The 72,089-nt window shown below is 45.5% G+C and overlaps 2 non-coding genes across 2 annotated transcripts; both read right to left on the reverse strand.

Annotated features, from left to right (window-relative positions):
* Window positions 1-22,793: 22,793 nt before the first annotated feature.
* Window positions 22,794-22,867, reverse strand: trnak-uuu (transfer RNA lysine (anticodon UUU)). Its single transcript has one exon. It is a non-coding gene; the product is annotated as a tRNA-Lys (tRNA).
* A 26,295-nt stretch (window positions 22,868-49,162) lies between these two features.
* On the reverse strand, window positions 49,163-49,236 carry trnan-guu (transfer RNA asparagine (anticodon GUU)). Its single transcript has one exon. It is a non-coding gene; the product is annotated as a tRNA-Asn (tRNA).
* Between the last annotated feature and the right edge of the window lie 22,853 nt (window positions 49,237-72,089).

The following is a 72,089-nucleotide window of genomic DNA, read 5'->3' on the forward strand; positions in this document are numbered from 1 at the left end:
AAACTCTTCCCTATTTGCAATTCTGGGAGCAATGTACAATGTATTTCGTGCTGAGCAAGTCTCAGCTGCTTCCGGAGGTGGCTGCACCCATGGCTGGTGGCTCGTTAGTCTGGGATATGATTCTAGCTTTGGGTCTTCGAGCATGTGCAGCCGTGTGAGAATTCCCGGGTTCCCAACCCCAGGCGAACCATCATTCCTTAAATTGACCTGAGCAAAAATACCTGATGAATTTTCTCAAAAAGCCGCTTCGTCAAATAAGATCGGACTGTCTGAATTAGGGACGGCGCAGAGCTGCCATTGCAGTGAACACGGCGAAGGGAAACACTTGTTCAAAGTGAGAACAAGTATTGCAGATTTTTCGCCCGCGCAATCCGAGTCTGAATGAATCCTCCACCTGTATTACGCTCAATTCTGAGGGTGACACTTCAGGAAGCGGGGAAGTGAAGTGATTGCAGACAGCTCTGAACAGGTTAACGTGAATGGTACCGTCCTGAGGAATGTCAGCAATGAAGGGAGATTGGAAAGTTTGGGGCAGCTCTCTTTGGAGAACAAAGGGCTGAAAGCTGGTCTGATTGAAGTTTTCCACGTCATGAGGGTTTTATACAGAGGAAATAATGCAGTGAAAATGCTCCCAGGCCTGAAAGGATCGAGAATGATTTGGCAGAGATTTAAAGTCATCAGGAAAATAAGTAAAAGTGACATTAGGAAGACCGTTTTCGCACAGGGAGTGGGGTCAGTAAGTCGCTGTCTGACAGTGACAAAGAGGCAGATTCAATGGACACAAAAGGGAATTCGGTGGGGCATGTTCAATGTGACAATATGCAGATTTACAGGGAGAAGACGACAGAATGAGACACTTATTTACATATTGTGTTGAGCCTGGTGAAGGTGAAACACATCAGTTGCGGTGTGTTCCATGTGCAGGAGGCCCTGCAGTAATTCCCCACGCTGTTTCACACAGCAGCATCCTCTCGGTGAATTACGCTTGGCAAAAAATCGATTGAACCAAATCAGTGTCCGCCACTGGATTTTACTGACACCGTTTATAAAATTCAGGCTCACCGTTAATGTGGAGAGAGGCCGTCAGACTAGAGTTTCCGCTTCTCCTGTTGAATAAAGATAATTTTAACTGTGTCCAGTGAAAGGAAAGGATTTGCAGTTGGTGGGAAACATTTCTATCTGAACTCGCTAACATTCTCCTGATAGATTGGAACATAAAGCTGGGAGTCTCTGGATTATGTTGTAAAACTATCGGTATTACGTTATTCACACCGCGCCGTCACCAACTGAACGAAGCGGCTGCCCAGAGGGAGACGGCTGTGTTTAAATCCCGTGATGAACTGGGGGAGCTGAGCATTTACCAAGACAATGGGCACACCACCTCCCTGACACAGTGTTCACAAATCAAACTGACAGCAAAGCTTCACGTGTGATCGAAAATTTCCGCAAAGAAGATTTGGCTCAACAGATTTCCGGAGTGAAGTACTCCTTTCTTGGTTTGAAATGTAAGAAGTTGATGTCAGTGAGCCAGACGTGATTCGAACACGCAACCTGCGGATCAGGAGTCAGATGCGCTACCATTGCGCCATAAGCTTACAGATCGCCTGTGACCTCTATTCATGTTTAAGGGAAGTGATCGCACTGCAATGATTTTACGTTATGAATAACAACGGAGATCAACAGTTCATGTGTGTTCTGTCTCTGCCCCCTCTCCTTCTGTCTCTCGAAGTAATTTCCAACTCTATCTCAATAAAAAGGTGAAAGAACTGCGGATGCTGTATATCTGAAACAAAAAACAGGAGTTGCCGGAGACCCTTCCACAGAACTGATGGTGATTGGGAAAACGTTGGTTTATATGCAGGAGATATTGTGGGAGGAAGGCGGACGCAGTTAATGATAGATCAGGGCAGAGCCCAAAGCGAGGGAAGAACTGTGGACAGGAAAGGGAGTTGATAACGATCTGCGTGGGAGGGTGAATGGAGACTGTTCGTGGCTAAGAATAGGTAGTGTGTAATGACAGACGATGTGATAACAAGGCTTGGTGTGTGTGGAAGGGACGAGGATACTATGGATTTCAGGCCCGAGAATTATTGAATTCGATATTGGGACCAGAGGGATGTATGCTCCCCAAGTGTAATATTCGGTGCTCTTCGTTCTGCTGGTGCTGAGCTTCGCTGGAACACTACAGCAAACCTGAGACAGAGATGTTGGCCAGGGAACAGGGTGGGGTGTGGAATTGGCAGGCAACTGGAAGCTCAGGGTCTTTTTTGCAGGTAGAACGTAGATGTTCTGTGCAGCAGTCACCCAGTTTATGCTTCGTTTTCCCCAATGTAGATGAGACCACATTATGAGCAGCAACTGCAGTCGACTGGGTTGTGGGAAGTGCAGGTCAAGTGCTGCTTCACCTGGAAGGTAAGTTTGGACCCTTGGATAGAGACGAGGGAGCAGGTAAATGGGCTGGTGTCACACATTCGGCAGTTGCAGGGGAAAGTGCCGTTGGACTATTGGGGTGGGAATGGGGTTAGTCTTGGTGGGAATGAAGGAAGAGTGGACCCAAGGTATAACTCCTGCCCATTTTCCTATCTGCCAAATAGAGGAATTTGTAAAGTGTGTACAAGGACATTTTCTAATTCATAATGTGGATGTACATACTGGCGAGTGTGCAAAACCTAAGGGTAAACCATAATTCTATTAACTTTAGAACAGTGATTGAAAATAATGTATCAGATCTAAAAGTTGAAGTTCTAAATTCGAGGAAGACTCAGGTATTAGGCAAGATCTTTCAAAAGCTGATTGGGGGTAGATGTTCGCATGTTAAAGACTGCTGGAAAACGGGAAGCCTTCAAATATGTGATAACAAGAGTCCAGACACAGTATATTCCTGATTCGGAGATGCCGGTGTTGGACTGGGGAGTACAAAGTTAAAAAGTCACACCACACCAGGTTATAGTCCAACAGGTTTACTTGGAAGCACACTAGCTTTCTGAGCGACGCTCCTTCATTAGGTGATTGTCTGATGTAGAGTATATTCCTGTTCGGGTGAAAGGAAAGGCAGGTAGGTTGGGGAATGCTGGATGACTAGAGAAAATGAGATTTTGGTTAAGATAAAGAAGGATGTATCTATCAGGTATCGGCAGAGAGATCGAGTGAATCCTTAGAGTATAAAGGCAGTACGAGCATACTTAAGAGGGAAATCATGAGGGCAACAAAGGGGACATGAGATAGCTTTGGCAAATAGAGTCATGGATAACCCAAAGGACTTTTATAAATACATTAAGGACAAAAGGATAACAAGGGAGAGAATAGGGCCGGTCAAAGATCATCAAGGCGGACTTTGTGTGGAGCTGCAGTAGATGGGGGGCGTTGGGGTGGGGGGGGGGGGGGGCGGCGAGATACTGAACGGATATTGTGCATCAGTGTTTACTGTGGAGAAGGGCATGGAAGATATAGAATGTGAGAAAGTAGATGGTGACATGTTGAAAAAATGCCCATATTACAGATGAGAAATTGCTGGATATCTTGATATGCATAAAAGTGGATAAATCCCAAGGACCTGATCAGGAGTACCCTAGAACTCTGTGGGAAACTGGGGAAGTGATTGCTCGGCCTCTTACTGAGATATTTGTATCATCAATAGTCACAGGTGAGGTGCCGGAAGGCTAGAGGGTGGCTAATGTGGTGCCACTATTTAAGAAAGGTGGTAAGGAAAAGCCAGGGAACTATAGACCAGTGAACCTGACATCCGTGATGGGCAAGGTTTTGGAGAGAATCCTAAGAGACAGGATTTACATGTATTTGGGAAGGCAAGAATTGATTAGGGATAGTCAGCATGGCTTTATGCTTGGGAAATCATGTCTCATGAACATGATTGGGTTTTTTGAAGAAGTAACAAAGTGGATTGATGAGGGCAGAGCGATGGACGTGATCTATATGGACTTCAGGAAGGCGATCATCAAGGTTCCTCATGGGAACTGGTGAGCAAGGTTTAATCTCATGGCATGCAGGGACAACTAGCCATTTGGATGCAGAACTGGCTAGAAGGCAGAAGATAGAGGGGGGTGATGGAGGTTGCTTTTCAGACTGAAGGCCTGTGACCAATGGTGTGTCACAAGGATTGATGCTGGGTCCGCTACTTTTTGTCATTTATATAAATGATTTGTATGTAAACGGAGGAGGTATAGTTAGCAAGTTTGTAGATAACACCAAAATTGGAGGTGTAGTGGACAGTAAAGAAGGTTACCTCAGATCACAACGGAATCTTGATCAGATGGGCCAATGGGCTGAGGAATGGCAGTTGGAGGTTAATGTAGATAAATATGAGGTGCTGCATTTTGGAAAATCAAATCAGAGCAGGACTTTTACACTTAATGGTAAGTTCCTTGGAAGTGTTGCTGAACAAAGAGACCTTGCAGTTCAGGTTGATAGTCTCTTAAAAGTAGAGACGCAGGCAGATTGGATAGTAAAGAAGGCGTTTGGTGTGCTTTCCTTTGTTGGTCAGAGCATCGAGGATGGATGTTGGGAGCTCATGTTGCCACTGTACAGAACATTGGTCAGGTCACGTTTGGAATATTGCATGTAATTTTGGTCTGCTTCCTATCGGAAAGATGTTGTGAAACTAGAAAAGGTGTAGAAAAGATTTACAGGGATGATGCCAGGGTTGGAGGTTGGAGGGTAGGAAGGTTTTATGGGGATTTGGGCCAAGTGCTGGCAAATGGGACTAGATTAGGTTAGGATGTCTGGGCTGCATGGATGAGTTGCACCGAAGGGTCTGTTTCTGTGCTGTACATCTGTGTCACTCTGTGAGACTCCATGGGATTCTCTGCCCAAGAGAGCAGTTGAGACAGCTTCATGAAGTATATTGAAGACACAGTTGGATGGGTTTTTGCATGGTAGGGGAATTAAGGGTAGTCGGGATAGTCCAGGTTGGTGGAGCTGTGACCTTAATGAATGACGGAGCAGGCTTGACCAAATGGTCTACTGCTTCTGTTACTTTGAATCTGTAACACTGCATTTCCCGCGGCCGGAGTTTTCCCACGGCACAAAGGAGGTTTTCTATAGTATATTTAAACCCCTTGCTTTGCTTGAACTCAATCTGGAAAGACTTGGAGGAGAGTGGGATTTGCAAAGTGCCCTCCCCTCCACACGTGCCTCAACTGCAGGACAGCTGTCGGCCCACCCTCCATTGTTGACGTCACAATGCGGATGCAGCCCTGTCAGTTTCAAAGTGAAAATCCCTCCCTCTGGGCAACATCTGGGAGTAAAGCAATGTCTCCCCCTTTCCATATACAATCCTCCGGCAGCGAGGGGGAAGGGGAGGTAGGGGTGGGTGAAACACTGTTCACTTGTAGCAACTGGAGTGAATCCAGGTAGGGAGCAGACACTCCAAAGGTGCTCAAATACTTTCTATCTCTCTTAAAGCTATTTTCCTTGTGTATTCCCTCAGTTTGGCACGTATGCAGTTTGCGGATTGCTCCTTTCCTCATGTTCACAACTAAAAGGTTGATTCTCAAGGAACTGAACAGCATTTCAGGGATTGGCACATTGCTCAAAAAAAATGTAGGTCGCATGGTGCCTGTGCCTCGTTGGTCTAGGGGTATGATTCTCGCTTCGGGTCTTCTGGTGCGTGGGTATGCGAGAGATCCCGGGTTCAAATCCCGGGCGAGCCCTTGTTTCTTACACTGCCTTGTGCAAAACGGCCAGCCAATACTCTCAAAAAGCAGCTTCAGATGAGATCCCGTTACAATGAACGCGGCAAGGGCAGCACTTATTCAAAGAGAATACGTGCTTTACTTCACACAAAAGGTGGTGGGCGTTTGGAACGCGTTGTCAGCAGAGTTGGTAGAGGCAGGCACGGTAGATTCATTTCAGATTTGTCTGGATAAATGCATGAGTGGGTGGGGAGTCGAGGGATACAGATGCTAAGGAATTGACCGACAGGTTTAGACAGTACATTTGGATCGGCTCAAGCTTGAAGGGCCTGTTCCTGGGCTGTAAACTTTCTTTGTTCTTTGTTCTATATGGTGTATATCTGATATTGTTGACTGTTGTAAAAGTTTCTTTGTAATTATTATTCACCTTCTAATGTAGTAATGGAGTTACGTCCTTTTTTTGTCATAATTTTTTATTTAATAGGTCAGCAGGAAGTCATTCAGCAATTTTACTGCCTTTCTTTTCTCAAGCAGCCTTAACATTTCATTTTCATATCCTTGATTCAGCTCCATTTCCAGCATCTTTGTAGGCAGTTTGTTCCATGTTATTGTCACTGAAATGAAGTTTTCCTCCATGCACAGTCCAGGCTATCTGGCTGCATGAGTGTTTTCAGGTTTCTGTGGCCTGGATAATATGTGATCAGCAGACATCTCGCAATCTACAGGAATTGCCACCTATGTTATGTTCAGTAACTGTACTGACAGTGATCACTTATTTTGTGATTTTTCTTTGCAGGAAGACGTGCAGAAAGAAATCTGAAACCAAATGAAACATCAACTTCTGACAGAGCCACTTGATTCATTGGGACTTGAATATCAGCAGCCATTCCAATCAAGAAGGCATGTTTGCTTTTGTTTGTTTGTTTGAGAGATTTTGGACAGTCCTGTGGCAGGAAGAATAATGAGACACCGAGTGAGGGAGATTCAGTGCGCTGACTGTGAAAAGTGCTTCAAACCATTTACTCAGCTTGGAGGAATCAAAGTCTCACGCCTCAAGGTGGGAAAGGCTATGTACCCGTTCTGTTTGTAATTTCAATCCCAGAGCAACACAAGGAAACCTCCCTCCAAAGGAGAAATCTTGGAAATGAGGAGTCTTTGGGAAAGGATTCCCTTCCCCATCCCTGCTGGAAACCCACAGACGCATTCACACCGGGAGAGGCCATTCACCTGCGCAGTGTGCAGGAAGGACTTCAGTCGGATCTGCCATCTGCAGACGCAGGAGTGAGTCCACAAGGGAGAGAAGCCATTCACGTGCACCATGTACGGGAGGGGTTTCACTCAGTCAGCTGCACTGCTGACCCACCAGCGGGTCCACCCTGGAGGCTATTCACCTGCTGTAAGTGCCGGAAGGGATTCACCTGCTCCTCCTACCTGCGGAGGCACCAGTGAGTTCACGCGCCATCACAGGGGGGTTGAAGGAGCGATGGTCGAGTGCCAAGTGCTTATGCACGAAACGTCGATTCTCCTGCTCCTTGGATGCTGCCGGACCTGCTGTGCTTTTCCAACACCACACTCTGAACTCTGATCTACAGCATCAGCATTTTTCACTTTCTCCTCGAGGGCAAGGTTGGACTTGTCTTTTATTCACTCATTCACTCCTTACAGCGTGTCCTTTGTTGTGGCCTAACTGCACATACATCAATGAAAGTTTCAGAAAGATTTCTGCAGCTTTATTTTTGAAAAAAAAACATTCTTCCCGACTGTAACGAAGTTTCTGAATATATGGTTTTAGTTATTCTCAAATTTAAAAATCAGCTATTTCTCACATGCCGTGTTTCCCAGGTAAAGTCATCACCATCCATTCTCTCTCTTCCCTGAGAAAGACTTCATACAGCGATCAAAGAGGGCTGAGGCACGAGAAAGGACGATTGTGGGGGTGGGGAGATGAAGGGGTCGCTGGTGGTGGTGGAGAAGGGAGGGAAATGGACAGCGGAACAGACTGGGGTTCAGAGGGTTGGGGGAGAGAATAGAGGGTGCAGTGTGAGGGGAGAGAATAGGCAGAGGGCAGTGGATGGGGAGAAAATGGACAGGGGGCAGAATGTGAAGAGAGAGACAGCACAAATGCCACCTTCTCCAGGACTCGTGTCAGTGTCCCACGAACTGGAACCCACTCCTCCCACATTTCTCAAAATACGCGTGGCCAAGGCAGTGGAACCATCTCATCCCTACAGACCATTCACACCCACCTTCCCAACAGCATCCCACTTCGACTCACTCGATTACGCTACAGCCCTGCAGTTCCCCATGGCTATTTCCTGACGAAGGGTTTTGCCAGAAACGTCGAGTCTCCTGCTCCTCGGATGCTGCCTGACCTGCTGTGCTTTTCCAGCTCCACACTCTCGACCTTAATCTCCAGCATCTGCAGTCCTCACTTTCGCCCAGTAAGGGGTGAATGTTCTATTCCTAGTCGTTTAGATCTTTTAAAATCTTTCCCCCACACCCTAAACCTTTACCATCTAGTTTTGGAATACCTCTACCCTGGGGAAAAGACAGAAACGTTGAGCAGCCAAACAAAATGCAAAAGAAATAAAATGTCGAGGCACAGGGGGAAAAAATCGGTAAAATAAAATAGCTTCGGCATTTTTCTCTCGTATTCGCATTTGGACGCTTAATATTTGTCATGATCGGGAGGTGCCCGTGTTGGACTAAGGTGTACGAAGTTAAAAATCACACAACACCAGGTTACAGTCCAATAGGCTTGTTTGGAAGCACTAGCTTTCGGAGCGCTGTTACTTCATCAGGTGGTTGTGGAATATAAGATCGTAAGATCTTAAATTCTGTGTCCTACGATGTTTACTCCATTATCAGCTGATGAAGGAGCAGGGCTCCGAAAGCTAGTGCCTCCAAATAAGTCTGTTGGACTATCACCAGGTGCTTTGTGATTTTTAACTTTAAAATTTGTAACAAATTCCTGCATACTGAGCATGCTCCACGGTGTCAGCAAGCACTGCGCATGACCGCCAGTGTCGGCAAGCACTGCGCAAACTCTTGGGTGTCCGCAGAAACGTGCGCGAGCTCCTTTCCATGGAGCAGTGGACAACCTTGGAGGACCGGAAGGAGTCTGGTCCTCCTGCCAATCAGAGCCGGCCATTGTGGCAATGTGGAGTTTGGGCCATGAGCTCTGAAGCTGCTGTTGGTCTTTTCTCTCTGCATAAGGTTAAACTTCACCCCAGACTGTAATTTCCTTCCTCTGTCTAACATTTGTGAGTACAACAGTGTTTTTCTCACCACTTTTTCATTCTGGGGTTCAAGAGTGAACCGAGGGAGGGCCAGACTCTGGAAAAGTTGATCCAGGTCTGTCTGTCAACTTGCAAACACATGGAAAATGCAGTACCACAATGTGAAGTTCTAGCCTTTTCAGTGCAAAAAAAAAGCAGAAAGGAGGTGCATTGTTTAAATGGTGATATGTTGAGATGTGGCGAAAGTGAGATGCTGGAGATCAGAGTTGAATATTGTGGCTCTGGAAAATCACAGTAGGTCAGGCAGCAACTGAGGAGGAGGAGAGTCGACGTTTCGGGCACGAGCCCTTCATCAGGAGTGGTGTGTGGATCGACAAAGGGCCCTCAGTGTCCTTCTACACCAGTCACTGCCAGTTGTCAGAAAGTGCAGCAAGCAATGAGCAAAGCAAGTGGTATATCAGCAAGAAGAAATGAGTTCAGAAGTGGGGATGTCTTCCTGCAGTTAGGTCGGTTATTGAATGTATTCAAGGCTGAGTTCATGTGACTTTGAAGAACAAAGATGTTATGGGAGAAGGCAAGAAAATGGTTTTAAAGCCAGTGCAGAAACGTTATAGAGTCATACAGCACAGAAACAGACCATTCAGTCGAACTAGTCCATGCTGACGGTGTTCTGAAACTAAACTGCTCCCACCTGCCAATGATTGGCCTATATCCCTCCGAACCTTTCCTATTCATGTACTTATCCAAATGTCTTTTCAACATTGTAACTGTCCCTGCATCCAGCAACTCCTCTGGACATTGATTCCTCACACGAACTACTTTTTATCTTTAAAAAAAGGTGCCCCTCATGTCTTTTTAAAATATTTCTTTCTTCACCTTCAAAATTTGCTCCCTAATCTTGAACCACCCACACTAGGGAAAGAATACGTGCCATGCACCTCATCTCTACCTCTCATGATTTTATAATCCTCTCTAAGGTCACCTCTCAACCTCTGATGCTCCAGTGAAAAAAGTCCTAGCCTATCCATCTAGATGCAGGTATATTTATATCCAGTTATGAATTGTTCAATACTGGTGCCAGCTGGAAAGACAAATGACCTATTCCTGCTTCCAATTCTCTCACTGTGTCCAGGACAGCAAGAGACCATACGACATCGGCGCAGAAATTAAGCCATTTAGCCCATCGGATCTGCTCCACCATTCACTCACGGCTTATACGTTTCTCGACCCCATTTTGAAATATGGATTTTGGAAAGGCAGATCAGGGCAGGATCTACACATTTAATGGGGAGTGTTGTTGAATAAACATACCATGGAGTGCTAGTTCATAGTGGAGTCGCAGGTAGGCAGGATAGCAAAGAAGGTGTTTGGTACATTTGCTTTTATAGGTCAGTGCATTTCAATACAGATGTTGGGAGGTCATGTTGCGGCTGTACAGGACATTGATTTGGCCACTTTTGGAATACTGCATTCGGTTCTGGTTTCCCTCCTACAGGAAAAGTGTTACGAACCTTTGCAAGGCTATTGCCAGAGTTGGAGGGTTTGAAATATATGGAGAGGCTGAATCGGCTGGGCTGTTTTCTCTGGATCATTGGGGGCTGAGGGGTGACTTTATAGAAGTTCATAAGGAGCATGGATAGGGTGAATAGCCAAACTCTTTTCCCCAGAGTAGGGGAGTCCAAAACTAGAGGTCATAGGTCTGAGGTGAGAGGGGAAATATTTAAAAGGAACTTTACAGGCACCTTTCTCACACAGAGGGTGTTGTGTGTATGGAATGAGCTGCCAGAGGAAGTGGTGGAGGCTGGTATAATTAAAGCATTTGAAAAGGCATCTGGTAATAAGGAGAATTGAGAGGGATATGGGTTATGTGCTGACAAACGAGACTATGTTAATTTGGGATATCTGGTCAGCACGGACAATTTGGACTGAAGAAAAGCAGAAGTGTCATTGTGAAGACTGGACTTTCAGAGCAGCTTTCAAAGATGTTTTGTCCTTACTGGGAGCAGAAGCTACAATGAAATCTTTAATTTGTGAGACAGCAACTGAGTGAGTGAGGACATTCAGGATATTGGTGGACAGTGGGAATTTGTTGCAATGTGGAGTTGAAGTGATTTAAGTAAAGTGTCCTGAGCAGGGAGCCTAGTGAAGGGTTAGATGAGTTTTTGTTTTAAACTGCTCATTTCTTTCAGCCTCCAACATTGTATTTCCAATGCTGTCCATCAGTGGGAGTGGTGAATCAGCAACTGGTATCGTTAGAAGCCTTATGATTTTCAGTACTGCAGGTATAGCATTGTCTCATCAGCTTTGTAAAGATTACTGGCAGCAGCGGGAGGCGTGGGCTGGATTCACTAGAAATGATTAAGCAGTTAGATAACACATGTACAAGAGGGCAGGGTGGGACTTGTCTTTCGATTTGCAGAAGGTGGGAGGTTCTGGTGCTGTGGTCCATGGCAAACACAACTGCGGTAAATCATAGAATCACTACAGCGTGGGATCAGGCCATTCATCCCATCAAGTCCACACTGACCCATCCGATGAGCATGCCACCCAGACCCACCCTATCTCGTCGTTTCAGCCAGTGAGTGAGACTAGGTCACAAGATTAGGGGGAGTAGGTGAAAGACAGAGGAGAAGGAACTGCTTTTCCCAGAGAGTGGTGAATCATTGGAATTCTCTGCCCAAGGAAGCAGTAGAAGCAGCCATATTCAAGACATAGTTCGATGGGATTTTGTATGGTAGGTGAATTTAGGATAGTCAGGATAATGCAGGTAAGAGGAGCTGAGACGATGGATAGATGAGCCATGATCTTTACGAATGGTGGAGTAGCTCAATGGACCAAATGACCTACTCCTGATTCTGTTACTGCGAATGTATGAACATGCATTTTTCATGGCCAATCCGTATCAAGGTAGGTGAGCAATGTAGTGATGTGGAAATGAACATCAGAGATTGATAGAAAGGGACACGGAAAGTAAATGTCCCAGTCCAAAGATGTGCAGGTCAGGTCAAATGACCATGCTAAATTGTCCATAGTGTTAGGTTCATTAATCAGAAAGAAATGGGTCTGGGTGGGTTACTCTTCAGGGTGACGGTGTGGACTTGTTGGGCCGAAGGGCCTGTTTCCACATTGTAGGGAATCGAATCTAATCAATCAAAACTGGATTCTACAGAACACAAGAATTGAAACTGAAGACTGTATGGCTGAATGTGTGTTGCAATGTAACACAACTGAATGAATTGGCTGCACACATTGAAGAGAATAATTATGATCTGGGACTCCTTCCAGGGACGTGGCTTCAGGATGACAAGGATTGGATCTGAATATTGAGGGGGTACGTGGCATTCAAGTTGAATAGGAAGCGAGGTAAAGGTAGAGGGTTGGCACTGCTAATCAAAGCACTAATAACATGGTACTCTGGTATCAGCTCGGATTTCAGGTCCTGATTTCTCTGTCCTCTTCTCCCTGTTCCCTCAGACTAAGATGTTGTCTGTTCTCAGCTCAGCTGGCTTTCTGCTGAAACTTTGAGCCCCTTTTACACCTTCCAGAGCAATAAAACATTCAGTCGATCAAGGCCCAATCCACAATATTCCCAGCCTGACAACCATCCAGACGAGAGAGTCATCATAGCAGGGAATAAAACAAGAAAAATGAAACAAAATTAGACATAAATGCACATTTGGTGCTTAAAATGTGTTCATTAGATAGTAAACTAGAATTGGGGGTCTCCCAGGATTTTTATCATCCCCTACTTGAGGAATTCTCTCTCCCTAACAATATTTACATCAACAGAAATAAGGCATCTGTTATCAAATAGACATAAAGATATACAGCACGGAAATAGACTTTTTCATCCAACACATCCATGCTGACAAGATGTCCTATATAAATCTAGTGTCCCATTTGCCAGAATTTGGCCCATATCCCTCCAAACCTTTCCTATTCACACACCCATCCAGATGCCTTTTAAATGTTGTAATTATACCAGCCTCCACCACTTCCTCTAACCTATTTACCCTATCCATGCCCCTCATGATTTTATAAATGTCCATAACGTCAACCCTCAGCCTCCGACACTCCAGGGAAGCAGCCCCATCCTTTTCAGGCTCTCCTTATACCACAAACCCTCCAACCCTGGCGACATCCTGATCAATCTTTTCTGCACACTTTCAAGTTTCACAACATCGTTTCTATCCTATAGTAGGGAGACCAGAATCGAATGCAATACTCCAAAAGTGACCGAACCAATGTCCTGGACAGCTACAACATGACCTCCCAACTCCTGTACCCAATGCATTCAATGGGCCAAATGGCCTCTTTCTGCACTGCAGCGATTTAATGATTTGATTTTGTATCAGAGTCAATTTCAGTCACTATCTCTGGTTTATGATGTGTCAGGGTGGGATCACTGGTACCAGAATTGCATGCAATACTCCAAACGTGGCCTAACTAATGTCTTCTACAGTCGCAACATGACCTCCCGACTCCTGCACTCTGTGCACTGACCAATAAAGGCAGGCATATCAAACACCTTCTTCACTATGCTGTCTGTGTGCGACTCCCCTTTAAGGAACTAAGAACTTACCATCGAGTCATACAGCATGGTCATGGACCTTTGGTCCAACCAGTCCATGCCAACCATAAGCCCAAACTACACCAGTCTCTCCTGCCTGCTCTTGGCCTGTATCCCTCCAAACCTTTCCTATTCATGTACTAAAACAAATGTCTTTTTATTGTACACGCATCCACCGCTTCCTGAGGAGGTTCATTCCACACATCAACCACCCTCTGTGTAAAATTAGTATTTGAATGGCAAGGATGAGATTGAATTGAAATGGTTCATTAAAATAAACAGCTTCTTCCAAACCCCCTACAGCAGGTACGGTAGCAACTCCAACTCTGGAGTCTCTCAAATCGGTATTTCCATGGAGTGGAGGGGGGAGTAAAGTGTTGGATTCACAGAGGTGGGGGTCTTCTGAGAGTGTAAAGCTAAAGTTAAACCCCGTGCTTTGCTTGAACTCAAACTGCATTGACGTGGAGGAGAGCGAAAGGAGACCCCACGTGCACCCCCCCCCCCCCCCCCCCATTGTGGACGCCACAACGTGGAGGTAGCCCTGTCAATTTCAGAGTGAAACTCCCTCCCTCTGGGCAACATCTGGGAGCAAAGCAATGTCTCTCCCTTTTCATTCCTCATCCTGGGAGGGGGGGGGAGATAGAGGTTTGGCGGGTGGGGTGGGGTGGATACTGTTCACTTGTAGCAACTGGAGTGACTCCATGGAGGGAGCAGGCTCTCCAAAGGTACTTGGATGCTCTCTGCCCCTTTCAAAGGTATTTTCCTTGTGTATTCCCTCAGTTTGGCACGTATAGAGTTTGTACCCTGGAAAAGGTTTATTTCTTTCCTCATGTTCAGAAGTATAAGGGTAGTTTCTCATGGAACTGAGCAGTATTTAAGGGATTGGCACATTGATTTCAAATATAGACATATGTTGCTTCATATGGTGTATATCTGATATTGTTGGCTGTTATAAAAAACTTTGTGGCTATGATTTTTCACCTTCTAATGCAGTAATAGAGTTACGTTCTATATTTCTTGTCTTTTTTATTTACTTGGACAGCAGGAAGTCATTCAATAACTTCACTGGCTTTCTTTTCCCAAGCAGCCTTGACATTTCATTATCATATTCTTGATTCAGCTCCATTTCCAGCACCTTTGTCCACAGCTTGTTCCAGGTTATTGCGATCTAAATTACGTTTTCCTCCATACACACTTAAGGCTGTCTTGTTGCATGAGGGTTTTCTGCGTCCTGCATAATATATGGTCAGCACTCATCTAGCAATCTACAGGAATTGCCACCGATGTTATGTTCATTTAACAGTACTGACAGTGATCACTCAATTTGTGATTCTTTTTACAGGAAGACATGCAGAAAGAAATCTGAAAACAAATGATACCTCATCTTCTGACAGAGCCACTTGAATCAATGGGGCTTGAATATCAGCAGCCATTCAATTCGAGAAGAAATGTTTGCTTTTGTCTGTGTGAGAGATTTTGAATACTGGTATGGCAGGAATAATACTGAGACACCCTAGTGAGGGAGATTCAGTACGCTGTCTGTGAAAAATGCGTCAAACAATTTACTCAGCTTGGGGGATCACAATCCCACCCCTCACAGTGGGGAGAGACTATGTATCCATTCTGTTTTTAATTTCAAACCCAGCGCGACACAAAGAATGCTCCCCTCATGGGGAAACCATGGAAATGTTGGGACTGTGGGAAAGGGTTCCCTTCCCCATTGGGGCTAGACACCCACAGACGCGTTCTCACTGGGGAGACGTCGTTCTCCTGCTCAGTATGTGGGAAGGGATTCAATTGGCTGTGCAGCCTGCAGACACACCAGCGAGTTCACACCAGGGAGAGGCTGTTCATCTGCGGCCATTGTGGGAAATGATTCATTCAGTCGTCCCATCTGCAGACACACCTTTTGTGTCCTTTTGAAATTTGTCTGGCTGCTCAACTTTATATGTCTATTCCCCACGGTAGAGGAAGTCCAAAGCTAGAGACGAAGGAAATATAAGAATTGTATGATAACTGGCAGAACTCATAGCAGCACTGGCATACAGAAGGGTTTGGGCATATAGATCCGTGGAAGTGGTAAAGCAGGTGGGTACGGTGATCAAGAAGAAACACAGCACGTTTCCTGGAGTGTAAGAGTTGGCGAGTTACACCTATTTATTCTGGCCATATTTGGAATACTACGTTCAGTTCTGGTCGCCACACTACCGGAAGGATGTGGGTGCTCTGGCAGAGGGTACAGACAAGGTTCACCAGGACATTGCCAGGTCTGAAGGGCTCTAGTTATGAGGAGAAGTGGCATAAACCTGATTTTTTTTTCTCTCTGGGAAGACAGAGGCTGAGGGGAGACCTCAACAATATGATGAGACACAGATTGGTTGGACATGGGTGGCAGGGTAGCTCAGTGGTGTGCACTGATGCCACACAGTGCCAGAGACCCGAGTTCGATTTCAGTCTCGGGTGACTGTCTGTGTGGAGTTTGCACATTCTTCCTGCATGCCACCTCTCATGTCTGCAAGGGCTTCCACCTACATTCCAAAAATATGTAGGTTAGGGTGGATTAGCCATGCTCAATTACCCATAGTGTCCAGGGATAGGCAGGTTAAAATGGATTGTCTGTGTGTAAATTGCCCGAGTGTTCAGGGATGTGTATGTCAGGTGCATTAGTTAGGGGTAAATATAGAGTAATAGGGGTAGGGGAATGAGTCCCTGTGGGTTAATCTTTGGAGGGTCGGTGTTGACTTGTTGGACTGAATCATCTGTTTCCACCCTGGAGGGATTCTATGATCGTCAGAGGCTTTTTTTCCCTTCACGGTGGAAAGGTCAACTAAAATAGGGCACAGGTTCGAGACGAGAAGGGGACTTTCAATGTTGTGAAACTTGAGAGGATTGAGAAAAGATTCACAAGGATGTTGCCAGGGTAAGAGCTTTAAACCACAGGGAGAGGCTGAATAGGATGGGGCTGTTTTCCCAGGAGCATCGCAGGCTGAGAGTTTTTTTTAAAGAGGTTTATAGAAACTTGAGGGGCGTGGATGGGGTGAATAGACAAGGTCTTTTCCCTGGGATGGGGGAGTGCAGAACTGTTGTGGTTCTGCCGAGCTGGGCATTTGTCTTGCAAACGTTTCGTCCCCTGTCTAGGTGACATCCTCAGTGCGTGGGAGCCTCCTGTGAAGCGCTTCTGTGCTGTTTCCTCCGGCATTTATAGTGGCCTGTCTGTGCCACTTCCGGTTGTCAGTTCCAGCTGTCCGCTGTAGGGGCCGGTATATTGGGTCCAGGTCGATGTGTTTGTTGATAGAGTCTGTGGATGAGTGCCATGCGTCTAGGAATTCCCTGGCTGTTCTCTGTTTGGCTTGCCCGATAATGATAGTGTTGTCCCAGTCGAATTCATGTTGCTTGTCATCTGTGTGTGTGGCTGCTAAGGATAGCTGGTCGTGTCGTTTCGTGGCGAGTTGGTGTTCATGGATGCGGATCGTTAGCTGTCTTCCTGTTTGTCCTATGTAGTGTTTTGTGCAGTCCTTGCATGGGATTTTGTACAGTACATTTGTTTTGCTCATGTTGGGTATCGGGCCATTTCCGAACTGACAGCCAGACTACTGCGACCACTAGGACTCATAACAGCACACATACCAACAGCCACTCTCAGACAACAACTCACCAGAACGAAGGACCCGATACCCAACATGAGCAAAACAAATGTAGTGTACAAAATCCCATGCAAGGACTGCACAAAACACTACAAAGGACAAACAGGAAGACAGCTAACGATCCGCATCCACGAACACCAACTAGCCACGAAACGACACGACCAACTATCCTTAGTAGCCACACACACATATGACAAGCAACATGAATTCGACTGGGACAACACTACCATTATAGGGCAAGCCAAACAGAGAGCAGCCAGGGAATTCCAAGAGGCATGGCACTCATCCACAGACTCTATCAACAAACACATCGTGCTGGACCCAATATACTGGCCACTACAGCGGACAGCTGGAACTGACAACCGGAAGCGGCAGAGACAAGCCACTACAAATGCCGGAGGAAACAGCACAGAAGCGCTTCACAGGAGGCTCCCAAGCACTGAGGATGTCACCTAGAGAGGGGACGAAACGTTTGCAAGACAAATGCCCAGTTCGGCGAACAGAACCACAACAACGAGCACCCGAGCTACAAATCTTCTCACAAACTTTGAAGTGCAGAACTCGAGGGCATAGGTTGAGGGCGAGAGGGGAAACATTTAAAAGGGACCTTGCAGTCAATCCTTCCATGCAAAGGGTTGTGTATGCATGGAACGAGCTGCCAGAGGAAGTGGTGGAGTCTGGTGGCGGCATCTGGATGGATATATGAATAGGAAGGGTTTAGAGGGATATGGGCCAAGTGCTGGCAAATGGGACAAGATGAATTTTGGATATCCGGTCGGCATGGACAATTTAGATTGAAAGGTCTGTTTCTGTGCTTTACGTCTCGGACTTTAAGGCTGATGAAAAATATTGGCATTCGTCGAAACATTTATGCAATAGGAAATTATAAGAGGGTAAAGATAAGCCTCACGTCATTGATCCACGAATCCCGGTGTAGTATGGATGTATTTCCAGTAATAGAGTCGGTAGGAAGGAGTCCAAAAGATGGCTTCTTTTACAAAAAGTCACACTGGATACTTAAATCCGAGTCTTCTGGGAATCTAAGACTACCGTGCGTTAATATAAGACAGATAAGTCTGGGGTATATGGTACATATTTGATGGAATGTTTGTGGCTCTAAAAGCCTGATTTTCAGTGTTTCTGGGCTCGTAATATTGCACTGCAGCATATTGTATATCTTCAGTAAGAACGTCAATACCGCATGATAAATGTCCATTCAGCAACTTGAGTGAACTCTTCATGGAGCATGCAATCCACCACATTACCCTGCTGTATACATTTACATATAGGTCAGCACAAAGATCTTGGGTATGAAGAGAGGAAAGAATGTTTCACAGAAACTAGAATTGTGTGTTCTGATTTTCTATTGTGGACTGACAGCAATGACCTTTGCAATCTCTTTCTACAGGAATATTACAAGAGAAGAATTTGGAGGTAGATATCTCAGACCAAGCATCACATCGAAGTCTGACAGTCACTTGACTCACCAGGACTTGGATATTGATGGCCTTGACAACAAGGATGAGGCGGTCTGTCTGCTCAGTTAGGTTGTAGACGTCAGTGTGACTGGAAACTCAGTCTTACATACCCACACACCAGAGTAGTGACCTGAACATGAAAAATTACTTTCCTGACCGGGAATCGAACCCGGGCCGCGGTGGTGAGAGTGCCGAATCCTAACCTCTAGACCACCAGGGAAACGTGAATGCATCTTGGTATCTCTGCTGAAAATTGTTACGCTGCCCGGGAATCGAACCCGGGCCACGGTAGTAAGAAGACTTTCACCGGTACATCCACCAATGTAATATTTTGTATCCATTGCTCCCGATGCGATCACTACAATATTGGGGAGACTGGAGAGTCAAGTCACATCTCCGGGACACCCGCACCAATCAACCCCATCGCCCTATGGAACAACATTTCAACCTCCGCCCCCCACTCTGCCTACACCGCCACTCCCTTCCCACCCGACGCCTGTAGGAAGAACACTTCATGTTCCGCCAGGGCGTCAATGTGGACTTCACCAGTTTCCTCATTTCCCCTCCCCCACCTTACCTCAGTTCCAACCTTCCAGCCAGCACTGACATCATGACCTGTCCTACTTGCCAATCTCCCTTCCCCCCTATCCGCTCCACCCTTCTCTCTGACCTGTCACCTCCATCCCCACCACCATTCACCTATTTTACTCTTTGCTACCTTCGCCCCAGCACACCATCACCCCCAGTTTATCTCTCCACCCTGGAAGCGTCCTGCCCCTATTCCTGATGAAGGGCTTTCGCCCGAAACGTCGATTTTCCTGCTCCTGGGGAGCTGCTTGACCTGTTGTGCTTTTCCAGCACCACTCTGGTCTAAACTCTGGTTTCCAGCATCTGCAGTCCTCACTTTTGCCTACCCAATAAACCCAGTGTGCCGATTTCTCATCAACAAATTGACCCAAGCAGACACAACGTCTTCAGAAACCCTAGCCACATTACCTTACATTAAATACATCTTTTAAATGATGTCCAGACAACTCAAACCTCTCAGCATCATGGTAGCCCACAAACCTACCAACACACTTAAACAGCGGCTAATGAACCTGAAATACCCGATACAAACAACCAGCAAACGAATGTTATTTACAAAATACCATACAAGGAAATATATACATGAACTCTGCCGCACAGTTCTCTGTGGCAAGAAATGCTGGGATGAGATAAGGAAGATATTTTCAGCCAAAAAGAATCGACACTGACTGGACAGCTATTTAAAATCACCCCTGTCAGCCCAGGATGGAAGATCCGAAGGGATGAACAGTTTTCTTATTTTCGGAAGATTCACAAAGCTGAGACTGGGTTTTGGTGTTTGTTCCCATTCCAGTCCCAGGAGCCGCAATGGTTAGGGTGGTGAGTTGGGGAAAGTGAAATGTGCCCGTGAGCAGCGTGTGGGGCTATTTCAGCTTCCCCTCCTCTGACAGCGCTGTGACGTGACTCTGATGTTCTCAGGGACACTCACTGATGCGAGACAGTGAAAAGATTCTCATTCCCGCAGATCAGGAATTCAAACCGTTTGCCGGCTTCAGGACAATGAGAAAGATTAATTGGGGTGTGTCAAGAAGCTGTGAGCTGCATTTCAAACAGGTAGGTGGGGTCAGTGGCGTCATCCACTGCGCCCCCGGCCTGTGCATATCTAACGCCACCATGCTGCAGGGTTCTGACGTTAACACGGACATGCGCAGCAATGGGAACCTTCACAAGGTGAACAGCCAAAGATAATCACCGTCACTGCTTCCCTTCCATCGTCCCAACTTTGTGAAGCAGTATCTTTCACTGGCAAATAAAACACATTAATCCTCAGGTGCCTGCTTCATTTCGATCACGACTTCACGCCCCTCACTGTTCTAGTCTCATTTCCAAACACTTGGCTCATAGCCTCAAAAGCAGCTCTGTGGGTATCTGCTTGTTCCAACCTGACAGGCAGTGCGTTGCAGATTCCCGACCAGTCCCAATGTGAGTTAAATATCTTTCACCCTTAACTGATTTGAATCTTAAATAAGAAACCGGGGAACAGTCTGCCTTTCGTTTTGACGACATTTCTCAGTTTGTAGTCGACAGGGTTCCCACCTGCGTGGGGAAACCGCAATAGATTTCAAGTCCGTCGCATTAACCACTCTGTCCACGAATAAAGAACCACACTGACAGCTTCATTTCCCAGGTCTCTCTGCCTGTGGAGCTGAGAAAGAGTGAATTATTGCTGGGTTTGTTTGAATCCAATCACTTCACAGGTTTCGAAAGGGTTAAATATCTTCAAATGGAGAGTCTGGTTGATTCATCCCGAAAGATGAAATCAACTTTCAGTTAAAAGCAAAAACAGAAATTGCAGGAGCAACTCAGCAGGTCAGGCACCATCGGTGGAAAGAGAATCAGAGACAACATTTCAGAACTCTGTTTTCTCCCACAGGTACCGCCGAACCTGCTGAGTTTCTCCAGCAGTTCCTCTTTCTGTCTCGGATTCAGAGACAGAAAGGGAGGTGGGTGTGGGGTGTTGTGAGTGAAGGAAGAGTGGACCCGAGGTGTAAGCCCTGCCCATTTACCTCCTTTCATATATAAATCCGTGAAGTTGAAAGGACTTTCCATAGAATGATTCAGTACCACGTGACTCATGGACTAATTCGTATTCATGTTCCGGGGCCAGCATCATTATTGTGTCTCAGCAGCTGCAGGCCATCACCGGGGGCTCGTCCTATGACGTCATGGTGAGACTGGAAGCTCCCGGGTCAGTTTGTCAAAGAAACCTCCCTGTGGGTCAGGGCAACCCTGCATCGGGAAGCACTGGGATGGTCAACCACGATCAGTTTACATGGGGAACACATCTCCACATTACACAGCCTCGAGGCAAATTTCCCTTCCTTTTACTTAAAGTTCAAGAGCAATCAAACCGAAATTCCCCAAGTAAGTTTGAAAGAATTTCTTCCAGGTGTGCGCTAAATATATCTATGAGAACTTTGTTAAAGTTTAAACGTTGCGAGTGTTGAAGTTTTGTGCTTTTGGAGAAATCACAGCTCGAAAAAACAGAATGTAGGAATTTAGACAGAGTTGATATTTGCACGACGGCGATATGTCTGCGGGTGCGTGATGAGAGCATCACCCAGAAGGGAAACCATCTCTCCTATTCACTCAATGTCGTCTTTAGCAACTTTCCAGTATAACGGCGCACTGTTCTGTACCTCGCCTTCTCATTTCTTTCTCAAAAAACTTCAACATAAATATTTCACCTTGATATACTGGCCCAATGTGCACAGTTGAGATGACACTCTCGTGGAGGTCTGAGTTGTTCTCTGTATCCTGTGTTGAGGAGGGCAATGCTTGTCACGGGTCACTCCGGTGTTAGAGAAAAGTTTAGAAACAAAATGGTTTAACTTTCTGCCAGTAGAGAGGGCCCGTGACAAACAGCAGCAGGGAGCCAGATGAGAAGCAGCTGTTCTGAAAACTATTTGCCGCTTGAAATTCTCAGAGTAATGTGGGTTGCAGATTCCCGACCAGTCCCAATGTGATTGAAATATTTCAACCCCTGCACTGATTTGCATCTTTAAAAAAACGTGGAGCAATCTCCCTTTCTTTTTGACGACAGTTCTCAACTGTAGTCGGCAGGGTTCACACCTGCGTGGAGAAACCGCATTGGATTTCAAGTCCATCGCATTCGCCACTCGGCCCACCAATACAGAACCTCACTGACAGCTTCATTTCCCAGGTCTCTCTGCCTGTGGAGCTGAGAAAGAGTAAATCATTGCAGAGTTTGTTTGAATCCAATCACTTCACAGGTTTCGAAAGGGTTAAATATCTGCAAATGGCGAGTCTGGGTGTTTCATCCCGAAAGATGAAATGGACGTTCAGTTAGAAACAAAAACAGAAATTGCAGGAGCAACTCAGCAGGTCAGGCAGCATCTGTAGAAAGAGAATCAGAGACAACATTTCAGAACTCGTTTTTTCTCATCCAGGTACACCCAAACCTTCTGACTTTCTCCATAGTTCCTCTTTCTGTCTCGGACTCTCAGCATCCGCAGTCATTTACGGTAGAAATTCAATCAATTCAGAAACCCCTTTGTGCTTCCTCAGTGGAGAAGATTTCCGTTTGGGAAACATTTTCCTGACACCGTTAAAAACGCGCACCTTCGCAGCCAAGAAAGCGGTAGGAGCGAGAACAACAAACATTCCGTCTCTGGGTGGTCTCGAACCAACAACATTTCGGTTAAAAGCCGAACGCGCTGACCAATTGCGCCACAAAGACAGGTCCCAGCGGCTGTCGCACCGTCTCTTTGAGGAAGCTAATTATTCAATTCATTACTCAACCTGCCCCGCCAAGAATTACCATTGTCTTCTATCAGTTTTACTTTTCCATAATAAAGCCTGGGACATTCATTATGGAGACATGGGAACAGTCTGATCCCACCATCTGCAGGCACATCCATGTCACGAGGAACTTGCCCTTCTACAACGGGGCCATCGCCCTCCGAGCCTTTTAGTGTAGTGTCTCTTCCCGACTTTTCTCTTTGGTCCCGAGCCGAAAAGGGGTTTGAATTCCTGATGTGCAGAGAATTCTTTCAATGTCTCAGATCAGTTCATGTCCAGAGAATCTCCCGGCCTCTTAAACAAAGGGACAATGTCTGGACTGTCTCTGCTCAGTCGAACAGTTCATCCTTCATTCTCCTCTAATTCCACTTCCCAAAGAGTTTCCAAAGATGCACAAAGCTGGAGACTGGGATTTCTGTTTTACTTCCTGAACATTTTTCCAGCTGCTGACTGACAATATTTTGCCCAAAACCCTTCCCCATTGTAACACTTGTATCATGTCCAGGTCTGAGGAATTTGAACTTTATGGAGACATTTCCCAAGTTTGGGAATGTTCTCTTTGGAGCAAAGAATGTTAACTGGAGATTCCCAGGGGCTGTTGGCAATGATGGAGCAGAAGTGGTGGAAATGGGCAGATTAATGATCAGAAGAACCTATTGTCACTGACTAGGGTCAGTTACCAGAGGACAGGGATTGAAGTTCTTTAATGGAAAGCAGCATTTGTGTAGAACAAACACACCGAATACTTAGAAAGCAAACGGGTCGAGCAGCATCTGTGGAAAGGTAAAGAGAGCCGACGTTTTGATCGTGCTACGGTTTTTGTTCAGAACTCAGTGTTTTGCCTCTTCCCGAAGTTGGTCCAGGTCTGTGTCTCAATTGGCAAACACATGGCAAGTCCAGTGCCGCAATGTGAAGTTATAGCCTTTGCTGTTTTAAAAAAAAAGCAGTGCATTGTTTAAATGGTGATATATTGGAATGTGGAGAAAGTGAGGACGAGAGGTGAAAGGCGAAAAATGTGGCACTGGAAAAGCACAACAGGTCAGGCAGCATCTGAGGAGCAGGACAGTGAACGTTTCGGGCACAAGCCCTTTATCAGGAATGATGTATGGATGTACAAAGGGGTCTCAGAGTCCCTCCACACCAGTCAATGCCAGTTGTCGGGCAGATGCAGCAGGCAATGAGCGAGGCAAGTGGTATATTACGAAGAGGAATTGAGTTCAGAAGTGGGGTCATTTTACATAATCAAAGCGAAGGTCATCTGAGTTTTGAACGATAAAGAAGTGGATGGTTATGGGAGGAGGTAAGAAAATGGTTTTAAGACCAGTACAGGTCAGTCACAGAGTCAGACAGCACTGAACAGACCCTTCATCCAACTAGTCCATGCTGAGTATGTTCTCAAACTAAACTCGTCCCACCTACCAGTGTTTGGCCCATAAATCTTCGAATCTTTCGTATTCATGTACTTATACAAATGTCTTTTAAACGTTGTAACTGTACGTGTATAAAGTCATGAGGGGCATGGATAGGATAAATAGACAAAGTCTTTTCCCTGGGGTGGGGAAGTCCAGAACGAGAGGGCATGGGTTTAGCGTTAGAGGGGAAAGATACAAAAGAGATCTAAGGGGCAACTTTTTCACGCAGACGATGGTACATTTATTGAATGAACTGCCAGAGGAAGTGGTGAAGTCTAGTACGATTACAATATTTAAAAGGCCTTTGGTTAGGTATATGAATAGGAAGGGTTTGGAAGGATATGGGGCCGTGTGCTGTCAGGTAGGACTAGATTGGGTTGGGATAGTTGGTCGGCATGGACTAGTTGGACCAAAAGGTCTGTTTCTGTGCTGTACATCTCCATGACTCTATGACTTCCTCTGTGCATTCATTCTGCACTCAGACCACTCTCTTAAAAAATGCTTGTCCTGTCTTTATAAAATCTTTCTCTACTCACCTCAAAATATTTGTTCCCTGATCCTGAGACCCCCAGCTGAGGGAAAGGACACCTGCTGTTCACCTCATCCGTATCCCTCATGATTTTATAATCCTCTTTCGGGTCACCTCTCAATCTCCTATGTTCCAGTGAGAAAAGTTCCAGCCTATCCACCCAAGGTGTAGGTATATTCATATCCAATTATGAAATGTTCAATGCTGGTGCAGGCTGGAAAGATCAAGTGGTCTACTCCTGCTCCCAATTTATCCTGGCTGTTACGTTTCTCAGCCCCATTCTCCCGTTTTTCCCCGCAACTCTCAACCCTTGATACTCTATCTCAGTGTGAAACATAGTACCTGGTCTCCACAGCTTTCTGTGACAATGAATGCCATAGATTCACCACTTTCTGGATAAAGAAATTTCTCCTAATCTCCATTCTCCCTTTATGCTGAGGCCATGCCCATGGATATTAGTCTCTCCTCCCAATGAAAACATCTTCCCATGTCCGCTCTGTCCAGGCTGTTCAATATTCTGTACATTTCAGTTAGATCCACCTTGAATGTGGGTCTGTTAATCAGCATGAACCAAACCCTTCAGGATGAGGACAGCAGGGATTAGGTTCAACAAAGTGAGAATGGAGGGAGAGTGTGTGAGATGGAGATTTTCAGCTTTTAGGGAATAAGATGGGAAAGAAAGTTTGATATAAATTATAATTGATCAGATGAGCCGAAGGGCCAAGGAGTGGCGGATGGAATTTAATTTAGAAAAACATGAGCTGATGCATTTTGATGAGGCAAATCTGGGCAGGACCGATGTGGTTAATGGTAAGTTCCTGGGGGTGTTGCTGAGCAAAGAAATCTTGGAAAGCAGGTTCATAGTTCCTTGAAAGTGGAGTTGCAAAAAGGCAGGATAGCAAAGAAGGCGTTTGGTACGCTTTCCTTTATTGGTCAGAACACTGTGTATAGGAGTTTGGAGGTAATGTTGTGGCTGCACAGGACATTGGAAAGGCCACTTTTGGAATACTGCACTCAGTTCTGGTTTCCCTGCTGTCGGAAAGGTGTTGTGAAACTTGAAAGGGTTCGGAAAAGATTCAGGAGGTTGTTGCCAGAGTTAGAGGGTTTGAGCTACAGGGAGAGGCTGAATAGGCTGGGGCTGTATTCCCTGGAGCATCTGTGACCATTCGAAGTTTAAAAGAGGCATGTATAGGGGGAATAACGGAGATCTTTTCCCCAGGATATGGGAGTCCTAAAGGAGAGAGTATAAGTTTGAGGTGAGGGGGGAAGACTTTAAAGGGACCTGAGAGGCAGCGTTTTCATGCAGAGGGTGATGTGTGTATGGAACGAGCTGCCAGAGGAAATAGTGGAGGCTGGTACAATTACAATATTTAAAGGCATCTGGATGGGTACATGAATAGGAAGGGTTGAGAGGGTTATGGGCCAAATGCTGGCAAATGGGTCGAAATTAATTTTGGATATCTGGTTGGCACGGACGAGTTGGACGAAAGGTCTGTTTCCGTGCTGCATGACTCGAATGATCTTTGGTGAAAACAGAAGTGTCATTGTGAAGAGTGGACTTTCAGAAGCAGCTTTCAAAGATGTTTTGCCCTTACGAGGAGCAGAAATCTTCCGTTTGTGAGAAAGCAGCTGGGGAATGAGTACATCCAGGATTTTGTTAGAAAGTGGAAATGAAGTGTTTTAAGTTTTACCGGCGGTATGTACAGTGTGCTGAGCGGGGAGCCTAGTTAAGGGTTAGGTAGGTTTTTGTTTTAAATTGCTCATTTCTGTCAGGCTCCAACATTGTATTTCCAATGCTGTCAATCAGAAGGTGCAGTAAATCAGTAACTGGTATCGTTAGAAGCCTTACGATTTTCAGTACTGCAGGTATTGCATTGTTTCACCAGCATTGTAAAGGTTACTGGCAGCAGCAGCAGGTGTAGGCTGTATTCACTAGAAATGATTAAGCATTTAGATAACACACATACAAGAGGGCAAGGTGGGACTTGTCTTTCGATTTGTGGAAGATGGGACATTCTGGGTGTGCGATCTGGGGCAAACATAGCTGCAGTATATCATTGAATCCCTACAGTGTGGAAGCAGGCCATTCAGGCCATCAAGTCCACACTGAGCCCTCCAAACACATACCACCCAGACACACCTCCCAACCACTCCACCATCACCACCCCATTAGGTCTTTTCTGCTGGTGTGTGCGAGTAGACTGCAAGATTAGGGGGGAGTAGAATTCGGACAGAGACGAGGAGGAGCTGCTTTTCCCAGAGGGCGGTGCATCTATGGAATTCTGTGCTCAAGGAAGCAGTAGAGGCAGCTTCATTAAGACACTGTTGGATGGGTTTTTGCGAGGTAGGGGAATTAAGTGTAGTTGGGATAATGCAATTAGGAGGAGCTGAGATGATTGATAGATCAGCCATGATTTTAATAAATGGCGGAGCAGGGTCGATGGGCCAAATGGCCTACTCCTTCTATTACTTTGAAATTATAACCCTGCGTTTCCCATGGCTAACCCACCTAACCTGCACATCCCTGGACACTGGGCAATTTAGCATGGCCAATCCAAATCAAGGCCAGTGAGCAATGTAGTGATGTGGAAAACAAACACCAGAGAATGATAGAAAGGGACAAGGAGAAAAAATATACCAGCAATCAAATCTGGATTCTAACCATCACAAAAAATTAAACGAAAAGCTCAGTATGTGAATGTATGCTGCGTTGTAACCAAAGCGAATTAACTGACTGCACACGTTGAAGAGAATAATTATGATTTGAGACGCCTAACAGAGATATGGCTTCAGAATGTCAAGGATTGGATCCGGAACATCGAGGGGATACGTGGCATTCAAGTCGCGTGGGAAACTCAGTAAAGGTAGAGGGTGGGCACTGCTAATGAAAGCACTGATAACATGGTAGTCTGCTGTCAGCTCGGATTTCAGGTCCTGATTTTCTGTCCTCTTGTCTGCCTGTTCCCACAGAGCTAGATGTTGTCTGTCCTCAGCTCTGCTTGATTTCTGCTGAAGCTTTGACCCCCTTACACACCTTCTGGAGCAATAAAATATTCTTAGCCTCCTGGAAATGGCACTTTAGCTATACACCTCCTGATTTTAAAAATCTGTATAAAGTTATCTATCTACTTGCTAGGCTCCGTTGGAAAAATGTCCCAGCTTCTTCTTAACTCAAATCCTCCATTCCCAGCAACATGCTGGTAAAGTAGGGAATAGGGAAATGTGTCAAATCACATAAATGTACTGTCTGAAACATTCTGGCTGTGTTCTTGCCTGAGATATTGAGAGCCCCTGGTGTAAGTAATGACGAATGCAATAATTTTGGTCACAGAATTGAACAATCATTTTGCAACAAAGCTATTTCCTCTAATAAGGAGGTAGTGGTCATTTCTATGGTAAGTGTACAGTTTGTAGATCAGAGAGATGAAGTTCCAGACACTTGGGAAGGACAAGAAATGACTGTGATAAATAAGACAAAGAACTGTGGATGCTGGAAATCTAAAACAAAAACTGAGAACACTGGAAAAACTCGGCAGGACTGGAAGCATACGTGGAGAGAAAGCAGAGTTAAAGTTTCGAGTCCAACAACTCCTCTTCAGGATTCTGAAATATTTTGTGAGAACCCCTTAAGTCATCTGCCCAGCTTTAAGACCATAATACACAGCAACAGGATGAGGCCATTTAGCCCATCGAGTCTACTCCACCAGTCGATCATGGCTGATATGCTTCTCCATCCCATTCTGCTGCCCTCTCCTCATAACTCTTGACCCCTTCCTAATCAAAAACCTATCTCTGTCTTAAATGCCCTCAACGACTTGGCATCTTCAACCCTTCTCCTAGTGGAAACATCATCTCCACATCCACACTATCCAATCATCAGCGCTGCCTGACCCACTGTGATCTTCAGCATTTGTTGTTTTCTGGAAGGATTCCAGCATCTACAACAATGCGCTTCTAAATTTCGTACCCAGTTGGTTCGCTCTCCCTGGATCCCGTGAGATTTAACCTTACTCAACAATCCACTGTGTGGTACAATTAACAAAGTTCCCAGTCCCCACCTCTTTCTGCAGACGTAGGTAGCACGATGATTCAGTGGTTAGCACTGCTGCCTTACCGCACCAAGGATCCGCGTTCGATCCCAGCCTTGGGGCGACTAACTGTGTAGAATTTGCACATTCTCCCTGCCGTGTCTGCGTGGGTTGGGTTTCCTCCGGGTGCTCTGGTTTCCTTCCAAAATCTAACGATGTGCAGTTTTGGGAGAAGTGGCCATACTAGATGGGCCCACAGTGTGCAATAAATGTCGAGTAATGAGATAAGGGAATGTGTCTGCATGGGTTACACTTTGGATGGTCAGTGTGGACTTGTTGGGCTGAATGGCGTGCTTCCACATTGTAGGAATTCTACGTGGCATTCCCCCAACTCCAGAATCTCAGAACTCTTGGCTTTTTCCTGGACAGTGTTGGGGAGGGAAACAATGTTTTACACGGGAGGAAGGTTGAGTGAGTGTGAACCCAAAAGTAAACGCAGTGCATTACTTGAGCTGTTTTCCCCGGTATACCAGAGGCTGAGGGGTGACCTTACAGACGTTTATAGAGTCATGAGAGGCATGGATAGGGTAAATAGACAAGGTCATTTACCTGGGATGGGAGAAGTCCAGAACAGGAGGATAATATGTTTGGGGTGAGGGAGGCAAGTGTAAGGCATGATCTGCCGGAGGAAGTAGTGGATGTAGGTCCAATTATAACATTTAAAAGGCGTCTGGATGGGTATATGAATAGGAAGAGTTCAGAGGGATATGGGTCGAGTGCGGGTAAATGAGACGAGATTAATTTAGGCTATCTGGTCGGCACGGATGAGTTGGACTGAAGGACCTGTTTTTGTGCTGTGTATCTCAATGACTCTGGCTTGCCCGTAATGTTTGCGATGCCTGTATGTTCAGTTTCTGTATGGTGTCGGTGCCAATGCCTTGATATCTCATTTCCGCCAACTCCCAACTTCCACCTCCCCAGATGTTAACCATTCCGTGTCTGGTTGTTTCTCAAGAAGCTGCATTGAAGGTTCATCCTGAATTGACACTTTTGTTTGCTTCCCAAAATCAGACTTACTCACTCCGAGATATCGTGAAAGATACTAACTTTCAGGTGGAGGTATCCAAAATTCAGAGGTGTCTGTCTTGATGTTTTCACTTTTCGGTCTCTGTAAGATCCTGAATCAGTGCCATGGGGAGAATTAGTTTGAGCGGAGTGAGAAGAGAGGGGTGAGAGGAGGTGGGATGGTGCTTTCAATTTTGTGGAAAATGAAAAGAATGTTCTGCGAAAAGTAGAATTGCTTGTTTGGAATTTCTAACCTGGACTGACAGTGATGATTTTTGTAATCCCTTTTTACAGATTATTTGAAGATCTGAAGATGGAAGTTTCAAAATCAATAGATGAAGGGCTTTGCCTGAAACATTGACTCTGTTGCTCCTCGGATGCTGCCTGATCTGCTGTGATTTTCCAGCATTGCACTTTAACTCTGACTCTCCAGCATTTGCAGTCCTCAATTTCACGTCAATGTCTGACAGTCACTGAATCCATCGGGACTATAACAATTTTTGACCATGATTCTGTGAGAAGGAACCAAGCTTTTTGGTTCCTGTTTCAGTGCGTTTTCAGCATCAGTGAGACTGGAAGAGAGACCCTACTGTTGCAGCACTCTGATTGTGGATCCAGTAAATGTTATACCGACTGGGAGGTGGAATTCACGGCAGGGAGGTGCTGTACACGCGTTTGTGTGCAGGTGAAGATTCGATCATGGAGAAACTCAAGGAATCCCGTCCCGTGGAAAAACTATGGAAGTGTGGCGACTGTCCGTTTCCCATCTGACCTGGAGCCTCATGGGCGCAGTCACACCGGGGAGAGGCAGTTCTCCTGCTCTGAGTGCCGAAAGGGCGTCAGCAATTCCTCCGCGTGCTGAGACACCCGGGGGTCGACACGGGGGAGAGGCCCTTCTGATGTCCCAACTGCGGGAAGACCTTCAGCAGTTCCTACTTTCTGCAGAGGCACCAGCGGGTCCACACAGGCGAGAGGCCATTCTCCTGCCCCGAATGCAGGAATTCCTTCAGCTATTCCTCCGTCCTGCTGACCCACCGCCGGGTCCACACAATGGAGAAGCCCTTCAGCTGCTCCAAGTGCGGGAAGGCCTTCAACGATACCTCTGCCCTGCTGAGGCACCAGCGGGTCCACACCGGGGAGAGGCCGTTCTCCTGCCTCAAGTGCAGGAAGGGCTTTCACCAGGCATCCCACCTTCGGGTCCACACGGGGGAGAGGCCCTTCCCCTGCCCAGAGTGCGGGAAGGCCTCCAGCAATTTCTCCCACCTGCTGAGGCAAAGGCGGGGCCATACCGGGGAGAGGCCGTTCACCTGCCCCGAGTGCAGGCGGAGGTTCTCATCATTCTGCACCTTGCAGAAGCACCAGTGGGCACACCAGTGCTCCCAACAATCTGATTCTGCTGGTGAAACTGCTGTGGGTCACTGCCAGAACTGAACCCCTGCCCATTCTGACAGTGCTTATAGTGGGAGAGTCTGTCGGATTTTTTTGCGTTATGCCATCGTACTCCCTCACCCCCGCAACTTTGCTTCCAGTGGGCGCTGCACTTCGTTGAGCCCAGGTGCTGTTCCCTCTCGTTATTTTCTGTCCAGTTAAAGAATTTATTGGCTCTGTCTGGGAACGAGTCCCAGTCTGTAAGAAATAGCTGAATACTTCAGGGTGTCCATTTGCATTCAGCATGACTTTTAAATTAGATTTCCAGTTACGTGTCTGTGAAAAGCTCATAGTCCAAGGATTGCACAAAGGCTTGGCAATCCATTGTTGGAAACTGTTTGTTTGAATTGGTAAGTTTTTAAAAAAAAATTATTTCTTAATTTGCCGCTTAAGTTTCTGTCTCTGAGATGGTGGGGGACTTGATCAAAGGGTTTAAATCATTGCTATTAATTAGATTATCTACTTTACCTATGCCCTAGCAAAGTTACCGTATTTATAATTTGTTGGTTTTTATTTAAATTATAATGTTGACGTGCAAGATCTGTTCTTCATCAAGTCTGGTTAGGAACAGTTGAGAAATTGAGGGACATTGCATGTTTTAATTTCACTGTGTTGTGAATCTGATGACAGTAACACTCATTTGTATTGGGTTGCTTACCCTTAGTTGTAATGTTTTTCACCCCAACTATTCACTATGGTAGTGAGTTCCACAGTCTCACCATACTCTGAGGTTTTTCATGAAATCCTTAGAACAGAATTGTAAGGGAAAGTGTTGACGAGGGCAGAATATAGGATCTTAACTGCAAAAGCCAGGAAGTCATTCGACAAAGTAAAACCATGACAATGTAGGGACAAATAAGGAACTTTGACAGCAATGAAGAGGTCACACGTCAGAGTTCAAGATAATGGTCGCGACAAAAAAACAGTGCTCTGCAGATATTAGACATTGTAATTAAGCAAGTTTCTAGATGCTGTATTTGGTTGAATACGATAACGTAAGAGATGAAATAACAAACCACGAATGTAATTTGATGTCGGTAACCATAAATCAAGTGTTTACTGTTGATTGATATGGGTCAATTGCGTCCAAGTAGGCCATTCAGCCCATCGAGTCAACATTGACTGACCGTCCCACTCAGACCCAGTTCGTTACCCTATCCCTGTAACCCTACATCTTCCATGGTCAATCTACCCTTACCTGCACATTCTTTGGACTGTGGGAGGAGGCCAGAGCACCAGAGGAAACCAACGCAGACACACGGGAAGAATGTGCAAACTCCACACAGAGAGTCGGCCCGAGGGTGGGATCAAACCCAGGTCACTGATGCCGTGAGGCAGCAGTGCTAACCACCGTGCCACCACCACATGCTGCTCTCTAAAGAAGTGAATTTCAAAGACTCGAGAAGACTTGAGAGAAAAACAAAACTCTCCTATCTTAAATGAGATGCTAGTCTCTGCCTAGAAATGAGGAGACATTACATTTACATTAAGTCCTCTCCAGATGTTATACAGCTCCATCAGATCATTTGTTTCTTCTAAACCCCAACTGATACAAGCCCAGCCTGACATCCCCTTGTCCCCGATTATAAGTTGAGTAAATCAGTGACCCTCGACCTCACTGGCATGACACAGGACGACCTCAATCCAAGTTGACCTTAACTCTTTAAACTCTTAACCCCACGCCACCATGTGGTCAGTCGCAACTCAGCCCTGAACGAGAGCAGAGGAACGGAATAGACAGCAGTGAGGTGGACATTGCATTCCCAGAGAATATTATTCACGTGAGAAAGTTGTTCAGCTCACATTCGGATCATTGCAGGGACTATGTCTCCTGTCATTTAAATGTCTTTGATCCCAATAACAGTCTAGTTTTGTTGTGTATTGTTTGTGTATTATCAGTGTTTCACTACATGATTTTCTGTTGCTGACATTCCTATTAGGGTGTGTGAATTCAGTACCAGATAATAGTCTCAGTTCTGAATTATCCTTGAGGATTGGTGTAGAACGTACTAAGTGTCAGTCATAATAGAAGAAGCGCTAAGGTTTATTTAACCCTTTGCTGTCATTGTCCTGGAACTGAAGAATTGGGGAAGTGTAGAAGGAGTTTTACTCAGTATCTAACCCAGTGCTGTCTCTGTCTTGGCAGTGCTTGTTGGGGACAGTGTTGAGGTAGCTTCACTTTCAATTTAAGAGTAGAGGAAGCTTTATTCTGATTGTAATCCCATGCTGTCCTTTTCCTGGGAGTGTGAGATGGCATCTGTAATTGAAGTGAATGCAGACTTGCTGTGGGAGTGGAGGGTACTTCTACCTGAGCACACCCATCTTTGAGATTGCTGTGCTGATCAAGACACTCTCAGACACCTTCATTCACTTTTCCAACCAACCACAGGGTGGTTAAGGATGGTATAAATGCAAGCATTGCCAGCGATGCCCACACACCATGCATGAATAAATACTTTTTGTTTAAACGTTACATTCACATTCCAAATCCTTTAATGTATGATTACTTACCTGGAAAATTCCTGTCTGTTTGGTATATCATTTTAAAACATAGGAATGTGTTAACCATGTAGAAATATAACAAGAACAACAAATGGAGAAGTTAACAGGTAATGAGCAGGACCAGAATGCTGAGTCAATCTGACCTCCATGGCTGAGAGAGTTCTCCCAAATGTTGAAGTTACACCAGTGCCTTTTACTCCTGCAGCTTCCCCAAACGTTTGTCCCCGATGTAAGATCATTCAATGACCTAGAGAACTAACTGTTTTTATCTCCATAGCTGCTGCCAGACTTGCTGAGTAATTCCAGCCCTTCTGTTTTAACCTTTTATGGGATTTGAGCTTCCCTAAGTCAGTGTAATGAAGAACTGCAGATTCTGGAGATCTGAAACACAAAAATGCATAAATTGCTGGAGAAACTCAATAGGACTGGAAGCACATGTGGAGAAAGGAGCTGAGTTAGCATTTCAAGTACTGTGACCATTCTTCACAACTGTTCTGGACGCAGGCCAGGATATTGACTGTTTTTCTCTCTCTCTCTCCACCGGTATTGCCAGACTGGCTGCGTTTCTCCAGCAATTTCTGTTGTGACACTTTCACAAGGTTGATATTTGTAATCCATCCCTAAGTGCAAGGTGTCTTGCTTGTGCCAATTCAGAGGGCAGTTTAAGAGTCAACCACATTGCTGTGGGTCTGGAGTCACATGTAAGACAGACCAGGTAAGGATGGCAGTTTCCCTCCAGAAGGGACATTGGTGAACATGGGTTTTTATGACTATTGACGTAAGTGCCATCGATACCATACTGAAACTAACTTTGTGTTCCCCATTTATGATTTGAATTATTCACATCTCACCTATTGCTATGCGGGGATTTGAACTCATGATCCCTGGATGTTTCCTATCACATTATGTCGACACTGTTGCTTCCCATCCTTTGCTATTTTGTGTTTGCTCTTTACGTCTTTGTCCTCTGATGTTTGGGAAATTGAAACTGTTTAAAAGATTGCCCTAAACCTGCCCCTTTGACCAAGTCTTCGGTCACCTGTCCTAATCTGTGCTCCGGTCTTGTGATTTTTTAAGGAATTCTCATTATGTTCACGTGAAGCACTTTAAGATAGTTAACTGTACTTAAGGTATTATTTGAATGTAGCCTGTATCCTTATCTTAATATCTGAAAATAGAGGGTCATATTTTAAAAGTAGAAGACAGAAATGAGGATGATTTCCTTTCGTTCTGAGGGTTGTGTGTCTTCCTCAAAAGACAGTGGATTCAAAATCTTTAAGGCAGAGGTAGATAGATTCTTGATAACCAAGTGGGTGACAGATTGTCGGGGATGTGTAGGAATGTAGAGTTGAGGTTGAATTCAGATCAGCCATGATCTTATTGAATGTTGCAGCAGGCTAAAAGGGCCGAGTGGCCTACTCCCGCCCATTGTATGTCTGTATCAAGCAGTCTGTGTCTCCCCTCTGAAAGCTATTGCCTCATGTAGACAATTAATTGAACACCAGATGACCTCCTATTGGGAGCAGGCACATTGTAGCAATTGCAGTATTTCTTGTGTTAATTTTGTTGTTTCTTACGCAGTGTTGCTGAGAATCTTCTAAATGAAAATAAAAACACTTCTATAATTATCGCACCAATGGAAGTGTTGGTTTGGATGTAACATTGTTGAAATAGCCATTCCCATCTTTTCCAGAATTTTGTATTTAAAGCCCTCGAGTCAGGTTTCCGCCCCTGAAACAGTTCTTATCAAGGTCATATTTGACATCCTTTGTAACGGTGACAGGGATGAACATTGCCTCGTCGACCTGCGGACAGCCTTGATCAGGGTTAATGACAGTACTGACCCCCTCCAATATCGCTGTATGCTCTGGGAGGGTCTGCTTTTAGCATCTTCCATTCTTATTTGTTTTTCCGTAGCTGCTGGTGTTGGCATCTATACTGATGATTCCAACTGTGCCTGAACACCACTTCTCTCCCGACTTCTCTGTCATTTATAATTTACCAATAATTTCATCTGATTACCTGCCCAATTTCCAGCACTGGATAACCATAAACATTCCCTTAGTTAAATATTGTGAAGTGTGAAGCCATTGTTTTAATCTCCACGTTCGTCCTGACCCCCCGCCCCACCACCGCCCCCCCCAACCCCAGTAACTCTGTTGACAGCCTTCGTGTCACATTTAAACTAGGATCGATAAATTCGTGATCAGTCGGGGGATGAACAGTTACAGGAAAAGGGCCGGAAAGTGGATGTGGGGAATGCCAGATCAGCCACGATCCTACTGAATGGAGGAGCAGGCTCAAGAGGCTGAATGGCCTCTTTCTATGGATCCCGAGCCCTGACCTCTGATACAGGTTCTGGCTTCAGTATGTGCCATTACTGAGAGTCCTGATGTTCCCTTGTGTAATATCAACAACTTAGCAGCTGCTGAAACCTCTTGCTCCTTTGTTACCTCTGAACACAATATGCCAATGTGTCCAGTGGAGGCGATGGCCGACTTAATTGTCACCAGAACATTCACCCAGGTAATGTTCACGGGACTTGGGTTCAAAACCTGCCACGGCAGATGGTGGAATCTGTATTCAATATAAATCTGGAATTAAGAGTCTAATGATGAAATCGTTGTGGTTTGTTGTAAAAACTAATCTGGTTTCCTGCTGTCCAAACCTGGTCTGATCTACATGTGATTCAGATCCACTGTCAACTGGTTGAATCTTCACTGCACTTTCAATCAAAAGTTCCAGGCGGAGGTTCACTATAACCTCCCTACTTTTGTACTCCATTTAAAGGCCAATCTCCCTTTTGCCTTCCCGATTACTCATTGAAATTGGATGAAGAGTTCATGTCATCCTTACCACCGGCATTCTAATCAACTGTCTCTACTGCAGGCTTGGCAATAGTACATTCACTTTACTTATCCAAGTAATTCATATACATATTGTAAATAATTTTGTGCCCCAGCACTGATCCCTGTGGCACATTGCTAGTTATAAGTTACGATCCTGAACATGCCCCTTATCCCTCCTGTATCATTGGTTAGCCAATCATCTATCCATACGATTAGACTGTTTCCAATATCATGTGCATATCATTGGCTCTGCCAGCAAGTCTTGCCAAACTGTCCTTGAAAAAGTGGTGGTGAGCTGCCTCTTAAATTACTTCACACATATGATGTGGTCTATAATAAAGGTTCAGGAGCGAGTTCCAGGATTTTGATCAATAACATCGATTTAATGCGTATATGTCACAGTTGGAATGTTGTGTTCACACTTATCTCCTCTTGCTGGTTGAAGTGATGGAGTGGAAGTTGCTCTTCAAGAGCTGCCACTCATATAATCAAGCCAGACAGATCGATTGTAGCCAGAGACTCTGCCATTTTGACTTCTCATCAATCTACATTCTTTCCATCCAAGTTTTCGTCACGTCAAACTGCCTCGCAATGCTGTTATGGCCACAGTGAACTATAATAACGTGAAGATCGCTGGGATGATTTTCGACATCCGACTGCAATATAAAGACTGATCATTGTTTCCAGTTTTGGTGGAACAAAAGACATCATATTGGTGGATAATTACAGTTAGTGCAAACACAGCTATCCATCGATATATATTAATTCTGATCACTTCAATGGCCAAATTTCAATTCAGAAACCAAGTGCACTCGGCTGCTTGTAACATAGACAACATTACAAAATGGCTCATAGGAGGAGAAATGGGACATTGAGGAGGAGTGAAATGTTTGCTTTTGGTCACCTCCACAATTGTTAGAAAAACAGGTTGAAAGGATTCTTAAAAGGTGTCTAAAGTAATAATGTGGCATAACACTTCAGACAGCGCAAAGTGGAAGATCACTTTCTAGTGGAAGAAAAAGACATTTCTTATTTCTGAAAGAACTGGGAAACAGAAGAGGGAATGAAATCTGACTTGGGAGCTATTTCCTATTTGTTGAGAATGTTGTTTCATCACAGTCTTGGTTTAGAGCATAAGCGCTTCATCAGGAATAAAGGGTGGCCCAAGGGGGCTGAGAGATAAATGGGAAGGAAGTGGGGCTGGATGAAAGGCAGCTGGGAGTGCAATAGGTAGATGGAGGTAGGGATTGATGGTGATAGGTCAGAGATGAGGGTGGAACAAATAGGTGAGAAGCAAGGTGGACAGGTATGACAGGTCAAGAGGTTGGTGTCGAATTGGAAGGTTGGATCTGGGACAAGGTGGGGGGAGAGGAAATGAGGAAACTGATGAAATCTACATTGATACCTTGTAGTTGGAGGGTCCCAAGTCAGAAGGTGAGGTGTTTTTCTTACAAGCGTCGGGTAGCAAGAGTTTGGCAGTGGAGGCAGCCCAGGTCTTGCATGTCCTTGGCGGAATGGGAGGGCGAGTTAAAGCGTTCAGCCACAGGGCGTCGGTCGTTTAGTTTTATTGTCCCAGAGTTATTCCCTGAAACGTTCCGCGAGTTGGCGTCCAGTTTCCCCAATGTGGATGAGACCATATTGCAAGCAATGGACATAATCTTATAAATAGATTGCATAAATCTTAGCCTGCCAGAGTTATTTTCTTTATTTAAATTAAAGAAAATTTTAATTAAATTGGGTGATTGCATGAAACGGTTTGTTGGTCAGATTTGAATCATCACTCCCAAATGAGACAATGCCATGAATATCAGTGAACTGCTCTTTTTGTAAAAAACCACAAGTTCTTGATGTATTTTCACAACTTACTGGTATTCACATCTGCACATTCAATGTCAAACTCTGACATCAGAAATGAAATTACACCATTAATTTTGACTTTCAATATTCGAAGAAGCAAATTAATAGCACACAGTCAATACCAAGTCTGATTAATATGAAATTAAATTTAACCAAAAAAACATAAAACCAAGCTGGGAGGTAAGAAATGGGGGAAGGGCACAAAGCAAGAAATGCAGCATCATAGAAGGTGCTCCTCCAGGGAGTGTATTTTACCAACTACCGCTGCTAAATATAAACACTCTGATATGATCCTCCGGTTTTAATGTAAACCATAGCACCATACAGTAGGTACCATTTAAATGAGTTAAAAATACAAGCCTTGAGCAAATACAGCCTCCAGCCTTACCCCCCGCTTCTTGGAGCTTGGACCTTCCTCAAGCTCCGGCGGGTCGTTGAAGTCCTGGGCTCCAGCTGCCACTCCTCCACTGAAGAAGCTTTGGGAAGCAGATGCAAAGGCAAGATACAGAACAGAGCACCATTATAAATGAAAGCAGCTTACAGAGACATTGAGCAACAGCATCACATGGTTTTGACCCATCGACCTCTGGGTTATGTGCCCAGCACACTCACGCAGCACTACTCTGCTTCTGGGCTCCCAGCAGCTGGATTGTGGATCAGTTTAAAGTAGGTCCTATATCTCTGACAACATCGGTTCACAAGGCAATGAAGAAAGGTTTCAGCACACTGGTCTTCATCAATTAGAGAACTGAGTATAGATGTTGGCAAGTTATGTTGTAGTTATACAGGACGTTGATAAGGTTGCACCTGGAATAATGTGATCAGTTTTGGTCCCCTTGGTGTTCTGACTTCTGACGTCTTCAACTCTGCGTTTATCTTGAACTTGGTGGGATACTTTGTCCAACTTAGCATGTTTAAACAGTATCGCTCAGATGATTCATTTGAAACTTTTCAGGAAGTGACCTCAATAAGATTGAACTATTCAAAGTTACTTGGACTCTATTTTAAAATTACATGAGGACCAGTAGTCAAAGACACGTACAGCATGGAAACTGACCCTTTGGTCCAACTTGTCCATGCTGACCTGATAGCCCAAATTAATCTAGTCCCATTTGACAGCACATGACCCATATATTCTGGCAGCTCATTTCATATATGTACCACCCCCTGCATGAAGACGTTGTCCCTTTAATATATTTCGCCTCTCACCCAAAACCTATGTCCTCTAGTTCTGGACTCCCCCACCCTAGAGAAAAGACCTTGTCTATTACTCTGTCCATGCCCCTCAAGATTTTGTAACCTCTATTAGGTCACTCCTCTGCCTCCGATGCTCCAGGGAAAACAGCTCCAGCCTATTCAGCCTGTCCCTGGAGCTCAAAACCTACAACCCCCAGCATCATTCCCATAAATCGTTTCTCATGGAGAAGTCAACGTTTCAGTCCTGAAGAAGGGTTAATACCCAAAACGCTGACTACTCCACATTCTGGTGCTGCCTGGCTTGCTGTATTCTCCCAACTTCCTGCTTGCAACTTCGGGTTGCAATATGTAGTGGCTCAGTGGTTACCACTGCAGCCTCACAGCGCCCGGGATCCAGGTTTGATTCCAGCCTTGGATCGCTGTCTGTGAGGAGTTTGCACATTCTCCCAGTGTCTGCATGGGTTTTCTCTGTGTGATCCTGTCTTCTTACATAAACCAAAGATGTGCAGGTCATGTGGAGTGGCCATGCTTAATTGCCCACATTAGTTCGGTACATTAGTTAGAGGGAAATGGGTCTGGATGGGTTACACTTCGGAGGGTTTGCGTGGACTTGTTGGGACAAATGGCCTATTTCCTGTCGCTAATCTCATCTGCACTAATTTTGTCTCTAACGAATGGCAGAGTAGACTCGACGGGCCCAATGGCCTAACTTCTGCTCCGATGGTCTTGCGGTCTTAGGTTTATTTGGATAAATTCATTGGCAATGTGCATTCCCTGGCTCAGTGAGCAGCAGTGCCCACGCTGGTGTTTCTGCAAGTTGCAAGCAAACATGAACCTCTTCCCACACTCGGGCCAGCTGAAGGACCTCCCACTGCTGAAGGACACACAGGTGTTTCAGCAGGGTGGAGGAATTGCTGAAGGCCTTCCCGCACTCAGGTCAGCAGAATGGCCTCCCCCCCCCCCCCCCCCCCCCCCGCTCCCGTGTGGACCAGCTGGTGCTTCCGCAGTGTGGAGGAGCGGATAAAGCCCTTCCCACACTCGGGGCAGAAGAATGGCTTCTCCCCGGTGTGGACGGACTGGTGCCTCAGCAGGGCTGTGGAATTGCTGAAGGACTTCCTGCACTTAGGGCAACTGAACGACCTCTCCCCCATGTGGACTCACCAATGGGCCAGCAGGTCGGAGGAAAGAGCAAAGCCCTTCCTGCACTCGGAGCAGAAGAACGGCCTCTCCTCAGTGTGGACCCACTGGTGTTTCAGCAGGTGGGAAGAACTGCTGAAGGCCATCTCGTACTTCGGGCCGGAGAACAGCCTTCCACGGTGTGGATCAACTGGTGCGGCAGCAGGCAGAGGAATCACCGAAGGCCTTCCCACACTCAGGGCAGCAGAAGGGCCTCTTCCCCTCTGTGGACCCACTGGTGCTTCAGAACCCTTTCAAATTTCACAGTATCCTTCTGATAGGAGACCAGAATTGCACACAATATTCCAAAAGTGGTCTAACCAATGTCCTCTACAGCCACAACATAACTTTCCAACTCCAATACTCAGTCAGAGGATTGCGAAAGCTTTCAAAACCCACAAAAAACAAACAGGAAAGAATGGAGGGACAAACCGAATTTTTGAGAGTCAGCTTGGAAGCATCAATGAGAAATCGGCGGATTGGGTCTATTGGGTACCCGTTCTCCTTAAATACACTATATACGTATCCCTCTTCTGCTCTTCGCAGTTTCTCTGTGCTGCAGTGTGTAGTGGTTCGTTGAAATAATGTCCTGATGCAGCAACGTTTGTGGATGTTGGGATGATTGCTTCTGTGGTTAAGTATTTGGTTTGTGTGTATTGTTTTTCTGTAGAGCTAGTTTGAAGTTCCCCATTGACTGTTCGCTCTACTGTGACATCTAAGAATGGCACTTTGTTGTTGTTCTCCTCTTCAAACCAGGAGCCCCCCTCAAACCCAAAGTCTCACCATTTGGAACACCAATATACAGACTAGTCAAAGGCCTCCACTGAAAACACCAAGTCGAAGATTCACGCCACTCCATTTACTCCATCCAAGAATTCCTGAACACCAAAGACACTAAGATAGAAGAGGATGGAATAATGCTCTCCTTTGACATAACAGCCCTGTTCACATCCATTAACATCAACGTGGCCAAACAAAACTGAAGACACTACTCGAAGAACCAAAGACACAAACACAGCACCAACTTCATCAGCAAAGATAGCACTGTCAACCTCGTGGAACTGTGTCTTACCACCCACTTCATATTCAGTAACAAGCCCTACAAACAAATCAACGAAATACCCATGAAACCACCAGTATCAGGATTCCTAGCAGAAGCAATAATGCAGAGACTCGAACAAACAGCCCTTCCAACGATCCAACCCAAACTTTGGGTCTGCTACAGTGATGACACTTTTGTCATCAAAAAATGAAACAAATTAGAGGAAACCTACAACACCATCAACAATATCCTCGCTGACAAAAAATTCACAAAAGAGGAGAACAACAACAAAGTGCCATTTCTAGATGTCACAGTAGAGCGAACAGTCAATGGTAAATTCAAAACAGCCTCTACAGGAAAACAACGCACACGAACCAAGAACTTAACTGCAGAAGCAATCATCCCTCCACATACAAACAAATCTGAATCAGGACACTATTTCAACGAGCCACGACACACTGCAGCACCCAGGAACTAGTATAAATAATTGCACAGCGCATTTAAGAAGAATGTGTAGCCTGCACCCCTGAAAATGGTTTTCCTGACCGGGAAGCGAACGCGGGCTGCGGCGGTGAGAGCGCCAAATCCTAACCACTAGACCACCAGGGAGATGCGGATGCCGCTTGTCAGCTCTACTAAAAATTACTTTCCTGCCCGGAAATCGAACCTGGGCCGCGGTCGTCAGCAAGCTTTCACCTGTGCATCCAACAAAGTCATTTCTTGTATCCATTGCTCCCGATGCGGTCTCCTCGACATTGCGGAGGCTGGAGACTCCTCGCAGAGTCCAGTCACGGCCCTTGAGGGGATATCTCCAGGACACCCACAACAATCAACCCCATCGCTCTATGGCCCAACATTTCAACACCCCCTCCCACTCTGCCGAGGACATGCAGGTCCTGGGCCTCCTCCATCGCCGCTCCCTCCCCACCCGATGCCTGGAGGAAGAACGCCCCATCTTCCATCTCGGATAAATTCAAACCCAGGACATCAATGTGGACTTCACCAGTTTCCTCATTTCCCCTCCCCCACCTTACTTCAGTTCCAAACTTCCAGCACAGCGCTATCCTCATGACCTGTCCTACCTGCCAATCTCCCTTCCCTCCTATCCGCTCCACCCTCCTCTCTGACCTTTCACCTCCATCCCCACCCCCATTCACCTATTGTACCTTTTGCTACCTTCGCCCCAGCACACCCCCACCCCGCAATTTATCTCTCCGCCCTGGAGGCGTCCTGCCTCCATTCCTGGTGAAGGGCTTTTGCCCGAAAAGTCGATTTTCCTGCTCCTCGGAAGCTGTCTGACCTGCAATTCTTTTCCAGCACCACTCTGATCTAAACTCTGGTTTCCAGCATCTGCAATCCGCACTTTTGCATACGCAATAAACCCAGTGTGTCGATTTCACATCAACAAACTGACACAAGCAGACACAACGTGTGCAGAAACCCTAGCCACATTACTTTACATAAAAGACATCTGGGAAATGATGTCCAGACAACTCAACGCTCTCAGCATCATGGTAGCCCACAAACCTACCAACACACTTAAACAGCGGCTAATGAACCTGAAATACCCGATACAAACAACCAGCAAACGAATGTTATTTACAAAATACCATACAAGGAAATATATACATGAACTCTGCCGCACAGTTCTCTGTGGCAAGAAATGCTGGGATGAGATAGGGAAGATTTTATTCAGCCAAAACGAATCGGCACTGACTGGACAGTTATTTAAAATCAACGCTGTCAGACCAGGATGGAAGATCCAACGGGATGAACAGATTTCCTGAAGATTTACAAAGCTGAGACTAGGTTTTGGTATTTGTTCCCTTTCCACTCCCAGGAGCCGCTGTGGTTGGGGCGGTGAGTTGGAGAAAGTGAAATGTGCCCGTGAGCAGCGTGTGGGGCTATTTCAGCTTCCCCTCCTCTGACAGCGCTGTGACGGGACTCTGATGTTCTCAGGGACACTTACTGACGCGAGACAGTGAAAAGAGTCTCGTTCCTGCAGATCAGGATTTCAAACCGTATGCCGGCTTCAGGACAATGAGAAAGATTAATTGGGATTGTGTGAAGAAGCTGTGAGCTGCATTTCAAACAGGAAGGTGGAGTCAGTTGCGTCATCCATTGCGCCCCGGCCCTGTGCGTACCTGACGCCACCATGCTGCAGAGTTCTGACGTTAACACGGACATGCGCAGCAATGGGAACATTCACAAGAGGAACAGCGAAAGATAATCACCGTCACTGCTTCCCTTCCATAGTTCCAACTTTGTGAAGCAGTATCTTTCACTGGCAAATAAAACCCATTCGTCCTCAGGTGCCTGCTTCATTTCGATCACGACTTCACGCCCCTCACTGTTCTAGTCTCATTTCCAAACACTTGGCTCATAGCCTCAAAAGTAGCCCTGTGGGTATCTGATTGTTCCACCCTGACAGGCAGTGGGTTGCAGATTTCCAACCCCTCCACTGATTTGAATCCTAAAGAAGAAACCGAGGAGTTGTCTTCCTTTCTTTTTGACGACATTTCTCAACTGTAGTCGGCAAGGTTCACACCTGCGTGGGGAAACCGCAATCGATCTCAAATCCATCGTATTAACCACTCGACCCACGAATAAAGAACCACACTAACAGCTTCATTTCCCAGGTCTCTCTGCCTGTGGAGCTGAGAAAGAGTGAGTTATTGCTGGGTTTGTTTGAATTCAATCACTTCACAGGTTTCGAAAGGGTTACATATCTGCACATGGCGAGTCTGGTTGTTTCATCACGAAAGATGAAATAAACTTTCAGTTAAAAGCAAAAACAGAAATTCCAGGAGCAACTCCGCATCGGTGGAAAGAGAAGCAGAGACAATATTTCAGAACTCTGTTTTCTCCTACAGTTACTGCCAAACCTGCTGAGTTTCTCCAGCAGCTCCTCTTTGTGTCTCGGATTCTCAGCATCCGCAGTCCTTTACGTTAGAAATTAAATCAATTCAGTCTCATGTGCAGGAATGAGAATCCTTTCAATTTCCCAAAAACTTGGCAGAGATTTCAAGGCATTTGGAAAAAAAAGTAAACGTGACATTAGGAAGAACACTTTTTTGTCCCTGTCTGACCGTGACAAGGAGGCAGATTCAAGAACAAAAAAGGGAATTCGGTGGTCATGTCCAAAGTAACAATGTGGAGATTTCCAGGGCGAAGGCAAGAGAATGATACGAATAGAGACTCTCATTTACATGCTGTGTAGAACCAGAATCACGTGTTGTGATTCAGAGTGAACTCACAGTTCAATCAACGGAAGGTGGGGATTTAGAAAAGTTTATATTTATACAATCTCACGTCAACGCAACAACAAAGTGGTTTAATTATCCGCCAGTGGAGAGAGCCCTGTTCCTGGAGATGGGACAAACAGCTGGCTCAGGGATATCAATCGACATTGCTCTCTTTGCCACGAGTTCAGAGTGAGAATATTGGAGAGACAAAGGAGTGAATAACGATCTGAGTCGGAGGGTGACTAACTGTTCATGGCGACTATTCCTGGCTAACACGAAGTCGTGTGTAACAGCAGACGATGTGATAACACGGCCTCGTGTGGGTGTGGTAGGGGTCAAGGGCATGCGGGAGTTCGGGTCCAACTAATATTGAACTCGATCTTGAAGACTGGAGGGCTGTAGGATTCCAAATGGAAAATGAGACGTTGGTCTTCCATCTGGAGCTGAGTTTTGCTGGAACACTGCTGCATGCCTGAGACAGAGATGTTGGCTCGGAAACAGGGTGGCGTGTTGAAGAGACAGGTAACCAGAAGCTCATCGCCTCTGGGTGGGCTCGACCCACCAACCTTTCAGTTAACAGCCGAACGCGCTGACCAATTGCGCCACAGAGACAGGCGATGATACAGGCTGCGCCATAGCTTAGGGGAGGCTATTAGTGAATTCATAATTCAGCCTCCCCGCCTCGAATTACAATTGCCGTCTATCAGTTTTACTTTTCCATAATAAAGCCTGGGAGATTTATTGTGAAGACACCGGGGACAGGCTGGAGACACATCCATGTCACGAGGAACGAGCTTTCTTATTCCGGGCCGTCGCCCTTCGAGCCTTTCCGTGTTTTGCCTGTTCCCGAGTTCTCTCATTGGCTCGGAGGCGAGAAGGTGTTTGAATTCCTGATGTGCAGGAACGACAATTCTTTCAATGTCTCAGATCAGTTCATGTCCCGAGAACATCAGAGTCAATCTCCCGGCCTCTTCAACAAGGGGACGGTGTCTGCACTGTCTCTACTCAGTGGGACAGTTCATCTTTCATTCTCCTCCAAATACGTTTACCAAAGAGTTTCTAAAGATTCACAAAGCTGGAGACTGGGATTTCTGTTTTGCTTCATGAACATTTTTCCATTTCCTAACTGACAATATTTTGCCAAAATCTCTTCCCAATTGTACGCCTTGCGTCATGTCCAGGGATGAGGAATTTCCATTTTGGAATGTTCGGAATGTTCGCTTTGGAGCAAAGAAGGTTGGGAATGTTCGCTTTGGAGCAAAGAAGGTTAACTGGAGATTTCCTGGGGCTGTTGGTAATGATGGGAGAAGAAGCGGTGGGAATGGGCAGATTAATGATCAGAAGAATCAATTGCCACTGACCAGAGTCAGTTACCAGAGGACAGGGATTGAAGTTCTTGAATGAAAAGCAGCACTTGTGCCTAATAAACACAGAGAATACTGCAGAAAGCCAACAGGTCGAGCAGCATCTGGTGAAAGGTAAACAGAGCTGACGTTGTGAGGCTGTAACGTTGTTTGTTCAGAACCCGAGGTTCCTGCATGGCAATCAATTCCCAGACATGAGAAAACGGGACTTTATTGGGACGGGTTTTGTGAAGTTTGGGCGATAATACAACCAAAAGGAAGTCATTTAAAATCGTCAGCGAAGAAAACATAGTCAGCAGGTTACCACCTTGAGTGGGGGAGCCCCAAAGGATCTCTACGCCGACACCATAAGTGTTCGGCCACAACGATCGCCCAAGGTTGTGGTCTAAAATGTCTCATGGAATGGTTCTAACAGGAAAGGTGAGTATTGGGCTTGTCCTGTCTGCGCCATAGCCCCAACGTATCCTGTTCCCCTGGATTTGATCAGGACAGAGGAGGCTGATGGGAGATCGAATTGAACTGCACACATTGATGAGAGATAGAGCGGTTGGGAAGGATCCATTCCCATGCATAGAGAGATGAATAATCAGGGCCGAAAATAAGAAATTTGGGGTTCATTCAGCAAAGCTAATGTAGAACTGTTCACAGAAAATTGTGATGAAATTCCCTCGAGTTATTTTGATGAGAAGTGTTGATGATGCTAATACAATCGATAGGATGAACGTAGATTGGTAAATGTATTTGGTGACAGTTCTGTTCTAGCCCTGTGAGCGAAACCTGGATCTGAAGGAACAAAAGGGATATTTAAAACATCGATCTGAAATTGGCTACGTGACAAGAAACAGAACCATCATTAACAGTTGGCTTTTGAACTGGAAAAGCTTTCTCGTCAAATTAGCTTGAGGCTTGAGGTATGCAAGGTCACGATAATTTAGGTAAAACACGGAAACGCTATCCTCATTAGCAGACAGTGAAAGGATTACAATACGCAAATTGAACATTTTCGACAAGTGATACAGGGGACTGGGAAGATAAGTATTATAAACTGTGAACAACAAAGTTCTGGAGCACAACACTTACATTCAAAGACCGAAAACATCCAGGTCCTGATTAATCAGATTGCATTGTGGTGCTTTTCTGCAAAACATCCACTTGCAATGTCCTACAAAAGAGTGACAAAACCAATCCCTCTCAGCCCAGGATAGAAAATCCGAAGGGATGAACGTTTGCTGATTTTCTGAAGATTCACAAAGCTAAGACTGGGTTTTGGTGATTGTTTCCTTTCCACTCCCAGGAGCCGCAGTGGTTGAGGCGTTGAGTTGGGGAAAGGAAAGTGTGCCCGTGAGCAGCGTGTGGGGCTATTTCAGCTTCCCCTCAACTCCAGCGCTGTGACTTGACTCCGATGTTCTCAGGGACATTGACTGACGCGAGACAGTGAAAAGATTCTCATTCCCGCAGATCGGGAATTCAAACCGTATGCCGGCTTCAGGACAATGAGAAAGATTAATTGGGGTGTGTGAAGAAACTGTGAGCTGCATTTCAAACAGGTAGGTGGAGTCAGATGCGTCATCCATTGCGCCCCGGCCCTGTGCGTATCTAACGCCGCCATGCTGCAGCGTTCTGACGTTAACACGGGCATGCGCAGCAATGGGAACACTCATAAGGTGAACAACCAAAGATAATCATCGTCACTGCTTCCTTTCCACAGGCCCAACTTTGTGAAGCAGTATCTTTCACTGGCAAAGGAAACACCCTTGTCCTCAGGTGCCTGCTTCATTTCGATCACGATTTCAAGCCTCTCACTGTTCTAATCTCATTTCCAAACACTTTGCTCACAGCCTCCAACGAAGCTGTGCGGGTGTCTGCTTGTTCCACCCGAACAGGCAGTGGGTTGCAGATTCCCACCAGTCCCAATGTGAGTGAAATACTTTTCCCCCTCCACTGATTTGAATCTGAAAGAAGAAGCCGGGGAGCAAGCTCCCTTTCTTTTCGACGACATTTCTCATTTTGTACTCGACAGGGTTCACACCTGCATGGGGAAACCGCAATGGATTTCAAGTCCATCGCATGAACCACTCGGCCCACGAATACAGAACCACACTGACAACTTCACTTCCCAGGTCTGTCTGCCTGTGGAGCTGAGAAAGAGTGAATCATCGCAGAGTTTGTTTGAATCCAATCACTTCACAGTGATTCGAAAGGGTTAAATATCTGCACATGGCGAGTCTAGGTGTTTCATCCCAAAAGGTGAAATGAACTTTCCGTTAAGAACAAAACTAGAAATTGCAGGAGGAACTCAGCAGGTCAGGCAACATCTGTGGAAAGAGAATCAGAGACAACATTTCAAAATTCTGTTTTCTCCGACAGGTACTGTCAAACCTGCCGAGTTTCTCTTTTTGTCTCGGCTTCTCAGAATCCACAGTCCCTTACGTTAGACATTAATTCAATTCAGAAACCCCTTTGTGGAGAGGATTTCCGTTTGGGGAACATTTTCCTGACCCCATTAAAAGCGTTCATCTTCGAAGCCAAGCGAACACACCGCCCCTGGGTGGGCTCGAACCACCAACCTTTCGGTTAACAGCCGAACGCGCTGACCAATTGCGCCACAGAGACAAGCGATGGCGTGGGCTCCACCATCGCTTAGGTGAGGCTATTAGCGAATTCATAATTCAGCCTCCCCGCCGAGAATTACAATTGTTGTCTTCCGCGCAGTCTTGCGAGGGATCACGGCTTTCTTAACTTGACTTGTGCAAAAATGCCCGATTAAACTTCTCAAAAAGAACCTTCGTATAAAGAGGCTGAGCTCCCTGGAGTACGAATGGGACAGGAAGTGAAATGATTGGAGATAGCATTGAACAGGTTGACGTGTTTACTTCCCTAATTTTCTTATCCCTATGCCAATTGGCACGTGGCTTGGGCAGTAATGTTTTTCCACACACTGGAGCAGTGGGATTTGAACCTGAGCCTCAGGGCTCTATGGGAGACTACAGCTGCACCACAAAAAAGAACTCTAGTAAATAGGTCCTCTTCTGTTGAATGAGAGGAAACAGCTTCCTCCTCAACATGAGACACGACCACTGTACCCTCCGTGTCCATTACAATAAATTGAGCCTTCTCCTGTTGAATGAATGAGTGGGAACCCCTCTCCGAGCTCCAAGAAGCGGGAGGCCTGGCTGGAGGCTGGATTTGCTCAAGGCTTGTATCTATTAACTTATTTAAATGGTACCTACTGTATGGGGCTATGGTGTACATTAAAACCGGAGGGTCATGTCAGAGTGTTTGTTTATATTGAGCAGTTGTAGTTGGTAAAATACACTCCCTGGAGGAGCACCTTCTGTGATGCTGCATTTCTTGCCTTCTGCCCTTCCCCCATTTGTTATCTCTCATCTCGATTTTACATTTTCAGTCAAATTTAATTTCACATTAATCAGCCTTGGTATTCACTGTGTATTATTAATTAATCTGTTGGATTGTTGTAAAACAAAATTAATGGTGTAATTTCATTTATGTTGTCTGAGTTTGACATTGAATGTGCATATGTGAATGCCAGTAAGTTGTAAATGTCAATCAAGAACTTGTGCTTTTTAAACAAAAAGACGAGATAAATGGTATTACTGGCATTGTCTCCTTTGAGGATGATGATTATAGTCTGACCAACAAACCATTTCATGCAGTCACCCAGTTTAATTAAAGTCTTTTGGAAAATAATTCTGGCAGGAAAAGATTTATACAACCCAAAATACGGTTGGTAATCATGTGTATTCTTATATTTTAAGCCGTAACAGATGGCATTGCGTGGCGGTTTGAGACTGAAACTTCACTGGAAAGAATGTAGATTGATGAGGGAAGTCAAAATGGCAGAGTCTGGGGCCACAATCTATCAGTCCGGCTTGATTGCATGAGTGGTGGTTCTTCAAAAGCACCTTCCAAGTCATGACCTCAACCACCAAGAACAAACAAGTGTGAACACAGGATTCTGACTGCAAGATATATCGCATTGTTTCTTTGTTATTGACCAAAATGCTGGAACTCACTCCTGAACATTGTTGCAGTCCACATCATATTTGTGAAGCAATTTAAGAAGCAGATCAGCACCACCTTTTCAAGGTCAGTTTTGGAAGAGTTGTTGGCACAGCCAATGATATTCACATCTTATGAAATAGTAAGCAAAGAGCCCACGGTGTTGGGAGGCTGTATGTTAGCATGGATAGATGATTGGCTAACTACCACAGTTGTGGTAAGTGGCATGTTCAGGATGACAACTTGTAACTAGTGGTGTACCACAGGGATCAGCGCTGGGGGCAACATTATTTACAATATATACACGAATTACTTTGATAAGTAAAGTGAAGGTACTATTGCTAAATTTGCAGAAGAGACAGTTGATGTGAAAGCAGGTGATGAGGATGACATTAGATATCTGGAGAGGGATATAGACAGGTTAAGCAAATGAGCGAAAGCTTGACAGATGGGAAAATGAGGTAATACAGTTTGTTAGGAGGTGAAGAACTGAATATTAAATGGAGAAAGCTTTAGAATAGAGGGATTTGGAATCACGTCCACGAATCTCTTCATCCAATTTCAGTGAGTAACAGGGAGACAAATGGGAGGTTGGCCTTTTCAATAGAGTAGAAATGTAGGGAGGTTATAGTGAACCTATGTAAGGCATTAGTCAGGCCACAACTGAATACTGTGAACAGTTTAGGGACCTTTACCTGAGGAAAGATATATTGGCATTGGAGGCAGGCCAGAGAAGGTTGACCATGATGATACCAGGGATGGAAAGAATGTCTTATGAGGAGAACTGAATAGGTTGGACCTGTGCTTATTAGAAGTTAGAAGAATTAGAGGTAACCTTATTGTCACGTACAAGATTCTGAGGAGACTTGCCAGGCTAGACGTGGAAAAGTGGGTGAGTCTGGGACCAGAGGAAGTAACCTCCAAATAGGAGATTGCATGTTTAGGACAGATAGGAATTTCTCCTGAGGGCAGTAAATCTGTGGAACTTGATACTACAGAGGGCTGTTGAGCCTGGGTTTTTACGTGCATTCAAGGTTGAGATAGATTTTTTTTAATCATTAAGCAAATTGAGGATTATAGGGAAATGGCAGCAAAATGGAGTAAATGTTTGCCAGAATAATCGTGATCTGAATAAATGGCAGAGTCAACTCAATGGGCTGAATTGAATAGTAAATAGTAAGGAGGAAAAGGATGCAACTGGCAATTACAGACCAGTCAGTGTTGGGAAGCCTAGAGATTGTAGGGAGTTGGTAGCATTTGGGCATTGTTCGTGGATTTAACATCTGGAGTTTCAAATTGATGCTGCTATGGCCCCGATGCAATTTGAAATCAATTTATGTATCTGGAATATTAACTTATCGCTGCTTTGGTGATCTTATCAATTGTCATAAGTACCTATCTTGTTTACTAATAACCTTTTTTATGGAAGGAAATCTTCAGTCCTTTCCCAGTTTGGTGAATGTGTCACTCTTGATCCAAAGTCATGTGGTTGACTCTTAACAGCTCTCTGAATTGGCACTTGGTTATTTTTTGGGAGACCAAGTGTCACGTTCCATGAATGAATAATGAAAAATATTCAGGACAAGATTGTCAATGTCACTGTCAGTGAAGGGAAGATTGTGATCTCGTGATACTGGTTAAGTAGCCCAGAGATCTCGGTCTTCTGAGAACAAAAATTAAAATCCCATCATGGATGCTAGTGGACTTTATTTTCAACGAATAAAAAGATCTGGAAATGAGAGTTTGTCTCTGTACTGGCAACCAGGAAACCATTATTGGCTAAGACAATGAATTGCAGCTGTTGAAGATCAGCAACAAAAGGCACCAATTGCTGGGGAAATGCAGCAGGTCTGGCAGGATCTGTGGAAAGAAAACAGTTAATGTTTTGAATCCAGCCTAATTTTGAAGGGCCACCGGGCTCAAAACAGTAACACTGTCGTCTCCTCATAGATGCTGCCAGAACTGTTGTTTTTGTCCAATCATTACAGAGTGTTGTGAAAGTGTTCTTTTAGGGAGGGAAATCTACCACTCACAACTCTACACACGCGTGCACACGCTCACATCACGTGACTCCAGACCTACTACAATGTGGTTGACTCTCAACTGCCTTCCAGCATGTAGCCTATTGCTCAGTCCAAAGGCCATGAGGGATGGGGAGCAAATGTTGGACGTGCTAGCAACAATTCCATCCCTCAAAATATTTTCTTATATATTATAAAGCATAGGTTAATGAAGGACAACCAAAACTATGGGAAAGTCATGCCCAACTAACCTGATTTGCGTGTAGTTATAAATATTGTTTTAAAATCCTCTTCAGAGAGGACATTGGTTCCATCATTGTTGCAATACTGCATGCAATTCTGTGCTTTCTGCTGCAGGAAGGGTGTTGTGAAACTTGAAAGGGTCAGAAAACATTTACAAGGATGCTGCCAGGGTTGGAGGGTTTGAGCTACAGGAAGAGATTGAATAGACTGGAGCTATTTTCTCTGGAGCTTTGGAGGCTGAGAGGTGACATTAAAGGCATTTGTAAAATCATGAGGGACATGGATAGGGTAAATAGGCAAGGTCTTTTCTCTTGGGGTGGGGGAGTCCAAAATTAGAGGGCATAGGTTTAAGGTTAATGGCAAATGGAGTTTAATATAGATAAGTGTGAGGTCTTACATTTTGTATAGTCAAATCAAGGTAGGAATTTCATGGTGAATGGTAGGACCTTAAGGAGTGTAGTGGAACAGAGGGATCTTGGAGTACATGTTCACAGTTCTCTGAAAGTGGAGTCACAGGTCGAAAATTTGGGCACACTGGCCTTCATCAATCATGGCATTCAGTATAAAATACCGAATTAGAGTCGAGATAAGCACCAAATAATAATACATACCAACAAGCACCAAATATGTTTCCTATGCAGTATTTCAAACCAAGAGATGTAAGGGTGCAGGTTCATAGCTCCTAGAAAGTGGAGTCATGGGTAGACAGGGCAGTGAAGAAGACTTTTGGCATGCTTGCTTTCATCAGTCAGAGCACTGAGTACAGGAGTTGGGATGAATTGTTGCAGCTGTCACAGATTCCACACAACAACACACGACGTGACCCTGCCCTCCCCTGACTGACCGTCCCTTTGCATATCAGGGGGAAGACACCCCTTTAATTGTGATGATCAGAAAACATGCCATCCTTCAAAAAAAGGGATGTGTACACAAATATTTGGACAGAGGAAGGAAGATGCAGTCTGGGTGAAGGTCAATCTTCATTCAGAGAGGGAGAGGAAGAGCAGCAGCAGCTTCAGAAGTTCATGGTCCAACTTCTGAAAAGACCTTGTCTGATTTGCAGTTGTTCCTGGACTTGTAATATCGTACTGCAGCATATTGTAGATCTTCAGTAAGAGTGTCAATACTGCACTACAGAGGTCCATTTGCAACTTGAGTCCATGTGAACTCTTCGTGGAGGTATGCAGTCTGCCACATAACCCTGTTGGTTTACAGTTACATATAGATCGACGCAAAGATCTTTGGAATTGAGAGGAAAGAATGTTCCACAGTAACGAGAATTACGTTCAGACTTTCTATCATGGACTGACTGTGATGACCTTTGCAATCACTTCACAGGAATATTACAAGAGAAGAATTTGGCGGCAGAAATCTCAGACCAAACATCACATCAAAGTCTGACAGTCACTTGTTTCACGAGGACGTGTATATTGATGGCCTTGAAAACAAAGGGGAGAAGGTCTGTCTGCTTAGTTAGGTTTTAAACGTCAGTGTGACTGGAAACTCAGAGTCTCACATACCCACACACCCGAGTAGTGACTGGAACAAGCTTTACAGACTGAATGAGAGTGTTCCAATTATCAGAGGGTTCACCAGTAACACCACACACATGCTGTAAGTGTGAGCGAGTTTTCAACAGATTGTTAAGGTCTGAGACAGACGAGGGCACCTGCACCATGGAGAAACCGTGGAAATGTGGGAGTGTGGGAATGGTTTCCCTTCGCCATTTGCGCTGGAGATTATTGGCGTTTGCACACCGAGCAGCGGCTGTTCACCTGCACTCAGTTAAACCACCTCCTGGCCCACGAATGGGTCCACACCAGCAAGAACCCGTTCATCTGTCCCGTGTGTGGGCAGGGCTTCACTCAGTCACACCACCTGCTGCCGCACCAGCGGATGCACACCAGGGAGAAACCGTTTTCCTGCTCCGTGTACGGGAAGGGCTACACCCAGTCGTATCACCTGCTGCTCAGTTTCTGCGTCCACACCGGGGAGAAGCCGATCACCTGTCCCGTGTGGTGCAATATCTTCTGTGATTCCTTCACCCTGCGCAAACACCAGCACATCCACACCAAGGAGCGGCCGTTCACCTGTCCCGTGTGTGGGAAGGGCTTCACCCAGTCGTACAACTTGTGGAGACACCAGCAACTTCACAAGTGAGATGGCGCAGGGATTCAGGTTGGACTCTGCTGTTACCGCTGCTGAGAGTCACATCTTGAACCCTGTTTAGTGGGTGAAGTGGGAGGGTAAGGGGTTCCTTTATGCTGAATGGCTGCTCTGTCACCCATTTTACTTCCAGTGGGGGCTGACGCTCTCTGAGCCTGGGATTGCACCTTCCCTACGGAAACAGTCCACAGAAGCGACTGAAGTGCAGGTAGATCTGAAATAGATATATTTGTCTCTGTCCCATTGAATCTCCAGCACAGTCGATCCAATTGGCCTCTGTCAGTGTTTATGCTCCACCTGAGCCTCCACCCACCCCTTCATCAGCATACAGGTATCCCCTACTTTTTGAAAGTTCACTTTACCCCCTACCCCCTCCACCCCCAAGCCTGTGCCAATTCTTAATCCTAACTTAGGCCTGCTATTTATTGCTAATGCGTGGTTTCTGTCCCTGCATGCACCTCCCATTCATGTGTCTATCCAGATACACCTTAAGTGTTGCTAAGGTGCCTCTTACCACTACATCCATTGGCAATGCATTCCAGGCATCCACCATCCAACTGTGTGAAAAATCTTCCCTTTCAATTCTCCCGCAGACTGTACCCCTCTCGCCTTGAACTTGTGCCCTCTTGTCGTTGACTTTTCCACTCTGGTGGGGCGGGCGGGGGGGGGGGGGGGCGGGGGGGGAGCCTCTGACTATCTAACAGACTATCTGGCCCAACACCAAACATCCAAAGAATAATCCACACAGACCCATTTCCCTACCCCTATTACTCGACATTTACCCCTGACTAATGTACCTAACTTTCACATTCCTGAACACTGTGGGGCAATTTAAGCACGGACAATCCAACTTAACCTGCCAATCCCTGGGCATTGGGGTAATTTAGCATAGCCACTCCACCCTAACCTACACATTTGTGTTGTGAGACGAAACCGGAGGAAAACCATATCGACACAGGGAGAATGTGCAAACTCCACACAGACAGTCACCTGGGACTGAACTTGAACCAGTGTCCCTGGCGCTGTGAGGTATCAGTGCTAATGATTGAGTCACCACGCCGCCCCGTCCAGTCAATCTGTGTGTCTCATCATTTTGTTGAGGCCATCCCTCTGCCTCCATCTTTACAGTGAAAATAATCCAAGTTTATCCCATCTCTTCTCATAATGAGACCTCCAGACCAGGCAATGTCCGAGTGAACCTTCTCTATACCCTCTCCCAGAGCATCCATGTCCTTCTGGTAGTGTGGGGACCAGAACTGCACACAATATTCTGAATGTGACTGGAATAAATAGCTGTAACATAACTCGCCAACTCTTACACTCAAGGCAAACGTGCTATGTGCCTTCTTGGTCTCGTTACCCGCCTGTATTGCCACTTTTGGAGATGTATATGGCCAGATCCCTCTGTATGCCAGTGCTTCTATGTGGTCTGAGATTTATCGTACAATTCTTGTATTTCCTATGTATCTGTATCCAGCTTCACCTTAATTGTGTTCCCCTCTTTATCTCTTTTCCCCCATTCTCACCCCTCCACACATCAGCATATCATAAGATTATAGGAGCAGACATTATGCCATTCAACCCATTGAGTCTGCTCCACCATTCAATTATGGCTGATAAGTTTCTCAACCCCTTTCTCCCCGTAACATTCGATCCTCTTGATATTCAAGAACCTCGTTATCCCCATCTTAAATATATTCAACGATCTGGCCTCCACAGCCTTCTGGGGCAGTGAATTCCATAGATACATCACTCTCTGTCTGAAGAAGTTCTCCTTATCTCAGTTCCAAAAGGTCTTCCCTTTACTTGAAGGCTGAGCCCTTGGCTCCTCGTCTCTCCTACCCATGGAAATATTTTCCCAACATCCACTCTGTCTAAGCTGTTCAGTATGCTGTAGGTTTCAATTAGTTCCCTTGTCATCTTCTAACCTCCATTGAGTATAGACCCAGAATCCTCAAATGTTCTTCATATGTTAAGCTTTTCAATCCTGGGACCTTTCTCATCAACCTCCTCTGAACATGTTCCAGGGCCAGTACATCCTTCCTGAGATATGGGGCCCAAAACTGTGTACAGTACTCCAATTGTGGCCTGACTGGAACCTTACAGATCCTCAGAAGTGTTTCCCTGCTTTTATATTCAAGTCCTGTAAAAATAAATGCCATTGTTGCATTTGCCTTCCTAACTACTGACTCAACCTGTAAGTTTACCTTGAGAGAACCCTGGGCTAGAAGTCCCAAGTCTCTTTGCTCTTCGGATTTCTGAATTTTCTCCCCATAATCCTTCTGTTCCAGGGTAGCAGCAGAGACTTCCAGACACACTGATTTGTATTCCGGGATATCCAGGGATCTCAAGAACTGCCAGTATCTCAGGAGGAATCGTTATTCTGGGAGGAGGCAGAGAGGAGCGTGGTGTGCACCTGTAAACTCCAGAGCTTCCCAAACTTCACGAGTCAACAATAACTCTTTCTGGACCAAGAAACGAAAGGGCCGACGAGAAACTGTGACACCACAGGAAGTGAAATTAGGCCATTCAGCCCATTGAGTCTGCTCCACCATTTACTCATTCTTGAGTATCAAGGGGCTCAAAGGTTACAGGGAGAATGGGGTTAAGAAACATATCAGCCATGATTGAATGGCAGAGCAGATTCAATACAATAAATGGCTTAATTTCTGCTAGTTAACATCCATGGAAAGAAGGAGGCAACACAATAAGTTGTTTCTTGGGACAGGCAAGATAATGTTGTTTAATAATGGTGTGACAAAAGGACAACTAATTCTGCCTGTCGAAGGAAAGCCTTTACAGAGAGGGGTTAATTGCAGGGCAGGCTGTTTCAAACAGACAGCTCACCCTCAAGGATAAGAAGGTAAGGTGCAGACCTGAGGTCTCCAGCAATGTGAGGTGATGTTAGAGTCTTTAAAAAAAACTCACACCACAGATTTGAAATTGAGGAAACGCCACCAAAATTCAACTCCAGAATGATGCAGCAGCAGCAGTACTTAGAAGAATAATACTGCATCAAACCCCTGGACACTTCCAGAGATGGGCACTGTCGGTGGAAACCCAGATAAATTCAGCCATCAACTGGGTGATAGCCAAGTTTGGTGGGGGGTGAAGCTGAATGAACTTGAGGGGTTTTATTTGTGGTTGCTACATGCAATAAAGTGCAAATCATTGTTTCAGCAGTTGATTCTATGTGCGGTTTCTGAGTCAGGAGCCAAATTAAGGTGATTCACCCACAACCACACCAAGATGCTGGGATTAATATTGACTCCATTGCATTCAAGAGAATGTCATCAATACTGTTACAAAGCGAAGGCTGAACCCACCCACCTCACTCACCAAGATCTCAAACTGTAACGTCCAAAGCGTGGCACTTTGCCCTTTAATCTGTAAAGTCAGTGTGATAAGTGGTGTAACCTGCTGTAGTGTTAAAAGTAAATCCCTGACACTTTAAAATCGACAATCAGCAATTTATTTAACCAACTCTCACGGTAAACAAATGAACAAAACTACTAACAAACTGAATAAATCCGTCCGAACTACTGGGTATTCTGGAATAAATCAAGATTCTTCTGGTATGCTGTTCCAATCAATACATGTCCCACTCAGATAACACAAAATAGAATTTAATCTATCAGATTACAACCAGGTTATGTGTCTTCCGGAATATTCTGTGCCATCTTCTGTCGGGGATGCCTCCTCCGATTCCTCTGTCAGGAATGCCATTCCCTGTTTTTCTAAATGATGCTTTCTCTAATACACAGATGACTGAGAGCGCCAATTCTTTATGATAGGATTGGCCATGTTGTCAAAACTTTAGGATTTAAATTTAATAAGTTTTTGGTAGCCAATGCGGCTGATTTAAATTGATTGGTGAAATTGAAAACCGTTTTCTTGTCCTGCTAACTGTACAGCCTTTTGTAACAAATGTTTCAGTTCAAGTGCTTTTTGTTGTGATCATGTTGCTCCTTTAAGATTACGTTGTTGGTTTATTTTCAGGAGGGGTTGTAAAAGGCTTCCCATTCATCTAGGATTAAGGTGTTTGCTAATGGTTAACAGATACTGGCTAAGGCAACAATCCGGTAAAAGGGTTTGACATTTTTTCTTCTAAAACACTTCTACGATGAAAGGGCAGTTGTCCCATTCTTTTCCCCTGCTTTTGATTTTAGCAAGCAGTCTGTCTGAAGCTGCTGCAGGAAGAGATGTTTCCTGATTCAACAGATGTTTCTGGCTGACTCTGAAGCTTCAGGGAAAATAGTACCAGCGTATTCAGCCTCTCCCTGTAGCTCAAACCTTGCAACCCTGGCAACATCCTTCCAAACCTTTTCTAAACCCTTTCAAGTTTCACAATGTCTTAAAAAGACGTCAACTTTGCTCAACTAATGTGGGAGAATTTTCTGCATGACGCGTTGTGTCTGAAAGAGCCCTCCCCTGTGCTATGACAGAGCTGCAGTGACTTTCAAAAGCCTGACGAATGCTGTTATCAGTCAAAGATTCATTGGGAGAAGCTTCTCAGTCACATCTGTAAATGGAGAAAGTGTTTTTAATAATGAGACATGAATAAAGGGCTGCATTAATCTTTTGTTCTGAACATTTACTCATACATCACAAAACAGAGCATATGAACCCGGTCACAAGACGTCTACGGGAATATAAGACACCACTGCCGATTTCCTCACCAGGACCGACTTTGCACAGAAAACATGGACATTTTAAATGAATGGGGTGCCATTCGTTTTAAGATCAGGTGAACTTAAGAGGCACAGCATTGGCTTAAAAATGAGAGATCCTTGACACACGCACAGCCAAAATCATCACTGCCATTATTATCAAATTAGAATTTAGGCTGGATAGGCTGGGATGTTTTTCCACTGGAGCAGAGGAAGTTAAGAGGCAATATTTTCAAACCATGAGGGGTAGAGTTGGGTTAACGGTAGCTGTCTCTTCCCTAGGGGAAGGATTTCAAGAGCAAGGACGCGTTTTTATGGTGAGAGGAGAAAGATGGAAGAAAAGATGTGGGGCAAAATATTTACAGAGTGTACTTCGCCTGGGGAAACAGCTGCCAGTGGAAGTGGTTGAAGCAGGTACATTAACAACATTGAAAAGGCGTTTCAACAAATACATGGATAGCAAAGCTTTAGAAGGATATGGGCCAAGTGCAGGGAAATGAGTTTAGTGTTGACAAACATTTTGGTCAGCATTGATCGGTTTGGGCTGAAGGGCCGGTCTCTGTGCTATAGTACTCGATGACTGACGTCTCTTTGTAACTGACAGTGTTGAGTTTCCACATGAACCAGGAAAAAGTGAGGACTGCAAATGCTGGAGATCAGAGTTGAGAGTGTGGTGCTGGAAAAGCACCGCAGGTCAGGCAGCACCCGGGGCGCAGGAGAATCGATGTTTCAGGCATAAGGACATCCAGATGAATATCTCACTAAATCATGCTGAATAAAATCTCATCTCATTCGTCAACTCTGATGCGGAGGTGCTGGGGATGGACAGGTCAAAAGTCACACAACACCAGGTGAGAATCCCAATAGATTGATTTGAACTCATGAGCTTTCGAAGCACTGTTCCTTCATCAGGTGAAGTGATGAAGGAGCAGCACTGATGAAGGAGCAATGCTCCCAAAGCTTGGGATTTCAAATAAACCTGTTGGACTGTAACCTGGTGTTGTGTGACTTCTGACTTCAACTTCTTCAACTGTGCATTCATGTTGAACTTGATGGGATACTTTATCCAACTCGGTATAGTTAAATCATATCGCTTGGAGGGGTTCATTTGAAACCTTCCAGGAGGTGAATTCAACAAGATTGAATTATTCAAAGTTACTCAATTCTAAACTTACCTCAGGACCATTAGTCATAGAGGTACAGCGCGGAAACAGATCCTTCAGTCCAACTCGTCCACGCTGACCAGATATTCTAAATTAATCTAGTCCCATTTACCAGCACTTGGCCCAAATCCCTCTAACCCTTTCTATTCATGTCTCCAACCAAATGTCTTTTAAACTCTACCAGCCTCCTCCACTTCCTCTGGCAGCTTGTTCCATACACGCACCACACTGCCCTTTAGGTTCCTTTTAAATCTTTCCCCTCTCACTCTAAACCTATGCCCTCTCGTTCAAACTGATAAATCACTTCTGATGGAGATGTCAACGTTTCGGGTAGAACCCTTCTTCAGTCCTGAGGGGTAATACCTGAAATGCAGACTTCTCCACCTCCTGGTCTGCCTGCCTTGTTGTGCCCAGCCTCCTGCTTTTCTATATTAGATGCCTGCATCTGCAGTTTTTTATTTTGTCTCTAACAAATGGTGGAGCAGATTCGATGGGTCAAAATATCCTAACTTCTGCTCCAATGGTCTTGTGGTCTTAGGTTTGGGCGGGCCCTGGGCTCAATGAGCAGCAGCGCCCACTGGAAGCAATATTCACAGAACCATAGAATCACGACAGTGTGGAAACAAGCCCTTCTGACCAACAAGTTCAGAGCGACCTTTGAAGAGTAACTCACCCAGATACATTCTCCTACCCTATCACTCTGCACTTACACCTAACTAATGCACCACACCTACACATTCCTGAACACTATGGGACTATTTCGCTTGGCCAATTCGCCCAAACATGCGCACGTTTGGACTTTGGGAAGACACTGCAACACGCAGAGGAAACCCACGCAGACACAGGGGGGAATTACATGCAAACTCCACACAGACAGTCACCCTGAGGATGGAATCAAATCTGGGTCCCTGGCGCTATGAGGCAGCAGTGCTAACCACTGAGCCACCACCCCGCCTTCCCCCTCTACTCCCCCAGTAGAAAACAAAAAACCCTACCAACTCTCCCACGACCCCCACTGTCAGAAAGGGCAGGAGGTTCAGTCCTGGGGGTGACCCTCAGCAGCGTTACCGGCAGAATCTGATTGTTAGGAGCATTGGTGCCTCCGCTGGTGCTTGTTCAAGCTGCAGGACATTGTGAACCTCTGCCTACACTCGGGGCAGGCAAACGGCCTCTCCCAGTGTGGACCCGCTGGTGCGTCAGTAGAGTGGAGGAGACAGCAAAGCCCTTCTCGCACTCGAGGCAGGTGAACGGCCTCTCCCCAGTGTGGACCCACCGGTGTGTCAGCAGGTGGGAGTCCTGGGTAAAGCCCTTCCCGCACACAGAGCAGCTAAAGGGCCTTTCCCCAGTGTGGACCCACTGGTGCTTCAGCAGGTCGGAAAGCGTGTACAGTACTTCCCGCAGACAGAGCAGGTGAATGGCCTCCGCCGGTGTGGACCCGCCAGTGGGCCAGCAGGTCAGAGGAATCGCTGAAGGCCTTCCCACATTTGGGGCAGGGCAAGGGTTTCTCACCGGTGTGGACCCGCCAGTGGGCCAGCAGACCAGAGGAATCGCTGAAGGCCTTCCCACATTTGGGGCAGGGGAAGGGTTTCTCACCGGTTCTGGACCCGCCGGTGAATCACGAGGTGGGAGGAGCGAGTGAACACCTTCCCACAATCGGGGCAGCTTCCAACCCATATAAGTACCACATGGGAACTGACAATTTTTAATGCCATTGGATTGCTTGGACAGAACATTGGCTGGTGAAATTGGCAATATAGATGTCTCGGACCATGTTCCAGTGTAATTAGATGGTAAAATCAAGAGTGGTGGAATGGATGCACAACACTGGTGCATGGACCCATTCCTGTTAAGGGATAGCAAATTTGTTGAGTACATCACAAGAGTTCAGAGCCTTCTGGGATATCAACTCGGGTACGGCCAGTAGTCCAGAAATACTGGAGGAGGCCACTAAGGCATATTTATGAGGCCTGATTATTTTTTATTCAACGACTAGAAGGACGCAGAGGAAGGAGCAACAACAGATGCTGGAGACCCGTCTGCAGATAGCTGAGGAAGTATATTATAATAGGCCGTCACTGGTCAAGCTGCAGATCTCCGGGCTGCTCCCAACTCATTGCACACACTGGGAAAAAAAAGGTCTGCTTTGCTCAACAAAGATTGTTTGAATTTGGAGATAAGCCAGGTAGATATCTGACTAGAAAGAAAATGCTTCCCAATCTATTATGTCTGTTAGATAGAAGGTTGGCACAGTTACCCGTGAGTTAAAGAAGATTAATGTTAGATTTAGGGAATACTTTGCAGGGTTATATCGGTCGGAGGGAGATGAACACAGTGCAGCGAGAATGCAGGCCTTTTTTGAGATCCTGCACCTCCCTAGTATAAACGCGGAACAGGTTTCCTTTTGAATATGCCTTTGACGATACAGGATGTGCAGGATGCAATAAAGCATCTCCAAGGTGGCAAAGCACTGGGGTCAGATAGATTCCCAAGTGAATTCTATAAGGAATTCATAAATGTGTTGGTGGAGCCACCTCTGGGGATGTATAGCTATTCATATGCACAGGATTAGGGAGGCTAGTATCTCCCTCGTTTTAAAGAAGGGGAAAGAGCCCGAAGAACGTAAGACCCATTTCACTGTTGAATGTAGATTGTAAAATTCTACCCAAGACCCTGAGGTTGGAAAAGGTGCTGTCCTGTATTGTGAAAGAAGATCAGATGGGTTTTGTTAAAGGCCGTAGCTCATCCAACAATATCAGGAGGGTACTGAACATGGTGCAGGTATGCCAGCAAAGGTTGATCCTGGGTTCAGTGGGCCCCTAGATGCAGAAAAGGCATTTGACCAGATAGAATGGCTGTACCTGTTTGTGGTCCTCAAGCGCTTTGGTCTGGGGGCAACCTTTGCGAGATGGGTGGTGGTGTTGTATAATGATCCTAAGGCAGCAGTCATCACAAATGGCACTAAGTCAGATAACTTTAATACTGGGAGAGGTGGTCGACAGGGGTGTCCTCTTTCACCGCTGCTATTTACCTTGGCAATTGAGCCATTAGCTGAGGCTATCAGGAGGAACCCTGAAATAGTGGCGCCAGGAGTGGGAATGGGGGAACATAAGATTGCCCCATATGCTGATGACGTCCTTTTGTTCTTGGCCAATCTGGAGGAGTCCGTTCCTCGATTGATTCAAACAATTAATTTATTTGGCAGTTTTTCGGGCTGCAGGATCAACTGTACAAAATCAGAAGCCATGCCGATGGTGGGTGGGGGGGGTGGGAGAATTAGTGGAGGTGCCTGATCTGAAGGATGGAATGCAGTTCCTGTTTAGATGGTCGTCAAAAGGGTTTTTGTATTTGGGAATTTATATTACCACTGCCTTCCACCAGCTGTATAAAGCTAACTATGTACAATTACTGGAGAGGATAAAGCAGGATTTGCAGCGATGGGACGGATTACCGTTATCATGGTTAGGCCGAATAGCTCTGATTAAAATGAATGTTCTTCCTCGCCTACTGTACCGCATGAGAATGCTCCTGTTGTTGCTACCCAGATGAGTATTACTGAGGCTCAATGGTTGGCTAGGTTCTTTTATTTGGTGTCGCAGCCGCCCCCTAATTAACTTAACCAAATTGAAGCTCTCACAGGGTGAAGAGATATCAAATAAGCGCTTTCTTAGCATATGTGGGTGACTGGGTACGGGGGGACTCGGGGTCGATTTTGCTTGACGTTGAAGCATTGCAGTCGAGATGTCCCCTAGTTAATCTATTATTCGTTGATAAGATGAAATCCGAGACTGAGCAGTGTAAGAGTACAATCATTCTAAATCCAGTGAAAGCCTGGAGGATAATGAGGCAAGACAAGGGCAATTGGCTGAAGACCTCACTGATTACCCCACTGGTGGCAGCCCAAGGATTTAAACCTGGGGCAATGGACTCCGGCTTTAAGTTATGGCAGAATAAGAGAATCTCCTGTAGGGAAGACTTATTCGAGGGTTAGGTCTTGATGTCATTTAGCCAGCTAAGTCAGAAATATGCATTGTCTAATAGGGACCTTTTCCGGTACTTTCAGCTAAGGGATTATATGCAGAGGAAGACCACGCTCCTGGCTCAGCATTACAGGTCAAATGTGGAGTAAAGAGTACTCTGGTGTACAGGCGCTCTTTCAGTTAGTACGTTGTATCATTTACAGAATGGACGTACCTTAGGGGATTAGATTAGATTAGATTACATTACAGTGTGGAAACAGGCCCTTCGGCCCAACAAGTCCACACCGACCCGCCGAAGCAAAACCCACCCATACCCCTACATTTACCCCTTACCTAACACTACGGGCAATTTAGCATGGCCAATTCACCTGACCCTGCACATCTTTTGGACTGTGGGAGGAAACCGGAGCACCCGGAGGAAACCCACGCAGACACGGCGGATGTGGAGGGACTCTCTAGGATGTGGAATCGGGAGCTAGGATAGGATATTTCATTAGAAGTATGGCAAGATATATGGGAAATGTAAGGAAAATTTCAATATGTAACAAAGCACAGGGCATGCAATTGAAGATTTTACACAGGGCTTATGTGGTGCCAGAGAGGCTAGCTAAGTTCAAGAGAGGAGCATCACCAGGGTGTCCCAAATGTAAAATTAGTACAGGCACTCACACACTGCTATTGGTCATGTTGTAAGATCCAGAGATACTGGAGTGCTATAGTAAGGGAGCTGAAGGACATTCTGGGGGATTGAAGTTAAAGTGAATCCGGTATTTCTTCTTCTGGGGTTGCTAAATTTGCCTTCTCTCAGAGAACACAGGAACAGACTGTGTAAGGAAGAACATTTTAATGAATTGGATGTTGGAAAACCCCCCAGGGCTTATGGGGTGGCATATGCTGATGATGGAGCATCTCCCCAAGATGACCTCACAAATATGGTGCACCACAAAATAGTAGTTTTACAAGACGTGGCGGCCCTTTCCAAATTATATTGATGCAGACTGATCAGCAGTATTAATTAGAGCCGTGGTATAACTGTGGGAATCAGTCTGGGCGCTCATGGGGCCCTGGGAGGGCAAGGCTGGGTGAAAGGAATACGGGTGCAATAACTGGTACTTCCATGGATTGGAGCCTTAATGGAGGTGTGGTGAGTGAAATAGAATAAAGTAATGTGATAGAATTCAAATTAACTTAAATTATGTTTAATTTTATTTGTTTTCAGTTTGATTGTAGCTTAGTTTAAGCTAAGTTTGTTCTAGTAGAATAAGAGGTAACTCATTATTAACAGTATCATAATATGACATTGTTGTACTGCTATTTTTCTGTATTTTGGTATTGTTCTTTTTTGTATATAGAGGTGTTGTGAGAGATTTGAAAAAGTTTCTAATAAAAATATTTAAAAAAAAATGTTCGCCTTCCCCCATAACTATTTTTGACATTCAAAAGTCAGATAAACTCAGATTTGAATATATTCAATATCTCCCTAACTACAGGAAGGCACACCCACTTTGAACTCAATTCCTCTTGCTAATATACCACTTGCCTTGCTGATTGCTTGCTGCACCTATGTGACAACTGGCATTGACTGGAGTAGAAAGCTTGAGCAGAAGGTGCTGAGGCACGTTTGTACATCCACACATCATTCCTGATGAAGGGCTTTTGCCCAAAATGTTGACTGTTCTGCACCTCGGATGCTGTCAGACCAGCTGTGCTTTTCCAGCGCCACAATTTTCGACTCTGATTTCCGGTATCTGCAGTCCTCACTTTCTCCACATCCCAATATATCACCATTTAAACAATGTACCTCCTTTCTGTTTTTATTTCATAGGAAAGGCTATAATTTCACACTGCGTTACTACATTTACCATGTGTTTGCCAATTAAGACACATACCTGAACCAACTTTGCTGCAAGTCAAGAATTGAATACCAGAGTGAAAAAATAAAATGGAAAAGGGGGTGAGAACAGTGTGTTGTACTCACAGATGTTGGACAGAGGAAAGAAGTTGCAGTCTGGGATGAAGTTCAATCTTCATTCATAGAGAGAGGAGCAGCAACACCTTCACAAGCGCATGGTCCAACTTCCGCATTCCGACAATAGTGGGGAGGCTCTCAATGGCAGGAGGACCACACTCCTTCCGGTCCTTCAGGGTCGATCAGAAGAATATTGAGTGCCATTTCCGCTGACAGCAAAGAGCATGCGCAGTAGTTTGCTGACACCAGCGTACATGCGCAATGCTTCCTGACATCGAGAAGCATGCGCAGTATGCCCAGTGGAGATGCTGGTCCAACTGCCAATCGGAGAGAAGAAAAGGCTGGAGCCTACTTCTTTTGTTTTCCTGGAGCTTAACAGTTTATTCCTTTTGCATTTTGTCTGGCTGCTCAACTTTTGAATGTCTTTTCCCCAGGGTAGAGGGAATCCAAAACTGGAGGGGCATAGGTTTAGGTTGAGAGGGGAAAGGTTTAAATGAGACAGAACTGGTAACATTTTCATGCAGAGCGTGGTATATATATGGAATGAGCTGCCAGAGACAGTGGTCGAGTCTGGAACAATTACAACATTTAAAAGGCATCTGAACGGGTATATGAATAGGAAGGGTTGAGAGAGATATGGGCCAAATGGTGGCAAATGGATCACCAGATTAATTTAGAATATGTGGTTGGCATGCACCGAAAGGTTTGTTTCCCTGCTCTGCAACTCTGTGACTCTATTTCTACTTAATCTGAACCAACTTCACAAGACGAGTAATTGGCCATTCCATCCGTACATCCGGCCCTCAACTGTGGCCTAATTGCACAGATTTCAATGCAAGTTTCAGAAAAATGTCTGCAGCGTTTTTTAAAAATAATTGAATTTGCTTTCAAACTTTACTGATGTTTTTGAAAATATCATTTTAGCAGTTCTCAATGTTAAAGATCAGCCTTTCTCACACCACACCCTCCCATTTCCCAGGTAGAGTGATCACCAACCGCTCTCTCTCTATCCTTAGAAGGGCTGATACAGTGATCAAAGAGCGCTCGAGGCACAAGAAAGGATCAGGGTCGGGGTGCGGGTAGAGAAATTGAACAGGAAACAGAGGCTAGGGGGAAGAGAGAGAGAGAAATGGATACGGGGACAGAGCATTGGAGTTAGAGAAACCCTGGGGTTGCACAGGGTGGGGGGCAGAGCGTTTGTCAGAGAGAGAGAGAATGGGGTTGCAGATTGTGGGGAGAGAGAATGGACGTGTTTCAGTGGGTGGGGAGAGAATGGAAGGGGCAGAGGGTGGAGGAGAAAGAGAGCAACAATGAATGTTCGGAGAGAGTCGGGGGAGAGAGAGGGAATAGATGGAGAGCAGAGGGTGGGGGAAGAGAGAGAATGGAGGGGGGCAGAGAGTGAGTGTAGGGAGAGGAACTGGATGGAGGAAGACAGAGGGTGGACGAGAGACTGGACTGGACAGGGGGCAGAGGGTATGGCGATAGAATGGACGGAGGTGCTGTGGGTGGCATGTGTGTGAGGGGGTGAAGCTAGGGATAGCGAGAGAGAATAGACAGGGGGCGCTATGGGCATGATTGGGTCTTGATTGAATGGGGAGTTGGTGAATGCGTCCCACCCACTCCCGGCATCCCCTTCTTTGCACATGTGCAGTGCAGATTATTGTGAATGACGCGAGAGAGAATCTGGAGCGTGAGCGCAATCACCCTCAGATCCTGGCATCAGCAAACCACTGCCTTTCTGTTTTAAAAACTAAATAAAGATGTGAGCAATATACTGGGAATGGCAAGAAGTGAGTAAGAAACTGAACCGAGAGTAAGCGCTTTCTGGTGAGGGGCGCTGGGCAAAAACAGGAGGATGGAAGGATGAATTCGAGTTGGAATCCATTGAAAGGTGGAGGAAATGGGAGACAGAGATTTCGGGTAGGAGATAGGGAAGGCTGCTCGGTACAAACTAGAATTATCTTATCCTATTTCCTGCCCTGCACTGACAGCAATGATCTGTTTTCTCAAGGTATTAGCAGAGGAGGATTTGCTGTTCAGGCGTGCACAAGAAATTTACTCACTCTCACACACTCTCACACACTCTCACATTCACACAGATCCCTCCCTCAGACACACACACAAATACACCCTCTCACAGGCTGATATTCTATCACTCACACACTTTATCAAGCATGCACACACTCACCCATACTCTCATGCATGCGCACTTACATATAAGGCTTTAGTGTGATTTTGTATTTGCAAATACATTGTGCGCTTTTTGAGCCAAATACAATCTACAGGCAGTTAATCCATGTGAGATTTTATAAATTCCTACTTTGGAAATAGAACCAGTCTCACTCAAGATTGGGATACAGACCTTCAGTTGTCTCGAATGTGTCTTCAAACAAGTTCTGGGATTTACATATTAATGAACCAAAACCTGCAACCCATTCTAAAAGATGAAAGACTTCACAACAATCTAAATTTGGTCTATATCATTTCTGTTGCATGAAACTGCGATCTTTTGCTATAAATTCTCCTACGATCCTGTTCCACAAACACCTGATGAAGGAGGAGTGTTCCGAAAGTTAGTGCTTCCAAATAAACATGTTGGACTATAGCCTGGTGTTGTATGATTTTTAACTTTGTTTCTTGTGAATACATCCCACACCTCCAGGTGCTGCCAGTAAACCTTACAATGTCGATGAAACGATGCAATACCTGCAGGGATGAAAAATTTACAATTTCTAACGATTGTAACTACTCATTCACTGCTCCTTCTGATACACGATATTGGAAACTTAGTGCAAGAGGTTGAAAGAAATGAGCAGTTTTAAAACAAAAACCTATTGGATCTCATAGCTTTCATTGACAGTCTGAGACTGGGGTTAAGTTCAAGTAACCTTTATTGCCACCCAACTTTGTTACAGCTTCAGATCTCCCCAGCAAAAAAAGTGCATGAAAAGAAGCGTTTTTTTAAACAGCTCAAAGCTCACACACTCCTCTCAACTCCACTTCCTTTACTGTTGGTCAGCGCTGAGTTGTCCCTTTATAATTGGATCCTTGGTACAGCCTTAAGCTGAAGGAAGTATTGCTTCACTCAGCAATTTCAACCCACACACTGTATCCATTTAAGTTACTCCCACTCATTTGACATGGGGGGGGGGGAGGGGGCAGTCAATGGTCAACCATGCTGCTGTGGGTCTGGAGTCAGGTGGACGCCAGACCGATAAAGGATGCAGTTGAGATGACTGAGTGAATCCTTTCCCACAATGGCAGTTTCCTTTCCTAAATGGGACACGAGTGAATTAGATGGCACTTTCTACCCCCAAAAATGGTTTCATTATTAGATTCACAACTCCAAATTTCTGAACGAATTCCAATCCCACTATCTGCCTCGGTTGGATTCAAACCCCGGGAATCCCCGGAACTGGGTTGATAGTCCAGTCAATAATGGCACTCGGCCGTCGCTTCTTCAATCCCCCTGCAATGGCACGTGAACTCAATAGACAATAGGTGCTGGAGTAGGCCATTCTGCCCTTCGAACCTGCACCACCATTCATGGCTGATCATCCTCAATCAGTATCCTGTTCCTGCCTTATCTCCATAACCCTTGATTCCACTATCTTTGAGAGCAATATCCAACTCTTTCTTAAACGAATCCAGAGTCTGGGCCTCCACTGCCTTCTGGGGCAGAGCATTCCACACAGCCACCACTCTCTGGGTGAAGAAGTTTCTCCTCATCTCTGTCCTAAATGGCCTCCCCCTTATTTTTAAGCTGTGTCCTCTGGTTCGGGACTCACCCATCAGCGGAAACATATTTCCTGCCTCCAGAGTGTCCAATCCTTTAATAATCTTATACGTCTCAATCAGATCCCCTCTCAGTCTTCTAAACTCAAGGGTATACAAGCCCAGTCGCTCCAATCTTTCAGCATAAGATAGTCCCTCTATTCAAAGAATTGACCTCGTGAACCTACGCTGCACTCCCTCAATAGCCAGAATGTCTTTCCTCAAATTTGGAGACCAGAACTGCACACAATATTCCAGGCCAGCATGCTATTAGCTTTCTTCACTACCTGCTGTACCTGCATACTTACCTTCATTGACTGGTGTACAAGAACACCCAGATCTCTTTGTACTGCCCCTTTACCTAACTTGACTCCATTTAGGTAGTAATCTGCCTTCCTGTTCTTGCCACCAAAGTGGATAACCATACATTTATCCACATTAAACTGCATCTGCCATGCATCTGTCCACTCACCTGTGGGCGGCACGGTGGCACAGTGGTTAGCACTGCTGCCTCGCAGCGCCAGAGACCCGGGTTCAATTCCCGACTCAGGCGACTGACTGTGTGGAGTTTGCATGTTCTCCCCGTGTCTGCGTGGGTTTCCTCCGGGTGCTCCGGTTTCCTCCCACAGTCCAAAGATGTGCAGGTCAGGTGAATTGGCCATGCTGAATTGCCCGTAGTGTTAGGTATAGGGGTAAATGTAGGGGTATGGGTGGGTTGCGCTTCGGCGGGTCGGTGTGGACTTGTTGGGCCGAAGGGCCTGGTTCCATACTGTAATGTAATCTAATCTAAATCTAATCACCTAACCTGTCCAGGTCACCCTGTAATCTCCTAACATCCTCCTCACATTTCACCCTGCCACCCAGCTCTGTATCATCAGCAAATTTGCTAATATTACTATTAATACGATCTTCTATATCATTAATATATATTGTAAAAAGCTGGGGACCCAGCACTGATCCCTGCGGTACCCCACTGGTCTCCACCTGCCATTCCGGAAGGGCGCCATTGATCACTCCTCTTGTTTCCTGTCAGCCAACCAATTTTCAATCCAAGTCAGTACTTTGCCCCCAGTACCATGCGCCCTTAGTTTGCTCACTAACGTCCTATGTGGGATCTTATCAAAGGCTTTCTGAAAGTCCAGGTACACTACATCCACTGGATCTCCCTTGTCCATCTTCAGAGTTACATCCTCAAAAAATTCCAGAACTCGCTGGTGGCTCCGCAGGTGGGAGGAGCGGGTGAAGCCCTTTCCACACTGAAAGTAGATGAACGCCCTCTCCATGATATGGACCCTTTGGTAGATTACAGTGTAGATGTCTGAGTGAACCCCTTCCCGCACACAGAGCATGTGAACGGCCCCTCTCTGGTTTGGATCGGCTGGTGCCTCCACAAGTTGCCCACATGACTGAAGCTCTTCTCGCACTTAAGGCAGCTAAACGGCGCTTCTCCGATGTGGACCTGC

The sequence above is a fragment of the Chiloscyllium plagiosum genome, unplaced genomic scaffold, assembly GCF_037043375.1.
Source record: "Chiloscyllium plagiosum isolate Xiang-an unplaced genomic scaffold, Cpla_swu_hap1 HiC_scaffold_27, whole genome shotgun sequence".
NCBI lineage: Eukaryota > Metazoa > Chordata > Chondrichthyes > Orectolobiformes > Hemiscylliidae > Chiloscyllium > Chiloscyllium plagiosum.